Genomic DNA, 69,236 nt, shown 5'->3' with positions numbered 1-69,236 from the left:
AGGCCACCCTGAGCCTCAGGGTAGTGCCTAAGTTTCCACCGGGCAAGCTCTGCGTGCCTCGGTTTCCATGAGTTCTCCACCGTTGTTGTGCTTCAATGGAACGCGAGGATAGCTTTCAGGACTCCAAGCACTCTGGCCTCCGCACCGTTTCCCATGCTACCACACGGATTCCCCCCACGTCTCCTCTCTGCCTGCTGAGCAAAAAGCAGCCGTGTAGGTTCTTCGGAACACTTCTTCATGCACAGCCCAAGGGGGCACACTGCTCTCTCTCTTCCTTTGGAAACCTAGGTTGCCGCAGCTTGTCCCAACTCACGAAGACAGTCAGAGCCGGTCTCATGTGCTGGGTAACGTGGACTCAGTGAGGACAAGGGCCCTACCTGCACTCAGAAAAACTCTCTGCTCAGCCTTCCATCCAGGAGCTCACACCGAGTGGCTCTTTGCTTAAGCAGGACGTCGATGTGAGGTCCAAGCTGAGCAAAGAGCACAATTCCTCCTTTACCCTGCTAGACCACGGAAGAGGTAGAGCCAACTAGGCCTCGCTCAGGCCAGCCCTCCTTCAGGGATCTTGCCACACTTCGAAGCCTGCACAGTTTAAGAACTTAGAGAAGTTCCCAGGGTTTCGCCTTGCTCTCCCTCGGCAGCTCCACTACTGCAGGGACTCATGTGTGCTGTGACTAGGATAGGTGGCCCTGTTTCCAAAAGCAGTCTTTTCCCCTTTGGAATTCAGGATTGTTGTAGCCTCGGAGCTGTTTGTGAAACCCTAAGAAGGCCCAGCTTATACTAACTGCAGGCACGCTCGGGGAGGAAGCGAGTATGTTCCCCCAGAGAAACAGGCTGCTTGCAAGTGTCGAGGGGAGCTTCTCAGGTGCCCAGTGTGCCCTGTTTGTATCCCTTCGCAGCTCCCATCCTGCAGGTACTTATGTTGGGTGCGAAGAAGTGTAGGTGGCTCTGCGGACAAAAGCAGCCTTTTCCCTTTGGAAGCTTGGATTCTAGTGTCTCAGGGGCTGCTTGCCAAACCTTGATGTTGCCCAGCTTCTAGCCTCCGCAGGTACACTTGCGTAGTAAAGGAGCACTTTCTCCCGAGAAACCGTGTTCCTGCCACGCTGGAAGAGAGTTAAGCCCGCAGTCCTCTTTCATCCTGGGAAAGCGCAAGGCCACCCTGAGCCTCAGGGTAGTGCCTAAGTTTCCACCGGGCAAGCTCTGCGTGCCTCGGTTTCCATGAGGTCTCCACCGTTGTTGTGCTTCAATGGAACGCGAGGATAGCTTTCAGGACTCCAAGCACTCTGGCCTCCGCACCGTTTCTCATGCTACCACACGGATTCCCCCCACGTCTCCTCTCTGCCTGCTGAGCAAAAAGCAGCCGTGTAGGTTCTTCGGAACACTTCTTCATGCACAGCCCAAGGGGGCACACTGCTCTCTCTCTTCCTTTGGAAACCTAGGTTGCCGCAGCTTGTCCCAACTCACGAAGACAGTCAGAGCCGGTCTCATGTGCTGGGTAACGTGGACTCAGTGAGGACAAGGGCCCTACCTGCACTCAGAAAAACTCTCTGCTCAGCCTTCCATCCAGGAGCTCACACCGAGTGGCTCTTTGCTTAAGCAGGACGTCAATGTGAGGTTCAAGCTGAGCAAAGAGCACAATTCCTCCTTTACCCTGCTAGGCCCCGGAAGAGGTAGAGCCAACTAGGCCTCGCTCAGGCCAGCCCTCCTTCAGGGATCTTGCAACACTTCGAAGCCTACACAGTAAAAGGTACTTAGCGAAGTTCTCAGGGTTTCGCCATGCTCTCCCTCGGCAGCTCCACTACTGCAGGGACTCATGTTTGCTATGAACTAGGATAGGTGGCCCTGCTTCGAAAAGCAGTCTTTTCCCCTTTGGAAACCTGGATTCTTGTAGCCTCGGAGCTGTTTGCGAAACCCTAGGAAGGCCCAGCTTTTACTCACTGCAGGCACGCCCGGGGAGGAAACGAGTATGTTCCCCCAGAGAAACAGGCTGCTTGCAAGTGTCGAGGGGAGCTTCTCAGGTGCCCAGTGTGTCCCGTTTGTTTCCCTTCGCAGCTCCCATCCTACAGGTACTTATTCTGGGTGCTAACAAGGGTAGGTGGCTCTGTGGACAAAAGCAGCCTTTTCCCTTTGGAAGTTTGGATTCTAGTGTCTCAGGGGCTGCTTGCCAAACCTTGATGTTGCCCAGCTTCTAGCCTCCGCAGGTACACTTGCGTAGTAAAGGAGCACTTTCTCCCGAGAAACCGTGTTCCTGCCACGCTGGAAGAGAGTTAAGCCCGCAGTCCTCTTTCATCCTGGGAAAGCGCAAGGCCACCCTGAGCCTCAGGGTAGTGCCTAAGTTTCCACCGGGCAAGCTCTGCGTGCCTCGGTTTCCATGAGGTCTCCACCGTTGTTGTGCTTCAATGGAACGCGAGGATAGCTTTCAGGACTCCAAGCACTCTGGCCTCCGCACCGTTTCCCATGCTACCACACGGATTCCCCCCACGTCTCCTCTCTGCCTGCTGAGCAAAAAGCAGCCGTGTAGGTTCTTCGGAACACTTCTTCATGCACAGCCCAAGGGGGCACACTGCTCTCTCTCTTCCTTTGGAAACCTAGGTTGCCGCAGCTTGTCCCAACTCACGAAGACAGTCAGAGCCGGTCTCATGTGCTGGGTAACGTGGACTCAGTGAGGACAAGGGCCCTACCTGCACTCAGAAAAACTCTCTGCTCAGCCTTCCATCCAGGAGCTCACACCGAGTGGCTCTTTGTTTAGGCAGGACGTCGATGTGAGGTCCAAGCTGAGCAAAGAGCACAATTCCTCCTTTACCCTGCTAGACCACGGAAGAGGTAGAGCCAACTAGGCCTCGCTCAGGCCAGCCCTCCTTCAGGGATCTTGCCACACTTCGAAGCCTGCACAGTTTAAGAACTTAGAGAAGTTCCCAGGGTTTCGCCTTGCTCTCCCTCGGCAGCTCCACTACTGCAGGGACTCATGTGTGCTGTGACTAGGATAGGTGGCCCTGTTTCCAAAAGCAGTCTTTTCCCCTTTGGAATTCAGGATTGTTGTAGCCTCGGAGCTGTTTGTGAAACCCTAAGAAGGCCCAGCTTATACTAACTGCAGGCACGCTTGGGGAGGAAACGAGTATGTTCCCCCAGAGAAACAGGCTGCTTGCAAGTGTCGAGGGGAGCTTCTCAGGTGCCCAGTGTGCCCTGTTTGTATCCCTTCGCAGCTCCCATCCTGCAGGTACTTATGTTGGGTGCGAAGAAGTGTAGGTGGCTCTGCGGACAAAAGCAGCCTTTTCCCTTTGGAAGCTTGGATTCTAGTGTCTCAGGGGCTGCTTGCCAAACCTTGATGTTGCCCAGCTTCTAGCCTCCGCAGGTACACTTGCGTAGTAAAGGAGCACTTTCTCCCGAGAAACCGTGTTCCTGCCACGCTGGAAGAGAGTTAAGCCCGCAGTACTCTTTCATCCTGGGAAAGCGCAAGGCCACCCTGAGCCTCAGGGTAGTGCCTAAGTTTCCACCGGGCAAGCTCTGCGTGCCTCGGTTTCCATGAGGTCTCCACCGTTGTTGTGCTTCAATGGAACGCGAGGATAGCTTTCAGGACTCCAAGCACTCTGGCCTCCGCACCGTTTCCCATGCTACCACACGGATTCCCCCCACGTCTCCTCTCTGCCTGCTGAGCAAAAAGCAGCCGTGTAGGTTCTTCGGAACACTTCTTCATGCACAGCCCAAGGGGGCACACTGCTCTCTCTCTTCCTTTGGAAACCTAGGTTGCCGCAGCTTGTCCCAACTCACGAAGACAGTCAGAGCCGGTCTCATGTGCTGGGTAACGTGGACTCAGTGAGGACAAGGGCCCTACCTGCACTCAGAAAAACTCTCTGCTCAGCCTTCCATCCAGGAGCTCACACCGAGTGGCTCTTTGCTTAAGCAGGACGTCAATGTGAGGTTCAAGCTGAGCAAAGAGCACAATTCCTCCTTTACCCTGCTAGGCCCCGGAAGAGGTAGAGCCAACTAGGCCTCGCTCAGGCCAGCCCTCCTTCAGGGATCTTGCAACACTTCGAAGCCTACACAGTAAAAGGTACTTAGCGAAGTTCTCAGGGTTTCGCCATGCTCTCCCTCGGCAGCTCCACTACTGCAGGGACTCATGTTTGCTATGAACTAGGATAGGTGGCCCTGCTTCGAAAAGCAGTCTTTTCCCCTTTGGAAACCTGGATTCTTGTAGCCTCGGAGCTGTTTGCGAAACCCTAGGAAGGCCCAGCTTTTACTCACTGCAGGCACGCCCGGGGAGGAAACGAGTATGTTCCCCCAGAGAAACAGGCTGCTTGCAAGTGTCGAGGGGAGCTTCTCAGGTGCCCAGTGTGTCCCGTTTGTTTCCCTTCGCAGCTCCCATCCTACAGGTACTTATTCTGGGTGCTAACAAGGGTAGGTGGCTCTGTGGACAAAAGCAGCCTTTTCCCTTTGGAAGTTTGGATTCTAGTGTCTCAGGGGCTGCTTGCCAAACCTTGATGTTGCCCAGCTTCTAGCCTCCGCAGGTACACTTGCGTAGTAAAGGAGCACTTTCTCCCGAGAAACCGTGTTCCTGCCACGCTGGAAGAGAGTTAAGCCCGCAGTCCTCTTTCATCCTGGGAAAGCGCAAGGCCACCCTGAGCCTCAGGGTAGTGCCTAAGTTTCCACCGGGCAAGCTCTGCGTGCCTCGGTTTCCATGAGGTCTCCACCGTTGTTGTGCTTCAATGGAACGCGAGGATAGCTTTCAGGACTCCAAGCACTCTGGCCTCCGCACCGTTTCCCATGCTACCACACGGATTCCCCCCACGTCTCCTCTCTGCCTGCTGAGCAAAAAGCAGCCGTGTAGGTTCTTCGGAACACTTCTTCATGCACAGCCCAAGGGGGCACACTGCTCTCTCTCTTCCTTTGGAAACCTAGGTTGCCGCAGCTTGTCCCAACTCACGAAGACAGTCAGAGCCGGTCTCATGTGCTGGGTAACGTGGACTCAGTGAGGACAAGGGCCCTACCTGCACTCAGAAAAACTCTCTGCTCAGCCTTCCATCCAGGAGCTCACACCGAGTGGCTCTTTGCTTAAGCAGGACGTCAATGTGAGGTTCAAGCTGAGCAAAGAGCACAATTCCTCCTTTACCCTGCTAGGCCCCGGAAGAGGTAGAGCCAACTAGGCCTCGCTCAGGCCAGCCCTCCTTCAGGGATCTTGCCACACTTCGAAGCCTACACAGTAAAAGGTACTTAGCGAAGTTCTCAGGGTTTCGCCATGCTCTCCCTCGGCAGCTCCACTACTGCAGGGACTCATGTTTGCTATGAACTAGGATAGGTGGCCCTGCTTCGAAAAGCAGTCTTTTCCCCTTTGGAAACCTGGATTCTTGTAGCCTCGGAGCTGTTTGCGAAACCCTAGGAAGGCCCAGCTTTTACTCACTGCAGGCACGCCCGGGGAGGAAACGAGTATGTTCCCCCAGAGAAACAGGCTGCTTGCAAGTGTCGAGGGGAGCTTCTCAGGTGCCCAGTGTGTCCCGTTTGTTTCCCTTCGCAGCTCCCATCCTACAGGTACTTATTCTGGGTGCTAACAAGGGTAGGTGGCTCTGCGGACAAAAGCAGCCTTTTCCCTTTGGAAGTTTGGATTCTAGTGTCTCAGGGGCTGCTTGCCAAACCTTGATGTTGCCCAGCTTCTAGCCTCCGCAGGTACACTTGCGTAGTAAAGGAGCACTTTCTCCCGAGAAACCGTGTTCCTGCCACGCTGGAAGAGAGTTAAGCCCGCAGTCCTCTTTCATCCTGGGAAAGCGCAAGGCCACCCTGAGCCTCAGGGTAGTGCCTAAGTTTCCACCGGGCAAGCTCTGCGTGCCTCGGTTTCCATGAGGTCTCCACCGTTGTTGTGCTTCAATGGAACGCGAGGATAGCTTTCAGGACTCCAAGCACTCTGGCCTCCGCACCGTTTCCCATGCTACCACACGGATTCCCCCCACGTCTCCTCTCTGCCTGCTGAGCAAAAAGCAGCCGTGTAGGTTCTTCGGAACACTTCTTCATGCACAGCCCAAGGGGGCACACTGCTCTCTCTCTTCCTTTGGAAACCTAGGTTGCCGCAGCTTGTCCCAACTCACGAAGACAGTCAGAGCCGGTCTCATGTGCTGGGTAACGTGGACTCAGTGAGGACAAGGGCCCTACCTGCACTCAGAAAAACTCTCTGCTCAGCCTTCCATCCAGGAGCTCACACCGAGTGGCTCTTTGCTTAAGCAGGACGTCAATGTGAGGTTCAAGCTGAGCAAAGAGCACAATTCCTCCTTTACCCTGCTAGGCCCCGGAAGAGGTAGAGCCAACTAGGCCTCGCTCAGGCTAGCCCTCCTTCAGGGATCTTGCAACACTTTGAAGCCTACACAGTAAAAGGTACTTAGCGAAGTTCTCAGGGTTTCGCCATGCTCTCCCTCGGCAGCTCCACTACTGCAGGGACTCATGTTTGCTATGAACTAGGATAGGTGGCCCTGCTTCGAAAAGCAGTCTTTTCCCCTTTGGAAACCTGGATTCTTGTAGCCTCGGAGCTGTTTGCGAAACCCTAGGAAGGCCCAGCTTTTACTCACTGCAGGCACGCCCGGGGAGGAAACGAGTATGTTCCCCCAGAGAAACAGGCTGCTTGCAAGTGTCGAGGGGAGCTTCTCAGGTGCCCAGTGTGTCCCGTTTGTTTCCCTTCGCAGCTCCCATCCTACAGGTACTTATTCTGGGTGCTAACAAGGGTAGGTGGCTCTGTGGACAAAAGCAGCCTTTTCCCTTTGGAAGTTTGGATTCTAGTGTCTCAGGGGCTGCTTGCCAAACCTTGATGTTGCCCAGCTTCTAGCCTCCGCAGGTACACTTGCGTAGTAAAGGAGCACTTTCTCCCGAGAAACCGTGTTCCTGCCACGCTGGAAGAGAGTTAAGCCCGCAGTACTCTTTCATCCTGGGAAAGCGCAAGGCCACCCTGAGCCTCAGGGTAGTGCCTAAGTTTCCACCGGGCAAGCTCTGCGTGCCTCGGTTTCCATGAGGTCTCCACCGTTGTTGTGCTTCAATGGAACGCGAGGATAGCTTTCAGGACTCCAAGCACTCTGGCCTCCGCACCGTTTCCCATGCTACCACACGGATTCCCCCCACGTCTCCTCTCTGCCTGCTGAGCAAAAAGCAGCCGTGTAGGTTCTTCGGAACACTTCTTCATGCACAGCCCAAGGGGGCACACTGCTCTCTCTCTTCCTTTGGAAACCTAGGTTGCCGCAGCTTGTCCCAACTCACGAAGACAGTCAGAGCCGGTCTCATGTGCTGGGTAACGTGGACTCAGTGAGGACAAGGGCCCTACCTGCACTCAGAAAAACTCTCTGCTCAGCCTTCCATCCAGGAGCTCACACCGAGTGGCTCTTTGCTTAAGCAGGACGTCAATGTGAGGTTCAAGCTGAGCAAAGAGCACAATTCCTCCTTTACCCTGCTAGGCCCCGGAAGAGGTAGAGCCAACTAGGCCTCGCTCAGGCCAGCCCTCCTTCAGGGATCTTGCCACACTTCGAAGCCTACACAGTAAAAGGTACTTAGCGAAGTTCTCAGGGTTTCGCCATGCTCTCCCTCGGCAGCTCCACTACTGCAGGGACTCATGTTTGCTATGAACTAGGATAGGTGGCCCTGCTTCGAAAAGCAGTCTTTTCCCCTTTGGAAACCTGGATTCTTGTAGCCTCGGAGCTGTTTGCGAAACCCTAGGAAGGCCCAGCTTTTACTCACTGCAGGCACGCCCGGGGAGGAAACGAGTATGTTCCCCCAGAGAAACAGGCTGCTTGCAAGTGTCGAGGGGAGCTTCTCAGGTGCCCAGTGTGTCCCGTTTGTTTCCCTTCGCAGCTCCCATCCTACAGGTACTTATTCTGGGTGCTAACAAGGGTAGGTGGCTCTGCGGACAAAAGCAGCCTTTTCCCTTTGGAAGTTTGGATTCTAGTGTCTCAGGGGCTGCTTGCCAAACCTTGATGTTGCCCAGCTTCTAGCCTCCGCAGGTACACTTGCGTAGTAAAGGAGCACTTTCTCCCGAGAAACCGTGTTCCTGCCACGCTGGAAGAGAGTTAAGCCCGCAGTCCTCTTTCATCCTGGGAAAGCGCAAGGCCACCCTGAGCCTCAGGGTAGTGCCTAAGTTTCCACCGGGCAAGCTCTGCGTGCCTCGGTTTCCATGAGGTCTCCACCGTTGTTGTGCTTCAATGGAACGCGAGGATAGCTTTCAGGACTCCAAGCACTCTGGCCTCCGCACCGTTTCCCATGCTACCACACGGATTCCCCCCACGTCTCCTCTCTGCCTGCTGAGCAAAAAGCAGCCGTGTAGGTTCTTCGGAACACTTCTTCATGCACAGCCCAAGGGGGCACACTGCTCTCTCTCTTCCTTTGGAAACCTAGGTTGCCGCAGCTTGTCCCAACTCACGAAGACAGTCAGAGCCGGTCTCATGTGCTGGGTAACGTGGACTCAGTGAGGACAAGGGCCCTACCTGCACTCAGAAAATCTCTCTGCTCAGCCTTCCATCCAGGAGCTCACACCGAGTGGCTCTTTGCTTAAGCAGGACGTCGATGTGAGGTCCAAGCTGAGCAAAGAGCACAATTCCTCCTTTACCCTGCTAGACCACGGAAGAGGTAGAGCCAACTAGGCCTCGCTCAGGCCAGCCCTCCTTCAGGGATCTTGCCACACTTCGAAGCCTGCACAGTTTAAGAACTTAGAGAAGTTCCCAGGGTTTCGCCTTGCTCTCCCTCGGCAGCTCCACTACTGCAGGGACTCATGTGTGCTGTGACTAGGATAGGTGGCCCTGTTTCCAAAAGCAGTCTTTTCCCCTTTGGAATTCAGGATTGTTGTAACCTCGGAGCTGTTTGTGAAACCCTAAGAAGGCCCAGCTTATACTAACTGCAGGCACGCTCGGGGAGGAAACGAGTATGTTCCCCCAGAGAAACAGGCTGCTTGCAAGTGTCGAGGGGAGCTTCTCAGGTGCCCAGTGTGCCCTGTTTGTATCCCTTCGCAGCTCCCATCCTGCAGGTACTTATGTTGGGTGCGAAGAAGTGTAGGTGGCTCTGCGGACAAAAGCAGCCTTTTCCCTTTGGAAGCTTGGATTCTAGTGTCTCAGGGGCTGCTTGCCAAACCTTGATGTTGCCCAGCTTCTAGCCTCCGCAGGTACACTTGCGTAGTAAAGGAGCACTTTCTCCCGAGAAACCGTGTTCCTGCCACGCTGGAAGAGAGTTAAGCCCGCAGTCCTCTTTCATCCTGGGAAAGCGCAAGGCCACCCTGAGCCTCAGGGTAGTGCCTAAGTTTCCACCGGGCAAGCTCTGCGTGCCTCGGTTTCCATGAGGTCTCCACCGTTGTTGTGCTTCAATGGAACGCGAGGATAGCTTTCAGGACTCCAAGCACTCTGGCCTCCGCACCGTTTCCCATGCTACCACACGGATTCCCCCCACGTCTCCTCTCTGCCTGCTGAGCAAAAAGCAGCCGTGTAGGTTCTTCGGAACACTTCTTCATGCACAGCCCAAGGGGGCACACTGCTCTCTCTCTTCCTTTGGAAACCTAGGTTGCCGCAGCTTGTCCCAACTCACGAAGACAGTCAGAGCCGGTCTCATGTGCTGGGTAACGTGGACTCAGTGAGGACAAGGGCCCTACCTGCACTCAGAAAAACTCTCTGCTCAGCCTTCCATCCAGGAGCTCACACCGAGTGGCTCTTTGCTTAAGCAGGACGTCAATGTGAGGTTCAAGCTGAGCAAAGAGCACAATTCCTCCTTTACCCTGCTAGGCCCCGGAAGAGGTAGAGCCAACTAGGCCTCGCTCAGGCCAGCCCTCCTTCAGGGATCTTGCCACACTTCGAAGCCTACACAGTAAAAGGTACTTAGCGAAGTTCTCAGGGTTTCGCCATGCTCTCCCTCGGCAGCTCCACTACTGCAGGGACTCATGTTTGCTATGAACTAGGATAGGTGGCCCTGCTTCGAAAAGCAGTCTTTTCCCCTTTGGAAACCTGGATTCTTGTAGCCTCGGAGCTGTTTGCGAAACCCTAGGAAGGCCCAGCTTTTACTCACTGCAGGCACGCCCGGGGAGGAAACGAGTATGTTCCCCCAGAGAAACAGGCTGCTTGCAAGTGTCGAGGGGAGCTTCTCAGGTGCCCAGTGTGTCCCGTTTGTTTCCCTTCGCAGCTCCCATCCTACAGGTACTTATTCTGGGTGCTAACAAGGGTAGGTGGCTCTGTGGACAAAAGCAGCCTTTTCCCTTTGGAAGTTTGGATTCTAGTGTCTCAGGGGCTGCTTGCCAAACCTTGATGTTGCCCAGCTTCTAGCCTCCGCAGGTACACTTGCGTAGTAAAGGAGCACTTTCTCCCGAGAAACCGTGTTCCTGACACGCTGGAAGAGAGTTAAGCCCGCAGTACTCTTTCATCCTGGGAAAGCGCAAGGCCACCCTGAGCCTCAGGGTAGTGCCTAAGTTTCCACCGGGCAAGTTCTGCGTGCCTCGGTTTCCATGAGGTCTCCACCGTTGTTGTGCTTCAATGGAACGCGAGGATAGCTTTCAGGACTCCAAGCACTCTGGCCTCCGCACCGTTTCCCATGCTACCACACGGATTCCCCCCACGTCTCCTCTCTGCCTGCTGAGCAAAAAGCAGCCGTGTAGGTTCTTCGGAACACTTCTTCATGCACAGCCCAAGGGGGCACACTGCTCTCTCTCTTCCTTTGGAAACCTAGGTTGCCGCAGCTTGTCCCAACTCACGAAGACAGTCAGAGCCGGTCTCATGTGCTGGGTAACGTGGACTCAGTGAGGACAAGGGCCCTACCTGCACTCAGAAAAACTCTCTGCTCAGCCTTCCATCCAGGAGCTCACACCGAGTGGCTCTTTGCTTAAGCAGGACGTCAATGTGAGGTTCAAGCTGAGCAAAGAGCACAATTCCTCCTTTACCCTGCTAGGCCCCGGAAGAGGTAGAGCCAACTAGGCCTCGCTCAGGCCAGCCCTCCTTCAGGGATCTTGCCACACTTCGAAGCCTACACAGTAAAAGGTACTTAGCGAAGTTCTCAGGGTTTCGCCATGCTCTCCCTCGGCAGCTCCACTACTGCAGGGACTCATGTTTGCTATGAACTAGGATAGGTGGCCCTGCTTCGAAAAGCAGTCTTTTCCCCTTTGGAAACCTGGATTCTTGTAGCCTCGGAGCTGTTTGCGAAACCCTAGGAAGGCCCAGCTTTTACTCACTGCAGGCACGCCCGGGGAGGAAACGAGTATGTTCCCCCAGAGAAACAGGCTGCTTGCAAGTGTCGAGGGGAGCTTCTCAGGTGCCCAGTGTGTCCCGTTTGTTTCCCTTCGCAGCTCCCATCCTACAGGTACTTATTCTGGGTGCTAACAAGGGTAGGTGGCTCTGCGGACAAAAGCAGCCTTTTCCCTTTGGAAGTTTGGATTCTAGTGTCTCAGGGGCTGCTTGCCAAACCTTGATGTTGCCCAGCTTCTAGCCTCCGCAGGTACACTTGCGTAGTAAAGGAGCACTTTCTCCCGAGAAACCGTGTTCCTGCCACGCTGGAAGAGAGTTAAGCCCGCAGTCCTCTTTCATCCTGGGAAAGCGCAAGGCCACCCTGAGCCTCAGGGTAGTGCCTAAGTTTCCACCGGGCAAGCTCTGCGTGCCTCGGTTTCCATGAGGTCTCCACCGTTGTTGTGCTTCAATGGAACGCGAGGATAGCTTTCAGGACTCCAAGCACTCTGGCCTCCGCACCGTTTCCCATGCTACCACACGGATTCCCCCCACGTCTCCTCTCTGCCTGCTGAGCAAAAAGCAGCCGTGTAGGTTCTTCGGAACACTTCTTCATGCACAGCCCAAGGGGGCACACTGCTCTCTCTCTTCCTTTGGAAACCTAGGTTGCCGCAGCTTGTCCCAACTCACGAAGACAGTCAGAGCCGGTCTCATGTGCTGGGTAACGTGGACTCAGTGAGGACAAGGGCCCTACCTGCACTCAGAAAAACTCTCTGCTCAGCCTTCCATCCAGGAGCTCACACCGAGTGGCTCTTTGCTTAAGCAGGACGTCAATGTGAGGTTCAAGCTGAGCAAAGAGCACAATTCCTCCTTTACCCTGCTAGGCCCCGGAAGAGGTAGAGCCAACTAGGCCTCGCTCAGGCCAGCCCTCCTTCAGGGATCTTGCCACACTTCGAAGCCTACACAGTAAAAGGTACTTAGCGAAGTTCTCAGGGTTTCGCCATGCTCTCCCTCGGCAGCTCCACTACTGCAGGGACTCATGTTTGCTATGAACTAGGATAGGTGGCCCTGCTTCGAAAAGCAGTCTTTTCCCCTTTGAAAACCTGGATTCTTGTAGCCTCGGAGCTGTTTGCGAAACCCTAGGAAGGCCCAGCTTTTACTCACTGCAGGCACGCCCGGGGAGGAAACGAGTATGTTCCCCCAGAGAAACAGGCTGCTTGCAAGTGTCGAGGGGAGCTTCTCAGGTGCCCAGTGTGTCCCGTTTGTTTCCCTTCGCAGCTCCCATCCTACAGGTACTTATTCTGGGTGCTAACAAGGGTAGGTGGCTCTGTGGACAAAAGCAGCCTTTTCCCTTTGGAAGTTTGGATTCTAGTGTCTCAGGGGCTGCTTGCCAAACCTTGATGTTGCCCAGCTTCTAGCCTCCGCAGGTACACTTGCGTAGTAAAGGAGCACTTTCTCCCGAGAAACCGTGTTCCTGCCACGCTGGAAGAGAGTTAAGCCCGCAGTACTCTTTCATCCTGGGAAAGCGCAAGGCCACCCTGAGCCTCAGGGTAGTGCCTAAGTTTCCACCGGGCAAGCTCTGCGTGCCTCGGTTTCCATGAGGTCTCCACCGTTGTTGTGCTTCAATGGAACGCGAGGATAGCTTTCAGGACTCCAAGCACTCTGGCCTCCGCACCGTTTCCCATGCTACCACACGGATTCCCCCCACGTCTCCTCTCTGCCTGCTGAGCAAAAAGCAGCCGTGTAGGTTCTTCGGAACACTTCTTCATGCACAGCCCAAGGGGGCACACTGCTCTCTCTCTTCCTTTGGAAACCTAGGTTGCCGCAGCTTGTCCCAACTCACGAAGACAGTCAGAGCCGGTCTCATGTGCTGGGTAACGTGGACTCAGTGAGGACAAGGGCCCTACCTGCACTCAGAAAAACTCTCTGCTCAGCCTTCCATCCAGGAGCTCACACCGAGTGGCTCTTTGCTTAAGCAGGACGTCAATGTGAGGTTCAAGCTGAGCAAAGAGCACAATTCCTCCTTTACCCTGCTAGGCCCCGGAAGAGGTAGAGCCAACTAGGCCTCGCTCAGGCCAGCCCTCCTTCAGGGATCTTGCCACACTTCGAAGCCTACACAGTAAAAGGTACTTAGCGAAGTTCTCAGGGTTTCGCCATGCTCTCCCTCGGCAGCTCCACTACTGCAGGGACTCATGTTTGCTATGAACTAGGATAGGTGGCCCTGCTTCGAAAAGCAGTCTTTTCCCCTTTGAAAACCTGGATTCTTGTAGCCTCGGAGCTGTTTGCGAAACCCTAGGAAGGCCCAGCTTTTACTCACTGCAGGCACGCCCGGGGAGGAAACGAGTATGTTCCCCCAGAGAAACAGGCTGCTTGCAAGTGTCGAGGGGAGCTTCTCAGGTGCCCAGTGTGTCCCGTTTGTTTCCCTTCGCAGCTCCCATCCTACAGGTACTTATTCTGGGTGCTAACAAGGGTAGGTGGCTCTGTGGACAAAAGCAGCCTTTTCCCTTTGGAAGTTTGGATTCTAGTGTCTCAGGGGCTGCTTGCCAAACCTTGATGTTGCCCAGCTTCTAGCCTCCGCAGGTACACTTGCGTAGTAAAGGAGCACTTTCTCCCGAGAAACCGTGTTCCTGCCACGCTGGAAGAGAGTTAAGCCCGCAGTCCTCTTTCATCCTGGGAAAGCGCAAGGCCACCCTGAGCCTCAGGGTAGTGCCTAAGTTTCCACCGGGCAAGCTCTGCGTGCCTCGGTTTCCATGAGGTCTCCACCGTTGTTGTGCTTCAATGGAACGCGAGGATAGCTTTCAGGACTCCAAGCACTCTGGCCTCCGCACCGTTTCCCATGCTACCACACGGATTCCCCCCACGTCTCCTCTCTGCCTGCTGAGCAAAAAGCAGCCGTGTAGGTTCTTCGGAACACTTCTTCATGCACAGCCCAAGGGGGCACACTGCTCTCTCTCTTCCTTTGGAAACCTAGGTTGCCGCAGCTTGTCCCAACTCACGAAGACAGTCAGAGCCGGTCTCATGTGCTGGGTAACGTGGACTCAGTGAGGACAAGGGCCCTACCTGCACTCAGAAAAACTCTCTGCTCAGCCTTCCATCCAGGAGCTCACACCGAGTGGCTCTTTGCTTAAGCAGGACGTCAATGTGAGGTTCAAGCTGAGCAAAGAGCACAATTCCTCCTTTACCCTGCTAGGCCCCGGAAGAGGTAGAGCCAACTAGGCCTCGCTCAGGCCAGCCCTCCTTCAGGGATCTTGCCACACTTCGAAGCCTACACAGTAAAAGGTACTTAGCGAAGTTCTCAGGGTTTCGCCATGCTCTCCCTCGGCAGCTCCACTACTGCAGGGACTCATGTTTGCTATGAACTAGGATAGGTGGCCCTGCTTCGAAAAGCAGTCTTTTCCCCTTTGGAAACCTGGATTCTTGTAGCCTCGGAGCTGTTTGCGAAACCCTAGGAAGGCCCAGCTTTTACTCACTGCAGGCACGCCCGGGGAGGAAACGAGTATGTTCCCCCAGAGAAACAGGCTGCTTGCAAGTGTCGAGGGGAGCTTCTCAGGTGCCCAGTGTGTCCCGTTTGTTTCCCTTCGCAGCTCCCATCCTACAGGTACTTATTCTGGGTGCTAACAAGGGTAGGTGGCTCTGTGGACAAAAGCAGCCTTTTCCCTTTGGAAGTTTGGATTCTAGTGTCTCAGGGGCTGCTTGCCAAACCTTGATGTTGCCCAGCTTCTAGCCTCCGCAGGTACACTTGCGTAGTAAAGGAGCACTTTCTCCCGAGAAACCGTGTTCCTGCCACGCTGGAAGAGAGTTAAGCCCGCAGTCCTCTTTCATCCTGGGAAAGCGCAAGGCCACCCTGAGCCTCAGGGTAGTGCCTAAGTTTCCACCGGGCAAGCTCTGCGTGCCTCGGTTTCCATGAGGTCTCCACCGTTGTTGTGCTTCAATGGAACGCGAGGATAGCTTTCAGGACTCCAAGCACTCTGGCCTCCGCACCGTTTCCCATGCTACCACACGGATTCCCCCCACGTCTCCTCTCTGCCTGCTGAGCAAAAAGCAGCCGTGTAGGTTCTTCGGAACACTTCTTCATGCACAGCCCAAGGGGGCACACTGCTCTCTCTCTTCCTTTGGAAACCTAGGTTGCCGCAGCTTGTCCCAACTCACGAAGACAGTCAGAGCCGGTCTCATGTGCTGGGTAACGTGGACTCAGTGAGGACAAGGGCCCTACCTGCACTCAGAAAAACTCTCTGCTCAGCCTTCCATCCATGAGCTCACACCGAGTGGCTCTTTGCTTAAGCAGGACGTCGATGTGAGGTCCAAGCTGAGCAAAGAGCACAATTCCTCCTTTACCCTGCTAGACCACGGAAGAGGTAGAGCCAACTAGGCCTCGCTCAGGCCAGCCCTCCTTCAGGGATCTTGCCACACTTCGAAGCCTGCACAGTTTAAGAACTTAGAGAAGTTCCCAGGGTTTCGCCTTGCTCTCCCTCGGCAGCTCCACTACTGCAGGGACTCATGTGTGCTGTGACTAGGATAGGTGGCCCTGTTTCCAAAAGCAGTCTTTTCCCCTTTGGAATTCAGGATTGTTGTAGCCTCGGAGCTGTTTGTGAAACCCTAAGAAGGCCCAGCTTATACTAACTGCAGGCACGCTTGGGGAGGAAACGAGTATGTTCCCCCAGAGAAACAGGCTGCTTGCAAGTGTCGAGGGGAGCTTCTCAGGTGCCCAGTGTGCCCTGTTTGTATCCCTTCGCAGCTCCCATCCTGCAGGTACTTATGTTGGGTGCGAAGAAGTGTAGGTGGCTCTGCGGACAAAAGCAGCCTTTTCCCTTTGGAAGCTTGGATTCTAGTGTCTCAGGGGCTGCTTGCCAAACCTTGATGTTGCCCAGCTTCTAGCCTCCGCAGGTACACTTGCGTAGTAAAGGAGCACTTTCTCCCGAGAAACCGTGTTCCTGCCACGCTGGAAGAGAGTTAAGCCCGCAGTACTCTTTCATCCTGGGAAAGCGCAAGGCCACCCTGAGCCTCAGGGTAGTGCCTAAGTTTCCACCGGGCAAGCTCTGCGTGCCTCGGTTTCCATGAGGTCTCCACCGTTGTTGTGCTTCAATGGAACGCGAGGATAGCTTTCAGGACTCCAAGCACTCTGGCCTCCGCACCGTTTCCCATGCTACCACACGGATTCCCCCCACGTCTCCTCTCTGCCTGCTGAGCAAAAAGCAGCCGTGTAGGTTCTTCGGAACACTTCTTCATGCACAGCCCAAGGGGGCACACTGCTCTCTCTCTTCCTTTGGAAACCTAGGTTGCCGCAGCTTGTCCCAACTCACGAAGACAGTCAGAGCCGGTCTCATGTGCTGGGTAACGTGGACTCAGTGAGGACAAGGGCCCTACCTGCACTCAGAAAAACTCTCTGCTCAGCCTTCCATCCAGGAGCTCACACCGAGTGGCTCTTTGCTTAAGCAGGACGTCAATGTGAGGTTCAAGCTGAGCAAAGAGCACAATTCCTCCTTTACCCTGCTAGGCCCCGGAAGAGGTAGAGCCAACTAGGCCTCGCTCAGGCCAGCCCTCCTTCAGGGATCTTGCAACACTTCGAAGCCTACACAGTAAAAGGTACTTAGCGAAGTTCTCAGGGTTTCGCCATGCTCTCCCTCGGCAGCTCCACTACTGCAGGGACTCATGTTTGCTATGAACTAGGATAGGTGGCCCTGCTTCGAAAAGCAGTCTTTTCCCCTTTGGAAACCTGGATTCTTGTAGCCTCGGAGCTGTTTGCGAAACCCTAGGAAGGCCCAGCTTTTACTCACTGCAGGCACGCCCGGGGAGGAAACGAGTATGTTCCCCCAGAGAAACAGGCTGCTTGCAAGTGTCGAGGGGAGCTTCTCAGGTGCCCAGTGTGTCCCGTTTGTTTCCCTTCGCAGCTCCCATCCTACAGGTACTTATTCTGGGTGCTAACAAGGGTAGGTGGCTCTGTGGACAAAAGCAGCCTTTTCCCTTTGGAAGTTTGGATTCTAGTGTCTCAGGGGCTGCTTGCCAAACCTTGATGTTGCCCAGCTTCTAGCCTCCGCAGGTACACTTGCGTAGTAAAGGAGCACTTTCTCCCGAGAAACCGTGTTCCTGCCACGCTGGAAGAGAGTTAAGCCCGCAGTCCTCTTTCATCCTGGGAAAGCGCAAGGCCACCCTGAGCCTCAGGGTAGTGCCTAAGTTTCCACCGGGCAAGCTCTGCGTGCCTCGGTTTCCATGAGGTCTCCACCGTTGTTGTGCTTCAATGGAACGCGAGGATAGCTTTCAGGACTCCAAGCACTCTGGCCTCCGCACCGTTTCCCATGCTACCACACGGATTCCCCCCACGTCTCCTCTCTGCCTGCTGAGCAAAAAGCAGCCGTGTAGGTTCTTCGGAACACTTCTTCATGCACAGCCCAAGGGGGCACACTGCTCTCTCTCTTCCTTTGGAAACCTAGGTTGCCGCAGCTTGTCCCAACTCACGAAGACAGTCAGAGCCGGTCTCATGTGCTGGGTAACGTGGACTCAGTGAGGACAAGGGCCCTACCTGCACTCAGAAAAACTCTCTGCTCAGCCTTCCATCCAGGAGCTCACACCGAGTGGCTCTTTGCTTAAGCAGGACGTCAATGTGAGGTTCAAGCTGAGCAAAGAGCACAATTCCTCCTTTACCCTGCTAGGCCCCGGAAGAGGTAGAGCCAACTAGGCCTCGCTCAGGCCAGCCCTCCTTCAGGGATCTTGCCACACTTCGAAGCCTACACAGTAAAAGGTACTTAGCGAAGTTCTCAGGGTTTCGCCATGCTCTCCCTCGGCAGCTCCACTACTGCAGGGACTCATGTTTGCTATGAACTAGGATAGGTGGCCCTGCTTCGAAAAGCAGTCTTTTCCCCTTTGGAAACCTGGATTCTTGTAGCCTCGGAGCTGTTTGCGAAACCCTAGGAAGGCCCAGCTTTTACTCACTGCAGGCACGCCCGGGGAGGAAACGAGTATGTTCCCCCAGAGAAACAGGCTGCTTGCAAGTGTCGAGGGGAGCTTCTCAGGTGCCCAGTGTGTCCCGTTTGTTTCCCTTCGCAGCTCCCATCCTACAGGTACTTATTCTGGGTGCTAACAAGGGTAGGTGGCTCTGCGGACAAAAGCAGCCTTTTCCCTTTGGAAGTTTGGATTCTAGTGTCTCAGGGGCTGCTTGCCAAACCTTGATGTTGCCCAGCTTCTAGCCTCCGCAGGTACACTTGCGTAGTAAAGGAGCACTTTCTCCCGAGAAACCGTGTTCCTGCCACGCTGGAAGAGAGTTAAGCCCGCAGTCCTCTTTCATCCTGGGAAAGCGCAAGGCCACCCTGAGCCTCAGGGTAGTGCCTAAGTTTCCACCGGGCAAGCTCTGCGTGCCTCGGTTTCCATGAGGTCTCCACCGTTGTTGTGCTTCAATGGAACGCGAGGATAGCTTTCAGGACTCCAAGCACTCTGGCCTCCGCACCGTTTCCCATGCTACCACACGGATTCCCCCCACGTCTCCTCTCTGCCTGCTGAGCAAAAAGCAGCCGTGTAGGTTCTTCGGAACACTTCTTCATGCACAGCCCAAGGGGGCACACTGCTCTCTCTCTTCCTTTGGAAACCTAGGTTGCCGCAGCTTGTCCCAACTCACGAAGACAGTCAGAGCCGGTCTCATGTGCTGGGTAACGTGGACTCAGTGAGGACAAGGGCCCTACCTGCACTCAGAAAAACTCTCTGCTCAGCCTTCCATCCAGGAGCTCACACCGAGTGGCTCTTTGCTTAAGCAGGACGTCAATGTGAGGTTCAAGCTGAGCAAAGAGCACAATTCCTCCTTTACCCTGCTAGGCCCCGGAAGAGGTAGAGCCAACTAGGCCTCGCTCAGGCCAGCCCTCCTTCAGGGATCTTGCCACACTTCGAAGCCTACACAGTAAAAGGTACTTAGCGAAGTTCTCAGGGTTTCGCCATGCTCTCCCTCGGCAGCTCCACTACTGCAGGGACTCATGTTTGCTATGAACTAGGATAGGTGGCCCTGCTTCGAAAAGCAGTCTTTTCCCCTTTGGAAACCTGGATTCTTGTAGCCTCGGAGCTGTTTGCGAAACCCTAGGAAGGCCCAGCTTTTACTCACTGCAGGCACGCCCGGGGAGGAAACGAGTATGTTCCCCCAGAGAAACAGGCTGCTTGCAAGTGTCGAGGGGAGCTTCTCAGGTGCCCAGTGTGTCCCGTTTGTTTCCCTTCGCAGCTCCCATCCTACAGGTACTTATTCTGGGTGCTAACAAGGGTAGGTGGCTCTGCGGACAAAAGCAGCCTTTTCCCTTTGGAAGTTTGGATTCTAGTGTCTCAGGGGCTGCTTGCCAAACCTTGATGTTGCCCAGCTTCTAGCCTCCGCAGGTACACTTGCGTAGTAAAGGAGCACTTTCTCCCGAGAAACCGTGTTCCTGCCACGCTGGAAGAGAGTTAAGCCCGCAGTCCTCTTTCATCCTGGGAAAGCGCAAGGCCACCCTGAGCCTCAGGGTAGTGCCTAAGTTTCCACCGGGCAAGCTCTGCGTGCCTCGGTTTCCATGAGGTCTCCACCGTTGTTGTGCTTCAATGGAACGCGAGGATAGCTTTCAGGACTCCAAGCACTCTGGCCTCCGCACCGTTTCCCATGCTACCACACGGATTCCCCCCACGTCTCCTCTCTGCCTGCTGAGCAAAAAGCAGCCGTGTAGGTTCTTCGGAACACTTCTTCATGCACAGCCCAAGGGGGCACACTGCTCTCTCTCTTCCTTTGGAAACCTAGGTTGCCGCAGCTTGTCCCAACTCACGAAGACAGTCAGAGCCGGTCTCATGTGCTGGGTAACGTGGACTCAGTGAGGACAAGGGCCCTACCTGCACTCAGAAAATCTCTCTGCTCAGCCTTCCATCCAGGAGCTCACACCGAGTGGCTCTTTGCTTAAGCAGGACGTCGATGTGAGGTCCAAGCTGAGCAAAGAGCACAATTCCTCCTTTACCCTGCTAGACCACGGAAGAGGTAGAGCCAACTAGGCCTCGCTCAGGCCAGCCCTCCTTCAGGGATCTTGCCACACTTCGAAGCCTGCACAGTTTAAGAACTTAGAGAAGTTCCCAGGGTTTCGCCTTGCTCTCCCTCGGCAGCTCCACTACTGCAGGGACTCATGTGTGCTGTGACTAGGATAGGTGGCCCTGTTTCCAAAAGCAGTCTTTTCCCCTTTGGAATTCAGGATTGTTGTAACCTCGGAGCTGTTTGTGAAACCCTAAGAAGGCCCAGCTTATACTAACTGCAGGCACGCTCGGGGAGGAAACGAGTATGTTCCCCCAGAGAAACAGGCTGCTTGCAAGTGTCGAGGGGAGCTTCTCAGGTGCCCAGTGTGCCCTGTTTGTATCCCTTCGCAGCTCCCATCCTGCAGGTACTTATGTTGGGTGCGAAGAAGTGTAGGTGGCTCTGCGGACAAAAGCAGCCTTTTCCCTTTGGAAGCTTGGATTCTAGTGTCTCAGGGGCTGCTTGCCAAACCTTGATGTTGCCCAGCTTCTAGCCTCCGCAGGTACACTTGCGTAGTAAAGGAGCACTTTCTCCCGAGAAACCGTGTTCCTGCCACGCTGGAAGAGAGTTAAGCCCGCAGTCCTCTTTCATCCTGGGAAAGCGCAAGGCCACCCTGAGCCTCAGGGTAGTGCCTAAGTTTCCACCGGGCAAGCTCTGCGTGCCTCGGTTTCCATGAGGTCTCCACCGTTGTTGTGCTTCAATGGAACGCGAGGATAGCTTTCAGGACTCCAAGCACTCTGGCCTCCGCACCGTTTCCCATGCTACCACACGGATTCCCCCCACGTCTCCTCTCTGCCTGCTGAGCAAAAAGCAGCCGTGTAGGTTCTTCGGAACACTTCTTCATGCACAGCCCAAGGGGGCACACTGCTCTCTCTCTTCCTTTGGAAACCTAGGTTGCCGCAGCTTGTCCCAACTCACGAAGACAGTCAGAGCCGGTCTCATGTGCTGGGTAACGTGGACTCAGTGAGGACAAGGGCCCTACCTGCACTCAGAAAAACTCTCTGCTCAGCCTTCCATCCAGGAGCTCACACCGAGTGGCTCTTTGCTTAAGCAGGACGTCAATGTGAGGTTCAAGCTGAGCAAAGAGCACAATTCCTCCTTTACCCTGCTAGGCCCCGGAAGAGGTAGAGCCAACTAGGCCTCGCTCAGGCCAGCCCTCCTTCAGGGATCTTGCCACACTTCGAAGCCTACACAGTAAAAGGTACTTAGCGAAGTTCTCAGGGTTTCGCCATGCTCTCCCTCGGCAGCTCCACTACTGCAGGGACTCATGTTTGCTATGAACTAGGATAGGTGGCCCTGCTTCGAAAAGCAGTCTTTTCCCCTTTGGAAACCTGGATTCTTGTAGCCTCGGAGCTGTTTGCGAAACCCTAGGAAGGCCCAGCTTTTACTCACTGCAGGCACGCCCGGGGAGGAAACGAGTATGTTCCCCCAGAGAAACAGGCTGCTTGCAAGTGTCGAGGGGAGCTTCTCAGGTGCCCAGTGTGTCCCGTTTGTTTCCCTTCGCAGCTCCCATCCTACAGGTACTTATTCTGGGTGCTAACAAGGGTAGGTGGCTCTGCGGACAAAAGCAGCCTTTTCCCTTTGGAAGTTTGGATTCTAGTGTCTCAGGGGCTGCTTGCCAAACCTTGATGTTGCCCAGCTTCTAGCCTCCGCAGGTACACTTGCGTAGTAAAGGAGCACTTTCTCCCGAGAAACCGTGTTCCTGCCACGCTGGAAGAGAGTTAAGCCCGCAGTCCTCTTTCATCCTGGGAAAGCGCAAGGCCACCCTGAGCCTCAGGGTAGTGCCTAAGTTTCCACCGGGCAAGCTCTGCGTGCCTCGGTTTCCATGAGGTCTCCACCGTTGTTGTGCTTCAATGGAACGCGAGGATAGCTTTCAGGACTCCAAGCACTCTGGCCTCCGCACCGTTTCCCATGCTACCACACGGATTCCCCCCACGTCTCCTCTCTGCCTGCTGAGCAAAAAGCAGCCGTGTAGGTTCTTCGGAACACTTCTTCATGCACAGCCCAAGGGGGCACACTGCTCTCTCTCTTCCTTTGGAAACCTAGGTTGCCGCAGCTTGTCCCAACTCACGAAGACAGTCAGAGCCGGTCTCATGTGCTGGGTAACGTGGACTCAGTGAGGACAAGGGCCCTACCTGCACTCAGAAAAACTCTCTGCTCAGCCTTCCATCCAGGAGCTCACACCGAGTGGCTCTTTGCTTAAGCAGGACGTCAATGTGAGGTTCAAGCTGAGCAAAGAGCACAATTCCTCCTTTACCCTGCTAGGCCCCGGAAGAGGTAGAGCCAACTAGGCCTCGCTCAGGCCAGCCCTCCTTCAGGGATCTTGCCACACTTCGAAGCCTACACAGTAAAAGGTACTTAGCGAAGTTCTCAGGGTTTCGCCATGCTCTCCCTCGGCAGCTCCACTACTGCAGGGACTCATGTTTGCTATGAACTAGGATAGGTGGCCCTGCTTCGAAAAGCAGTCTTTTCCCCTTTGGAAACCTGGATTCTTGTAGCCTCGGAGCTGTTTGCGAAACCCTAGGAAGGCCCAGCTTTTACTCACTGCAGGCACGCCCGGGGAGGAAACGAGTATGTTCCCCCAGAGAAACAGGCTGCTTGCAAGTGTCGAGGGGAGCTTCTCAGGTGCCCAGTGTGTCCCGTTTGTTTCCCTTCGCAGCTCCCATCCTACAGGTACTTATTCTGGGTGCTAACAAGGGTAGGTGGCTCTGCGGACAAAAGCAGCCTTTTCCCTTTGGAAGTTTGGATTCTAGTGTCTCAGGGGCTGCTTGCCAAACCTTGATGTTGCCCAGCTTCTAGCCTCCGCAGGTACACTTGCGTAGTAAAGGAGCACTTTCTCCCGAGAAACCGTGTTCCTGCCACGCTGGAAGAGAGTTAAGCCCGCAGTCCTCTTTCATCCTGGGAAAGCGCAAGGCCACCCTGAGCCTCAGGGTAGTGCCTAAGTTTCCACCGGGCAAGCTCTGCGTGCCTCGGTTTCCATGAGGTCTCCACCGTTGTTGTGCTTCAATGGAACGCGAGGATAGCTTTCAGGACTCCAAGCACTCTGGCCTCCGCACCGTTTCCCATGCTACCACACGGATTCCCCCCACGTCTCCTCTCTGCCTGCTGAGCAAAAAGCAGCCGTGTAGGTTCTTCGGAACACTTCTTCATGCACAGCCCAAGGGGGCACACTGCTCTCTCTCTTCCTTTGGAAACCTAGGTTGCCGCAGCTTGTCCCAACTCACGAAGACAGTCAGAGCCGGTCTCATGTGCTGGGTAACGTGGACTCAGTGAGGACAAGGGCCCTACCTGCACTCAGAAAATCTCTCTGCTCAGCCTTCCATCCAGGAGCTCACACCGAGTGGCTCTTTGCTTAAGCAGGACGTCGATGTGAGGTCCAAGCTGAGCAAAGAGCACAATTCCTCCTTTACCCTGCTAGACCACGGAAGAGGTAGAGCCAACTAGGCCTCGCTCAGGCCAGCCCTCCTTCAGGGATCTTGCCACACTTCGAAGCCTGCACAGTTTAAGAACTTAGAGAAGTTCCCAGGGTTTCGCCTTGCTCTCCCTCGGCAGCTCCACTACTGCAGGGACTCATGTGTGCTGTGACTAGGATAGGTGGCCCTGTTTCCAAAAGCAGTCTTTTCCCCTTTGGAATTCAGGATTGTTGTAACCTCGGAGCTGTTTGTGAAACCCTAAGAAGGCCCAGCTTATACTAACTGCAGGCACGCTCGGGGAGGAAACGAGTATGTTCCCCCAGAGAAACAGGCTGCTTGCAAGTGTCGAGGGGAGCTTCTCAGGTGCCCAGTGTGCCCTGTTTGTATCCCTTCGCAGCTCCCATCCTGCAGGTACTTATGTTGGGTGCGAAGAAGTGTAGGTGGCTCTGCGGACAAAAGCAGCCTTTTCCCTTTGGAAGCTTGGATTCTAGTGTCTCAGGGGCTGCTTGCCAAACCTTGATGTTGCCCAGCTTCTAGCCTCCGCAGGTACACTTGCGTAGTAAAGGAGCACTTTCTCCCGAGAAACCGTGTTCCTGCCACGCTGGAAGAGAGTTAAGCCCGCAGTCCTCTTTCATCCTGGGAAAGCGCAAGGCCACCCTGAGCCTCAGGGTAGTGCCTAAGTTTCCACCGGGCAAGCTCTGCGTGCCTCGGTTTCCATGAGGTCTCCACCGTTGTTGTGCTTCAATGGAACGCGAGGATAGCTTTCAGGACTCCAAGCACTCTGGCCTCCGCACCGTTTCCCATGCTACCACACGGATTCCCCCCACGTCTCCTCTCTGCCTGCTGAGCAAAAAGCAGCCGTGTAGGTTCTTCGGAACACTTCTTCATGCACAGCCCAAGGGGGCACACTGCTCTCTCTCTTCCTTTGGAAACCTAGGTTGCCGCAGCTTGTCCCAACTCACGAAGACAGTCAGAGCCGGTCTCATGTGCTGGGTAACGTGGACTCAGTGAGGACAAGGGCCCTACCTGCACTCAGAAAAACTCTCTGCTCAGCCTTCCATCCAGGAGCTCACACCGAGTGGCTCTTTGCTTAAGCAGGACGTCAATGTGAGGTTCAAGCTGAGCAAAGAGCACAATTCCTCCTTTACCCTGCTAGGCCCCGGAAGAGGTAGAGCCAACTAGGCCTCGCTCAGGCCAGCCCTCCTTCAGGGATCTTGCCACACTTCGAAGCCTACACAGTAAAAGGTACTTAGCGAAGTTCTCAGGGTTTCGCCATGCTCTCCCTCGGCAGCTCCACTACTGCAGGGACTCATGTTTGCTATGAACTAGGATAGGTGGCCCTGCTTCGAAAAGCAGTCTTTTCCCCTTTGGAAACCTGGATTCTTGTAGCCTCGGAGCTGTTTGCGAAACCCTAGGAAGGCCCAGCTTTTACTCACTGCAGGCACGCCCGGGGAGGAAACGAGTATGTTCCCCCAGAGAAACAGGCTGCTTGCAAGTGTCGAGGGGAGCTTCTCAGGTGCCCAGTGTGTCCCGTTTGTTTCCCTTCGCAGCTCCCATCCTACAGGTACTTATTCTGGGTGCTAACAAGGGTAGGTGGCTCTGCGGACAAAAGCAGCCTTTTCCCTTTGGAAGTTTGGATTCTAGTGTCTCAGGGGCTGCTTGCCAAACCTTGATGTTGCCCAGCTTCTAGCCTCCGCAGGTACACTTGCGTAGTAAAGGAGCACTTTCTCCCGAGAAACCGTGTTCCTGCCACGCTGGAAGAGAGTTAAGCCCGCAGTCCTCTTTCATCCTGGGAAAGCGCAAGGCCACCCTGAGCCTCAGGGTAGTGCCTAAGTTTCCACCGGGCAAGCTCTGTGTGCCTCGGTTTCCATGAGGTCTCCACCGTTGTTGTGCTTCAATGGAACGCGAGGATAGCTTTCAGGACTCCAAGCACTCTGGCCTCCGCACCGTTTCCCATGCTACCACACGGATTCCCCCCACGTCTCCTCTCTGCCTGCTGAGCAAAAAGCAGCCGTGTAGGTTCTTCGGAACACTTCTTCATGCACAGCCCAAGGGGGCACACTGCTCTCTCTCTTCCTTTGGAAACCTAGGTTGCCGCAGCTTGTCCCAACTCACGAAGACAGTCAGAGCCGGTCTCATGTGCTGGGTAACGTGGACTCAGTGAGGACAAGGGCCCTACCTGCACTCAGAAAAACTCTCTGCTCAGCCTTCCATCCAGGAGCTCACACCGAGTGGCTCTTTGCTTAAGCAGGACGTCAATGTGAGGTTCAAGCTGAGCAAAGAGCACAATTCCTCCTTTACCCTGCTAGGCCCCGGAAGAGGTAGAGCCAACTAGGCCTCGCTCAGGCCAGCCCTCCTTCAGGGATCTTGCCACACTTCGAAGCCTACACAGTAAAAGGTACTTAGCGAAGTTCTCAGGGTTTCGCCATGCTCTCCCTCGGCAGCTCCACTACTGCAGGGACTCATGTTTGCTATGAACTAGGATAGGTGGCCCTGCTTCGAAAAGCAGTCTTTTCCCCTTTGGAAACCTGGATTCTTGTAGCCTCGGAGCTGTTTGCGAAACCCTAGGAAGGCCCAGCTTTTACTCACTGCAGGCACGCCCGGGGAGGAAACGAGTATGTTCCCCCAGAGAAACAGGCTGCTTGCAAGTGTCGAGGGGAGCTTCTCAGGTGCCCAGTGTGTCCCGTTTGTTTCCCTTCGCAGCTCCCATCCTACAGGTACTTATTCTGGGTGCTAACAAGGGTAGGTGGCTCTGTGGACAAAAGCAGCCTTTTCCCTTTGGAAGTTTGGATTCTAGTGTCTCAGGGGCTGCTTGCCAAACCTTGATGTTGCCCAGCTTCTAGCCTCCGCAGGTACACTTGCGTAGTAAAGGAGCACTTTCTCCCGAGAAACCGTGTTCCTGCCACGCTGGAAGAGAGTTAAGCCCGCAGTCCTCTTTCATCCTGGGAAAGCGCAAGGCCACCCTGAGCCTCAGGGTAGTGCCTAAGTTTCCACCGGGCAAGCTCTGCGTGCCTCGGTTTCCATGAGGTCTCCACCGTTGTTGTGCTTCAATGGAACGCGAGGATAGCTTTCAGGACTCCAAGCACTCTGGCCTCCGCACCGTTTCCCATGCTACCACACGGATTCCCCCCACGTCTCCTCTCTGCCTACTGAGCAAAAAGCAGCCGTGTAGGTTCTTCGGAACACTTCTTCATGCACAGCCCAAGGGGGCACACTGCTCTCTCTCTTCCTTTGGAAACCTAGGTTGCCGCAGCTTGTCCCAACTCACGAAGACAGTCAGAGCCGGTCTCATGTGCTGGGTAACGTGGACTCAGTGAGGACAAGGGCCCTACCTGCACTCAGAAAAACTCTCTGCTCAGCCTTCCATCCAGGAGCTCACACCGAGTGGCTCTTTGCTTAAGCAGGACGTCAATGTGAGGTTCAAGCTGAGCAAAGAGCACAATTCCTCCTTTACCCTGCTAGGCCCCGGAAGAGGTAGAGCCAACTAGGCCTCGCTCAGGCCAGCCCTCCTTCAGGGATCTTGCCACACTTCGAAGCCTACACAGTAAAAGGTACTTAGCGAAGTTCTCAGGGTTTCGCCATGCTCTCCCTCGGCAGCTCCACTACTGCAGGGACTCATGTTTGCTATGAACTAGGATAGGTGGCCCTGCTTCGAAAAGCAGTCTTTTCCCCTTTGGAAACCTGGATTCTTGTAGCCTCGGAGCTGTTTGCGAAACCCTAGGAAGGCCCAGCTTTTACTCACTGCAGGCACGCCCGGGGAGGAAACGAGTATGTTCCCCCAGAGAAACAGGCTGCTTGCAAGTGTCGAGGGGAGCTTCTCAGGTGCCCAGTGTGTCCCGTTTGTTTCCCTTCGCAGCTCCCATCCTACAGGTACTTATTCTGGGTGCTAACAAGGGTAGGTGGCTCTGTGGACAAAAGCAGCCTTTTCCCTTTGGAAGTTTGGATTCTAGTGTCTCAGGGGCTGCTTGCCAAACCTTGATGTTGCCCAGCTTCTAGCCTCCGCAGGTACACTTGCGTAGTAAAGGAGCACTTTCTCCCGAGAAACCGTGTTCCTGCCACGCTGGAAGAGAGTTAAGCCCGCAGTACTCTTTCATCCTGGGAAAGCGCAAGGCCACCCTGAGCCTCAGGGTAGTGCCTAAGTTTCCACCGGGCAAGCTCTGCGTGCCTCGGTTTCCATGAGGTCTCCACCGTTGTTGTGCTTCAATGGAACGCGAGGATAGCTTTCAGGACTCCAAGCACTCTGGCCTCCGCACCGTTTCCCATGCTACCACACGGATTCCCCCCACGTCTCCTCTCTGCCTGCTGAGCAAAAAGCAGCCGTGTAGGTTCTTCGGAACACTTCTTCATGCACAGCCCAAGGGGGCACACTGCTCTCTCTCTTCCTTTGGAAACCTAGGTTGCCGCAGCTTGTCCCAACTCACGAAGACAGTCAGAGCCGGTCTCATGTGCTGGGTAACGTGGACTCAGTGAGGACAAGGGCCCTACCTGCACTCAGAAAAACTCTCTGCTCAGCCTTCCATCCAGGAGCTCACACCGAGTGGCTCTTTGCTTAAGCAGGACGTCAATGTGAGGTTCAAGCTGAGCAAAGAGCACAATTCCTCCTTTACCCTGCTAGGCCCCGGAAGAGGTAGAGCCAACTAGGCCTCGCTCAGGCCAGCCCTCCTTCAGGGATCTTGCCACACTTCGAAGCCTACACAGTAAAAGGTACTTAGCGAAGTTCTCAGGGTTTCGCCATGCTCTCCCTCGGCAGCTCCACTACTGCAGGGACTCATGTTTGCTATGAACTAGGATAGGTGGCCCTGCTTCGAAAAGCAGTCTTTTCCCCTTTGGAAACCTGGATTCTTGTAGCCTCGGAGCTGTTTGCGAAACCCTAGGAAGGCCCAGCTTTTACTCACTGCAGGCACGCCCGGGGAGGAAACGAGTATGTTCCCCCAGAGAAACAGGCTGCTTGCAAGTGTCGAGGGGAGCTTCTCAGGTGCCCAGTGTGTCCCGTTTGTTTCCCTTCGCAGCTCCCATCCTACAGGTACTTATTCTGGGTGCTAAAAAGGGTAGGTGGCTCTGCGGACAAAAGCAGCCTTTTCCCTTTGGAAGTTTGGATTCTAGTGTCTCAGGGGCTGCTTGCCAAACCTTGATGTTGCCCAGCTTCTAGCCTCCGCAGGTACACTTGCGTAGTAAAGGAGCACTTTCTCCCGAGAAACCGTGTTCCTGCCACGCTGGAAGAGAGTTAAGCCCGCAGTCCTCTTTCATCCTGGGAAAGCGCAAGGCCACCCTGAGCCTCAGGGTAGTGCCTAAGTTTCCACCGGGCAAGCTCTGCGTGCCTCGGTTTCCATGAGGTCTCCACCGTTGTTGTGCTTCAATGGAACGCGAGGATAGCTTTCAGGACTCCAAGCACTCTGTCCTCCGCACCGTTTCCCATGCTACCACACGGATTCCCCCCACGTCTCCTCTCTGCCTGCTGAGCAAAAAGCAGCCGTGTAGGTTCTTCGGAACACTTCTTCATGCACAGCCCAAGGGGGCACACTGCTCTCTCTCTTCCTTTGGAAACCTAGGTTGCCGCAGCTTGTCCCAACTCACGAAGACAGTCAGAGCCGGTCTCATGTGCTGGGTAACGTGGACTCAGTGAGGACAAGGGCCCTACCTGCACTCAGAAAAACTCTCTGCTCAGCCTTCCATCCAGGAGCTCACACCGAGTGGCTCTTTGCTTAAGCAGGACGTCGATGTGAGGTCCAAGCTGAGCAAAGAGCACAATTCCTCCTTTACCCTGCTAGACCACGGAAGAGGTAGAGCCAACTAGGCCTCGCTCAGGCCAGCCCTCCTTCAGGGATCTTGCCACACTTCGAAGCCTGCACAGTTTAAGAACTTAGAGAAGTTCCCAGGGTTTCGCCTTGCTCTCCCTCGGCAGCTCCACTACTGCAGGGACTCATGTGTGCTGTGACTAGGATAGGTGGCCCTGTTTCCAAAAGCAGTCTTTTCCCCTTTGGAATTCAGGATTGTTGTAACCTCGGAGCTGTTTGTGAAGCCCTAAGAAGGCCCAGCTTATACTAACTGCAGGCACGCTCGGGGAGGAAACGAGTATGTTCCCCCAGAGAAACAGGCTGCTTGCAAGTGTCGAGGGGAGCTTCTCAGGTGCCCAGTGTGCCCTGTTTGTATCCCTTCGCAGCTCCCATCCTGCAGGTACTTATGTTGGGTGCGAAGAAGTGTAGGTGGCTCTGCGGACAAAAGCAGCCTTTTCCCTTTGGAAGCTTGGATTCTAGTGTCTCAGGGGCTGCTTGCCAAACCTTGATGTTGCCCAGCTTCTAGCCTCCGCAGGTACACTTGCGTAGTAAAGGAGCACTTTTTCCCGAGAAACCGTGTTCCTGCCACGCTGGAAGAGAGTTAAGCCCGCAGTCCTCTTTCATCCTGGGAAAGCGCAAGGCCACCCTGAGCCTCAGGGTAGTGCCTAAGTTTCCACCGGGCAAGCTCTGCGTGCCTCGGTTTCCATGAGGTCTCCACCGTTGTTGTGCTTCAATGGAACGCGAGGATAGCTTTCAGGACTCCAAGCACTCTGGCCTCCGCACCGTTTCCCATGCTACCACACGGATTCCCCCCACGTCTCCTCTCTGCCTGCTGAGCAAAAAGCAGCCGTGTAGGTTCTTCGGAACACTTCTTCATGCACAGCCCAAGGGGGCACACTGCTCTCTCTCTTCCTTTGGAAACCTAGGTTGCCGCAGCTTGTCCCAACTCACGAAGACAGTCAGAGCCGGTCTCATGTGCTGGGTAACGTGGACTCAGTGAGGACAAGGGCCCTACCTGCACTCAGAAAAACTCTCTGCTCAGCCTTCCATCCAGGAGCTCACACCGAGTGGCTCTTTGCTTAAGCAGGACGTCAATGTGAGGTTCAAGCTGAGCAAAGAGCACAATTCCTCCTTTACCCTGCTAGGCCCCGGAAGAGGTAGAGCCAACTAGGCCTCGCTCAGGCCAGCCCTCCTTCAGGGATCTTGCCACACTTCGAAGCCTACACAGTAAAAGGTACTTAGCGAAGTTCTCAGGGTTTCGCCATGCTCTCCCTCGGCAGCTCCACTACTGCAGGGACTCATGTTTGCTATGAACTAGGATAGGTGGCCCTGCTTCGAAAAGCAGTCTTTTCCCCTTTGGAAACCTGGATTCTTGTAGCCTCGGAGCTGTTTGCGAAACCCTAGGAAGGCCCAGCTTTTACTCACTGCAGGCACGCCCGGGGAGGAAACGAGTATGTTCCCCCAGAGAAACAGGCTGCTTGCAAGTGTCGAGGGGAGCTTCTCAGGTGCCCAGTGTGTCCCGTTTGTTTCCCTTCGCAGCTCCCATCCTACAGGTACTTATTCTGGGTGCTAACAAGGGTAGGTGGCTCTGTGGACAAAAGCAGCCTTTTCCCTTTGGAAGTTTGGATTCTAGTGTCTCAGGGGCTGCTTGCCAAACCTTGATGTTGCCCAGCTTCTAGCCTCCGCAGGTACACTTGCGTAGTAAAGGAGCACTTTCTCCCGAGAAACCGTGTTCCTGACACGCTGGAAGAGAGTTAAGCCCGCAGTCCTCTTTCATCCTGGGAAAGCGCAAGGCCACCCTGAGCCTCAGGGTAGTGCCTAAGTTTCCACCGGGCAAGCTCTGCGTGCCTCGGTTTCCATGAGGTCTCCACCGTTGTTGTGCTTCAATGGAACGCGAGGATAGCTTTCAGGACTCCAAGCACTCTGGCCTCCGCACCGTTTCCCATGCTACCACACGGATTCCCCCCACGTCTCCTCTCTGCCTGCTGAGCAAAAAGCAGCCGTGTAGGTTCTTCGGAACACTTCTTCATGCACAGCCCAAGGGGGCACACTGCTCTCTCTCTTCCTTTGGAAACCTAGGTTGCCGCAGCTTGTCCCAACTCACGAAGACAGTCAGAGCCGGTCTCATGTGCTGGGTAACGTGGACTCAGTGAGGACAAGGGCCCTACCTGCACTCAGAAAAACTCTCTGCTCAGCCTTCCATCCAGGAGCTCACACCGAGTGGCTCTTTGCTTAAGCAGGACGTCAATGTGAGGTTCAAGCTGAGCAAAGAGCACAATTCCTCCTTTACCCTGCTAGGCCCCGGAAGAGGTAGAGCCAACTAGGCCTCGCTCAGGCCAGCCCTCCTTCAGGGATCTTGCCACACTTCGAAGCCTACACAGTAAAAGGTACTTAGCGAAGTTCTCAGGGTTTCGCCATGCTCTCCCTCGGCAGCTCCACTACTGCAGGGACTCATGTTTGCTATGAACTAGGATAGGTGGCCCTGCTTCGAAAAGCAGTCTTTTCCCCTTTGGAAACCTGGATTCTTGTAGCCTCGGAGCTGTTTGCGAAACCCTAGGAAGGCCCAGCTTTTACTCACTGCAGGCACGCCCGGGGAGGAAACGAGTATGTTCCCCCAGAGAAACAGGCTGCTTGCAAGTGTCGAGGGGAGCTTCTCAGGTGCCCAGTGTGTCCCGTTTGTTTCCCTTCGCAGCTCCCATCCTACAGGTACTTATTCTGGGTGCTAACAAGGGTAGGTGGCTCTGTGGACAAAAGCAGCCTTTTCCCTTTGGAAGTTTGGATTCTAGTGTCTCAGGGGCTGCTTGCCAAACCTTGATGTTGCCCAGCTTCTAGCCTCCGCAGGTACACTTGCGTAGTAAAGGAGCACTTTCTCCCGAGAAACCGTGTTCCTGCCACGCTGGAAGAGAGTTAAGCCCGCAGTCCTCTTTCATCCTGGGAAAGCGCAAGGCCACCCTGAGCCTCAGGGTAGTGCCTAAGTTTCCACCGGGCAAGCTCTGCGTGCCTCGGTTTCCATGAGGTCTCCACCGTTGTTGTGCTTCAATGGAACGCGAGGATAGCTTTCAGGACTCCAAGCACTCTGGCCTCCGCACCGTTTCCCATGCTACCACACGGATTCCCCCCACGTCTCCTCTCTGCCTGCTGAGCAAAAAGCAGCCGTGTAGGTTCTTCGGAACACTTCTTCATGCACAGCCCAAGGGGGCACACTGCTCTCTCTCTTCCTTTGGAAACCTAGGTTGCCGCAGCTTGTCCCAACTCACGAAGACAGTCAGAGCCGGTCTCATGTGCTGGGTAACGTGGACTCAGTGAGGACAAGGGCCCTACCTGCACTCAGAAAAACTCTCTGCTCAGCCTTCCATCCAGGAGCTCACACCGAGTGGCTCTTTGCTTAAGCAGGACGTCAATGTGAGGTTCAAGCTGAGCAAAGAGCACAATTCCTCCTTTACCCTGCTAGGCCCCGGAAGAGGTAGAGCCAACTAGGCCTCGCTCAGGCCAGCCCTCCTTCAGGGATCTTGCCACACTTCGAAGCCTACACAGTAAAAGGTACTTAGCGAAGTTCTCAGGGTTTCGCCATGCTCTCCCTCGGCAGCTCCACTACTGCAGGGACTCATGTTTGCTATGAACTAGGATAGGTGGCCCTGCTTCGAAAAGCAGTCTTTTCCCCTTTGGAAACCTGGATTCTTGTAGCCTCGGAGCTGTTTGCGAAACCCTAGGAAGGCCCAGCTTTTACTCACTGCAGGCACGCCCGGGGAGGAAACGAGTATGTTCCCCCAGAGAAACAGGCTGCTTGCAAGTGTCGAGGGGAGCTTCTCAGGTGCCCAGTGTGTCCCGTTTGTTTCCCTTCGCAGCTCCCATCCTACAGGTACTTATTCTGGGTGCTAACAAGGGTAGGTGGCTCTGTGGACAAAAGCAGCCTTTTCCCTTTGGAAGTTTGGATTCTAGTGTCTCAGGGGCTGCTTGCCAAACCTTGATGTTGCCCAGCTTCTAGCCTCCGCAGGTACACTTGCGTAGTAAAGGAGCACTTTCTCCCGAGAAACCGTGTTCCTGCCACGCTGGAAGAGAGTTAAGCCCGCAGTCCTCTTTCATCCTGGGAAAGCGCAAGGCCACCCTGAGCCTCAGGGTAGTGCCTAAGTTTCCACCGGGCAAGCTCTGCGTGCCTCGGTTTCCATGAGGTCTCCACCGTTGTTGTGCTTCAATGGAACGCGAGGATAGCTTTCAGGACTCCAAGCACTCTGGCCTCCGCACCGTTTCCCATGCTACCACACGGATTCCCCCCACGTCTCCTCTCTGCCTGCTGAGCAAAAAGCAGCCGTGTAGGTTCTTCGGAACACTTCTTCATGCACAGCCCAAGGGGGCACACTGCTCTCTCTCTTCCTTTGGAAACCTAGGTTGCCGCAGCTTGTCCCAACTCACGAAGACAGTCAGAGCCGGTCTCATGTGCTGGGTAACGTGGACTCAGTGAGGACAAGGGCCCTACCTGCACTCAGAAAAACTCTCTGCTCAGCCTTCCATCCAGGAGCTCACACCGAGTGGCTCTTTGCTTAAGCAGGACGTCAATGTGAGGTTCAAGCTGAGCAAAGAGCACAATTCCTCCTTTACCCTGCTAGGCCCCGGAAGAGGTAGAGCCAACTAGGCCTCGCTCAGGCCAGCCCTCCTTCAGGGATCTTGCCACACTTCGAAGCCTACACAGTAAAAGGTACTTAGCGAAGTTCTCAGGGTTTCGCCATGCTCTCCCTCGGCAGCTCCACTACTGCAGGGACTCATGTTTGCTATGAACTAGGATAGGTGGCCCTGCTTCGAAAAGCAGTCTTTTCCCCTTTGGAAACCTGGATTCTTGTAGCCTCGGAGCTGTTTGCGAAACCCTAGGAAGGCCCAGCTTTTACTCACTGCAGGCACGCCCGGGGAGGAAACGAGTATGTTCCCCCAGAGAAACAGGCTGCTTGCAAGTGTCGAGGGGAGCTTCTCAGGTGCCCAGTGTGTCCCGTTTGTTTCCCTTCGCAGCTCCCATCCTACAGGTACTTATTCTGGGTGCTAACAAGGGTAGGTGGCTCTGCGGACAAAAGCAGCCTTTTCCCTTTGGAAGTTTGGATTCTAGTGTCTCAGGGGCTGCTTGCCAAACCTTGATGTTGCCCAGCTTCTAGCCTCCGCAGGTACACTTGCGTAGTAAAGGAGCACTTTCTCCCGAGAAACCGTGTTCCTGCCACGCTGGAAGAGAGTTAAGCCCGCAGTACTCTTTCATCCTGGGAAAGCGCAAGGCCACCCTGAGCCTCAGGGTAGTGCCTAAGTTTCCACCGGGCAAGCTCTGCGTGCCTCGGTTTCCATGAGGTCTCCACCGTTGTTGTGCTTCAATGGAACGCGAGGATAGCTTTCAGGACTCCAAGCACTCTGGCCTCCGCACCGTTTCCCATGCTACCACACGGATTCCCCCCACGTCTCCTCTCTGCCTGCTGAGCAAAAAGCAGCCGTGTAGGTTCTTCGGAACACTTCTTCATGCACAGCCCAAGGGGGCACACTGCTCTCTCTCTTCCTTTGGAAACCTAGGTTGCCGCAGCTTGTCCCAACTCACGAAGACAGTCAGAGCCGGTCTCATGTGCTGGGTAACGTGGACTCAGTGAGGACAAGGGCCCTACCTGCACTCAGAAAAACTCTCTGCTCAGCCTTCCATCCAGGAGCTCACACCGAGTGGCTCTTTGCTTAAGCAGGACGTCAATGTGAGGTTCAAGCTGAGCAAAGAGCACAATTCCTCCTTTACCCTGCTAGGCCCCGGAAGAGGTAGAGCCAACTAGGCCTCGCTCAGGCCAGCCCTCCTTCAGGGATCTTGCCACACTTCGAAGCCTACACAGTAAAAGGTACTTAGCGAAGTTCTCAGGGTTTCGCCATGCTCTCCCTCGGCAGCTCCACTACTGCAGGGACTCATGTTTGCTATGAACTAGGATAGGTGGCCCTGCTTCGAAAAGCAGTCTTTTCCCCTTTGGAAACCTGGATTCTTGTAGCCTCGGAGCTGTTTGCGAAACCCTAGGAAGGCCCAGCTTTTACTCACTGCAGGCACGCCCGGGGAGGAAACGAGTATGTTCCCCCAGAGAAACAGGCTGCTTGCAAGTGTCGAGGGGAGCTTCTCAGGTGCCCAGTGTGTCCCGTTTGTTTCCCTTCGCAGCTCCCATCCTACAGGTACTTATTCTGGGTGCTAACAAGGGTAGGTGGCTCTGCGGACAAAAGCAGCCTTTTCCCTTTGGAAGTTTGGATTCTAGTGTCTCAGGGGCTGCTTGCCAAACCTTGATGTTGCCCAGCTTCTAGCCTCCGCAGGTACACTTGCGTAGTAAAGGAGCACTTTCTCCCGAGAAACCGTGTTCCTGCCACGCTGGAAGAGAGTTAAGCCCGCAGTCCTCTTTCATCCTGGGAAAGCGCAAGGCCACCCTGAGCCTCAGGGTAGTGCCTAAGTTTCCACCGGGCAAGCTCTGCGTGCCTCGGTTTCCATGAGGTCTCCACCGTTGTTGTGCTTCAATGGAACGCGAGGATAGCTTTCAGGACTCCAAGCACTCTGGCCTCCGCACCGTTTCCCATGCTACCACACGGATTCCCCCCACGTCTCCTCTCTGCCTGCTGAGCAAAAAGCAGCCGTGTAGGTTCTTCGGAACACTTCTTCATGCACAGCCCAAGGGGGCACACTGCTCTCTCTCTTCCTTTGGAAACCTAGGTTGCCGCAGCTTGTCCCAACTCACGAAGACAGTCAGAGCCGGTCTCATGTGCTGGGTAACGTGGACTCAGTGAGGACAAGGGCCCTACCTGCACTCAGAAAAACTCTCTGCTCAGCCTTCCATCCAGGAGCTCACACCGAGTGGCTCTTTGCTTAAGCAGGACGTCGATGTGAGGTCCAAGCTGAGCAAAGAGCACAATTCCTCCTTTACCCTGCTAGACCACGGAAGAGGTAGAGCGAACTAGGCCTCGCTCAGGCCAGCCCTCCTTCAGGGATCTTGCCACACTTCGAAGCCTGCACAGTTTAAGAACTTAGAGAAGTTCCCAGGGTTTCGTCTTGCTCTCCCTCGGCAGCTCCACTACTGCAGGGACTCATGTGTGCTGTGACTAGGATAGGTGGCCCTGTTTCCAAAAGCAGTCTTTTCCCCTTTGGAAACCTGGATTCTTGTAGCCTCGGAGCTGTTTGCGAAACCCTAGGAAGGCCCAGCTTTTACTCACTGCAGGCACGCCCGGGGAGGAAACGAGTATGTTCCCCCAGAGAAACAGGCTGCTTGCAAGTGTCGAGGGGAGCTTCTCAGGTGCCCAGTGTGTCCCGTTTGTTTCCCTTCGCAGCTCCCATCCTACAGGTACTTATTCTGGGTGCTAACAAGGGTAGGTGGCTCTGCGGACAAAAGCAGCCTTTTCCCTTTGGAAGTTTGGATTCTAGTGTCTCAGGGGCTGCTTGCCAAACCTTGATGTTGCCCAGCTTCTAGCCTCCGCAGGTACACTTGCGTAGTAAAGGAGCACTTTCTCCCGAGAAACCGTGTTCCTGCCACGCTGGAAGAGAGTTAAGCCCGCAGTCCTCTTTCATCCTGGGAAAGCGCAAGGCCACCCTGAGCCTCAGGGTAGTGCCTAAGTTTCCACCGGGCAAGCTCTGCGTGCCTCGGTTTCCATGAGGTCTCCACCGTTGTTGTGCTTCAATGGAACGCGAGGATAGCTTTCAGGACTCCAAGCACTCTGGCCTCCGCACCGTTTCCCATGCTACCACACGGATTCCCCCCACGTCTCCTCTCTGCCTGCTGAGCAAAAAGCAGCCGTGTAGGTTCTTCGGAACACTTCTTCATGCACAGCCCAAGGGGGCACACTGCTCTCTCTCTTCCTTTGGAAACCTAGGTTGCCGCAGCTTGTCCCAACTCACGAAGACAGTCAGAGCCGGTCTCATGTGCTGGGTAACGTGGACTCAGTGAGGACAAGGGCCCTACCTGCACTCAGAAAAACTCTCTGCTCAGCCTTCCATCCAGGAGCTCACACCGAGTGGCTCTTTGCTTAAGCAGGACGTCGATGTGAGGTCCAAGCTGAGCAAAGAGCACAATTCCTCCTTTACCCTGCTAGACCACGGAAGAGGTAGAGCCAACTAGGCCTCGCTCAGGCCAGCCCTCCTTCAGGGATCTTGCCACACTTCGAAGCCTGCACAGTTTAAGAACTTAGAGAAGTTCCCAGGGTTTCGCCTTGCTCTCCCTCGGCAGCTCCACTACTGCAGGGACTCATGTGTGCTGTGACTAGGATAGGTGGCCCTGTTTCCAAAAGCAGTCTTTTCCCCTTTGGAATTCAGGATTGTTGTAGCCTCGGAGCTGTTTGTGAAACCCTAAGAAGGCCCAGCTTATACTAACTGCAGGCACGCTCGGGGAGGAAACGAGTATGTTCCCCCAGAGAAACAGGCTGCTTGCAAGTGTCGAGGGGAGCTTCTCAGGTGCCCAGTGTGTCCTGTTTGTATCCCTTCGCAGCTCCCATCCTGCAGGTACTTATGTTGGGTGCGAAGAAGTGTAGGTGGCTCTGCGGACAAAAGCAGCCTTTTCCCTTTGGAAGCTTGGATTCTAGTGTCTCAGGGGCTGCTTGCCAAACCTTGATGTTGCCCAGCTTCTAGCCTCCGCAGGTACACTTGCGTAGTAAAGGAGCACTTTCTCCCGAGAAACCGTGTTCCTGCCACGCTGGAAGAGAGTTAAGCCCGCAGTCCTCTTTCATCCTGGGAAAGCGCAAGGCCACCCTGAGCCTCAGGGTAGTGCCTAAGTTTCCACCGGGCAAGCTCTGCGTGCCTCGGTTTCCATGAGGTCTCCACCGTTGTTGTGCTTCAATGGAACGCGAGGATAGCTTTCAGGACTCCAAGCACTCTGGCCTCCGCACCGTTTCCCATGCTACCACACGGATTCCCCCCACGTCTCCTCTCTGCCTGCTGAGCAAAAAGCAGCCGTGTAGGTTCTTCGGAACACTTCTTCATGCACAGCCCAAGGGGGCACACTGCTCTCTCTCTTCCTTTGGAAACCTAGGTTGCCGCAGCTTGTCCCAACTCACGAAGACAGTCAGAGCCGGTCTCATGTGCTGGGTAACGTGGACTCAGTGAGGACAAGGGCCCTACCTGCACTCAGAAAAACTCTCTGCTCAGCCTTCCATCCAGGAGCTCACACCGAGTGGCTCTTTGCTTAAGCAGGACGTCAATGTGAGGTTCAAGCTGAGCAAAGAGCACAATTCCTCCTTTACCCTGCTAGGCCCCGGAAGAGGTAGAGCCAACTAGGCCTCGCTCAGGCCAGCCCTCCTTCAGGGATCTTGCCACACTTCGAAGCCTACACAGTAAAAGGTACTTAGCGAAGTTCTCAGGGTTTCGCCATGCTCTCCCTCGGCAGCTCCACTACTGCAGGGACTCATGTTTGCTATGAACTAGGATAGGTGGCCCTGCTTCGAAAAGCAGTCTTTTCCCCTTTGGAAACCTGGATTCTTGTAGCCTCGGAGCTGTTTGCGAAACCCTAGGAAGGCCCAGCTTTTACTCACTGCAGGCACGCCCGGGGAGAAAACGAGTATGTTCCCCCAGAGAAACAGGCTGCTTGCAAGTGTCGAGGGGAGCTTCTCAGGTGCCCAGTGTGTCCCGTTTGTTTCCCTTCGCAGCTCCCATCCTACAGGTACTTATTCTGGGTGCTAACAAGGGTAGGTGGCTCTGCGGACAAAAGCAGCCTTTTCCCTTTGGAAGTTTGGATTCTAGTGTCTCAGGGGCTGCTTGCCAAACCTTGATGTTGCCCAGCTTCTAGCCTCCGCAGGTACACTTGCGTAGTAAAGGAGCACTTTCTCCCGAGAAACCGTGTTCCTGCCACGCTGGAAGAGAGTTAAGCCCGCAGTACTCTTTCATCCTGGGAAAGCGCAAGGCCACCCTGAGCCTCAGGGTAGTGCCTAAGTTTCCACCGGGCAAGCTCTGCGTGCCTCGGTTTCCATGAGGTCTCCACCGTTGTTGTGCTTCAATGGAACGCGAGGATAGCTTTCAGGACTCCAAGCACTCTGGCCTCCGCACCGTTTCCCATGCTACCACACGGATTCCCCCCACGTCTCCTCTCTGCCTGCTGAGCAAAAAGCAGCCGTGTAGGTTCTTCGGAACACTTCTTCATGCACAGCCCAAGGGGGCACACTGCTCTCTCTCTTCCTTTGGAAACCTAGGTTGCCGCAGCTTGTCCCAACTCACGAAGACAGTCAGAGCCGGTCTCATGTGCTGGGTAACGTGGACTCAGTGAGGACAAGGGCCCTACCTGCACTCAGAAAAACTCTCTGCTCAGCCTTCCATCCAGGAGCTCACACCGAGTGGCTCTTTGCTTAAGCAGGACGTCGATGTGAGGTCCAAGCTGAGCAAAGAGCACAATTCCTCCTTTACCCTGCTAGACCACGGAAGAGGTAGAGCGAACTAGGCCTCGCTCAGGCCAGCCCTCCTTCAGGGATCTTGCCACACTTCGAAGCCTGCACAGTTTAAGAACTTAGAGAAGTTCCCAGGGTTTCGCCTTGCTCTCCCTCGGCAGCTCCACTACTGCAGGGACTCATGTGTGCTGTGACTAGGATAGGTGGCCCTGTTTCCAAAAGCAGTCTTTTCCCCTTTGGAAACCTGGATTCTTGTAGCCTCGGAGCTGTTTGCGAAACCCTAGGAAGGCCCAGCTTTTACTCACTGCAGGCACGCCCGGGGAGGAAACGAGTATGTTCCCCCAGAGAAACAGGCTGCTTGCAAGTGTCGAGGGGAGCTTCTCAGGTGCCCAGTGTGTCCCGTTTGTTTCCCTTCGCAGCTCCCATCCTACAGGTACTTATTCTGGGTGCTAACAAGGGTAGGTGGCTCTGCGGACAAAAGCAGCCTTTTCCCTTTGGAAGTTTGGATTCTAGTGTCTCAGGGGCTGCTTGCCAAACCTTGATGTTGCCCAGCTTCTAGCCTCCGCAGGTACACTTGCGTAGTAAAGGAGCACTTTCTCCCGAGAAACCGTGTTCCTGCCACGCTGGAAGAGAGTTAAGCCCGCAGTACTCTTTCATCCTGGGAAAGCGCAAGGCCACCCTGAGCCTCAGGGTAGTGCCTAAGTTTCCACCGGGCAAGCTCTGCGTGCCTCGGTTTCCATGAGGTCTCCACCGTTGTTGTGCTTCAATGGAACGCGAGGATAGCTTTCAGGACTCCAAGCACTCTGGCCTCCGCACCGTTTCCCATGCTACCACACGGATTCCCCCCACGTCTCCTCTCTGCCTGCTGAGCAAAAAGCAGCCGTGTAGGTTCTTCGGAACACTTCTTCATGCACAGCCCAAGGGGGCACACTGCTCTCTCTCTTCCTTTGGAAACCTAGGTTGCCGCAGCTTGTCCCAACTCACGAAGACAGTCAGAGCCGGTCTCATGTGCTGGGTAACGTGGACTCAGTGAGGACAAGGGCCCTACCTGCACTCAGAAAAACTCTCTGCTCAGCCTTCCATCCAGGAGCTCACACCGAGTGGCTCTTTGCTTAAGCAGGACGTCAATGTGAGGTTCAAGCTGAGCAAAGAGCACAATTCCTCCTTTACCCTGCTAGGCCCCGGAAGAGGTAGAGCCAACTAGGCCTCGCTCAGGCCAGCCCTCCTTCAGGGATCTTGCCACACTTCGAAGCCTACACAGTAAAAGGTACTTAGCGAAGTTCTCAGGGTTTCGCCATGCTCTCCCTCGGCAGCTCCACTACTGCAGGGACTCATGTTTGCTATGAACTAGGATAGGTGGCCCTGCTTCGAAAAGCAGTCTTTTCCCCTTTGGAAACCTGGATTCTTGTAGCCTCGGAGCTGTTTGCGAAACCCTAGGAAGGCCCAGCTTTTACTCACTGCAGGCACGCCCGGGGAGGAAACGAGTATGTTCCCCCAGAGAAACAGGCTGCTTGCAAGTGTCGAGGGGAGCTTCTCAGGTGCCCAGTGTGTCCCGTTTGTTTCCCTTCGCAGCTCCCATCCTACAGGTACTTATTCTGGGTGCTAACAAGGGTAGGTGGCTCTGCGGACAAAAGCAGCCTTTTCCCTTTGGAAGTTTGGATTCTAGTGTCTCAGGGGCTGCTTGCCAAACCTTGATGTTGCCCAGCTTCTAGCCTCCGCAGGTACACTTGCGTAGTAAAGGAGCACTTTCTCCCGAGAAACCGTGTTCCTGCCACGCTGGAAGAGAGTTAAGCCCGCAGTACTCTTTCATCCTGGGAAAGCGCAAGGCCACCCTGAGCCTCAGGGTAGTGCCTAAGTTTCCACCGGGCAAGCTCTGCGTGCCTCGGTTTCCATGAGGTCTCCACCGTTGTTGTGCTTCAATGGAACGCGAGGATAGCTTTCAGGACTCCAAGCACTCTGGCCTCCGCACCGTTTCCCATGCTACCACACGGATTCCCCCCACGTCTCCTCTCTGCCTGCTGAGCAAAAAGCAGCCGTGTAGGTTCTTCGGAACACTTCTTCATGCACAGCCCAAGGGGGCACACTGCTCTCTCTCTTCCTTTGGAAACCTAGGTTGCCGCAGCTTGTCCCAACTCACGAAGACAGTCAGAGCCGGTCTCATGTGCTGGGTAACGTGGACTCAGTGAGGACAAGGGCCCTACCTGCACTCAGAAAAACTCTCTGCTCAGCCTTCCATCCAGGAGCTCACACCGAGTGGCTCTTTGCTTAAGCAGGACGTCGATGTGAGGTCCAAGCTGAGCAAAGAGCACAATTCCTCCTTTACCCTGCTAGACCACGGAAGAGGTAGAGCGAACTAGGCCTCGCTCAGGCCAGCCCTCCTTCAGGGATCTTGCCACACTTCGAAGCCTGCACAGTTTAAGAACTTAGAGAAGTTCCCAGGGTTTCGTCTTGCTCTCCCTCGGCAGCTCCACTACTGCAGGGACTCATGTGTGCTGTGACTAGGATAGGTGGCCCTGTTTCCAAAAGCAGTCTTTTCCCCTTTGGAAACCTGGATTCTTGTAGCCTCGGAGCTGTTTGCGAAACCCTAGGAAGGCCCAGCTTTTACTCACTGCAGGCACGCCCGGGGAGGAAACGAGTATGTTCCCCCAGAGAAACAGGCTGCTTGCAAGTGTCGAGGGGAGCTTCTCAGGTGCCCAGTGTGTCCCGTTTGTTTCCCTTCGCAGCTCCCATCCTACAGGTACTTATTCTGGGTGCTAACAAGGGTAGGTGGCTCTGCAGACAAAAGCAGCCTTTTCCCTTTGGAAGTTTGGATTCTAGTGTCTCAGGGGCTGCTTGCCAAACCTTGATGTTGCCCAGCTTCTAGCCTCCGCAGGTACACTTGCGTAGTAAAGGAGCACTTTCTCCCGAGAAACCGTGTTCCTGCCACGCTGGAAGAGAGTTAAGCCCGCAGTCCTCTTTCATCCTGGGAAAGCGCAAGGCCACCCTGAGCCTCAGGGTAGTGCCTAAGTTTCCACCGGGCAAGCTCTGCGTGCCTCGGTTTCCATGAGGTCTCCACCGTTGTTGTGCTTCAATGGAACGCGAGGATAGCTTTCAGGACTCCAAGCACTCTGGCCTCCGCACCGTTTCCCATGCTACCACACGGATTCCCCCCACGTCTCCTCTCTGCCTGCTGAGCAAAAAGCAGCCGTGTAGGTTCTTCGGAACACTTCTTCATGCACAGCCCAAGGGGGCACACTGCTCTCTCTCTTCCTTTGGAAACCTAGGTTGCCGCAGCTTGTCCCAACTCACGAAGACAGTCAGAGCCGGTCTCATGTGCTGGGTAACGTGGACTCAGTGAGGACAAGGGCCCTACCTGCACTCAGAAAAACTCTCTGCTCAGCCTTCCATCCAGGAGCTCACACCGAGTGGCTCTTTGCTTAAGCAGGACGTCAATGTGAGGTTCAAGCTGAGCAAAGAGCACAATTCCTCCTTTACCCTGCTAGGCCCCGGAAGAGGTAGAGCCAACTAGGCCTCGCTCAGGCCAGCCCTCCTTCAGGGATCTTGCCACACTTCGAAGCCTACACAGTAAAAGGTACTTAGCGAAGTTCTCAGGGTTTCGCCATGCTCTCCCTCGGCAGCTCCACTACTGCAGGGACTCATGTTTGCTATGAACTAGGATAGGTGGCCCTGCTTCGAAAAGCAGTCTTTTCCCCTTTGGAAACCTGGATTCTTGTAGCCTCGGAGCTGTTTGCGAAACCCTAGGAAGGCCCAGCTTTTACTCACTGCAGGCACGCCCGGGGAGGAAACGAGTATGTTCCCCCAGAGAAACAGGCTGCTTGCAAGTGTCGAGGGGAGCTTCTCAGGTGCCCAGTGTGTCCCGTTTGTTTCCCTTCGCAGCTCCCATCCTACAGGTACTTATTCTGGGTGCTAACAAGGGTAGGTGGCTCTGCGGACAAAAGCAGCCTTTTCCCTTTGGAAGTTTGGATTCTAGTGTCTCAGGGGCTGCTTGCCAAACCTTGATGTTGCCCAGCTTCTAGCCTCCGCAGGTACACTTGCGTAGTAAAGGAGCACTTTCTCCCGAGAAACCGTGTTCCTGCCACGCTGGAAGAGAGTTAAGCCCGCAGTACTCTTTCATCCTGGGAAAGCGCAAGGCCACCCTGAGCCTCAGGGTAGTGCCTAAGTTTCCACCGGGCAAGCTCTGCGTGCCTCGGTTTCCATGAGGTCTCCACCGTTGTTGTGCTTCAATGGAACGCGAGGATAGCTTTCAGGACTCCAAGCACTCTGGCCTCCGCACCGTTTCCCATGCTACCACACGGATTCCCCCCACGTCTCCTCTCTGCCTGCTGAGCAAAAAGCAGCCGTGTAGGTTCTTCGGAACACTTCTTCATGCACAGCCCAAGGGGGCACACTGCTCTCTCTCTTCCTTTGGAAACCTAGGTTGCCGCAGCTTGTCCCAACTCACGAAGACAGTCAGAGCCGGTCTCATGTGCTGGGTAACGTGGACTCAGTGAGGACAAGGGCCCTACCTGCACTCAGAAAAACTCTCTGCTCAGCCTTCCATCCAGGAGCTCACACCGAGTGGCTCTTTGCTTAAGCAGGACGTCGATGTGAGGTCCAAGCTGAGCAAAGAGCACAATTCCTCCTTTACCCTGCTAGACCACGGAAGAGGTAGAGCGAACTAGGCCTCGCTCAGGCCAGCCCTCCTTCAGGGATCTTGCCACACTTCGAAGCCTGCACAGTTTAAGAACTTAGAGAAGTTCCCAGGGTTTCGCCTTGCTCTCCCTCGGCAGCTCCACTACTGCAGGGACTCATGTGTGCTGTGACTAGGATAGGTGGCCCTGTTTCCAAAAGCAGTCTTTTCCCCTTTGGAATTCAGGATTGTTGTAGCCTCGGAGCTGTTTGTGAAACCCTAAGAAGGCCCAGCTTATACTAACTGCAGGCACGCTCGGGGAGGAAACGAGTATGTTCCCCCAGAGAAACAGGCTGCTTGCAAGTGTCGAGGGGAGCTTCTCAGGTGCCCAGTGTGTCCTGTTTGTATCCCTTCGCAGCTCCCATCCTGCAGGTACTTATGTTGGGTGCGAAGAAGTGTAGGTGGCTCTGCGGACAAAAGCAGCCTTTTCCCTTTGGAAGCTTGGATTCTAGTGTCTCAGGGGCTGCTTGCCAAACCTTGATGTTGCCCAGCTTCTAGCCTCCGCAGGTACACTTGCGTAGTAAAGGAGCACTTTCTCCCGAGAAACCGTGTTCCTGCCACGCTGGAAGAGAGTTAAGCCCGCAGTCCTCTTTCATCCTGGGAAAGCGCAAGGCCACCCTGAGCCTCAGGGTAGTGCCTAAGTTTCCACCGGGCAAGCTCTGCGTGCCTCGGTTTCCATGAGGTCTCCACCGTTGTTGTGCTTCAATGGAACGCGAGGATAGCTTTCAGGACTCCAAGCACTCTGGCCTCCGCACCGTTTCCCATGCTACCACACGGATTCCCCCCACGTCTCCTCTCTGCCTGCTGAGCAAAAAGCAGCCGTGTAGGTTCTTCGGAACACTTCTTCATGCACAGCCCAAGGGGGCACACTGCTCTCTCTCTTCCTTTGGAAACCTAGGTTGCCGCAGCTTGTCCCAACTCACGAAGACAGTCAGAGCCGGTCTCATGTGCTGGGTAACGTGGACTCAGTGAGGACAAGGGCCCTACCTGCACTCAGAAAAACTCTCTGCTCAGCCTTCCATCCAGGAGCTCACACCGAGTGGCTCTTTGCTTAAGCAGGACGTCAATGTGAGGTTCAAGCTGAGCAAAGAGCACAATTCCTCCTTTACCCTGCTAGGCCCCGGAAGAGGTAGAGCCAACTAGGCCTCGCTCAGGCCAGCCCTCCTTCAGGGATCTTGCCACACTTCGAAGCCTACACAGTAAAAGGTACTTAGCGAAGTTCTCAGGGTTTCGCCATGCTCTCCCTCGGCAGCTCCACTACTGCAGGGACTCATGTTTGCTATGAACTAGGATAGGTGGCCCTGCTTCGAAAAGCAGTCTTTTCCCCTTTGGAAACCTGGATTCTTGTAGCCTCGGAGCTGTTTGCGAAACCCTAGGAAGGCCCAGCTTTTACTCACTGCAGGCACGCCCGGGGAGGAAACGAGTATGTTCCCCCAGAGAAACAGGCTGCTTGCAAGTGTCGAGGGGAGCTTCTCAGGTGCCCAGTGTGTCCCGTTTGTTTCCCTTCGCAGCTCCCATCCTACAGGTACTTATTCTGGGTGCTAACAAGGGTAGGTGGCTCTGCGGACAAAAGCAGCCTTTTCCCTTTGGAAGTTTGGATTCTAGTGTCTCAGGGGCTGCTTGCCAAACCTTGATGTTGCCCAGCTTCTAGCCTCCGCAGGTACACTTGCGTAGTAAAGGAGCACTTTCTCCCGAGAAACCGTGTTCCTGCCACGCTGGAAGAGAGTTAAGCCCGCAGTCCTCTTTCATCCTGGGAAAGCGCAAGGCCACCCTGAGCCTCAGGGTAGTGCCTAAGTTTCCACCGGGCAAGCTCTGCGTGCCTCGGTTTCCATGAGGTCTCCACCGTTGTTGTGCTTCAATGGAACGCGAGGATAGCTTTCAGGACTCCAAGCACTCTGGCCTCCGCACCGTTTCCCATGCTACCACACGGATTCCCCCCACGTCTCCTCTCTGCCTGCTGAGCAAAAAGCAGCCGTGTAGGTTCTTCGGAACACTTCTTCATGCACAGCCCAAGGGGGCACACTGCTCTCTCTCTTCCTTTGGAAACCTAGGTTGCCGCAGCTTGTCCCAACTCACGAAGACAGTCAGAGCCGGTCTCATGTGCTGGGTAACGTGGACTCAGTGAGGACAAGGGCCCTACCTGCACTCAGAAAAACTCTCTGCTCAGCCTTCCATCCAGGAGCTCACACCGAGTGGCTCTTTGCTTAAGCAGGACGTCGATGTGAGGTCCAAGCTGAGCAAAGAGCACAATTCCTCCTTTACCCTGCTAGACCACGGAAGAGGTAGAGCCAACTAGGCCTCGCTCAGGCCAGCCCTCCTTCAGGGATCTTGCCACACTTCGAAGCCTGCACAGTTTAAGAACTTAGAGAAGTTCCCAGGGTTTCGCCTTGCTCTCCCTCGGCAGCTCCACTACTGCAGGGACTCATGTGTGCTGTGACTAGGATAGGTGGCCCTGTTTCCAAAAGCAGTCTTTTCCCCTTTGGAATTCAGGATTGTTGTAGCCTCGGAGCTGTTTGTGAAACCCTAAGAAGGCCCAGCTTATACTAACTGCAGGCACGCTCGGGGAGGAAACGAGTATGTTCCCCCAGAGAAACAGGCTGCTTGCAAGTGTCGAGGGGAGCTTCTCAGGTGCCCAGTGTGTCCTGTTTGTATCCCTTCGCAGCTCCCATCCTGCAGGTACTTATGTTGGGTGCGAAGAAGTGTAGGTGGCTCTGCGGACAAAAGCAGCCTTTTCCCTTTGGAAGCTTGGATTCTAGTGTCTCAGGGGCTGCTTGCCAAACCTTGATGTTGCCCAGCTTCTAGCCTCCGCAGGTACACTTGCGTAGTAAAGGAGCACTTTCTCCCGAGAAACCGTGTTCCTGCCACGCTGGAAGAGAGTTAAGCCCGCAGTCCTCTTTCATCCTGGGAAAGCGCAAGGCCACCCTGAGCCTCAGGGTAGTGCCTAAGTTTCCACCGGGCAAGCTCTGCGTGCCTCGGTTTCCATGAGGTCTCCACCGTTGTTGTGCTTCAATGGAACGCGAGGATAGCTTTCAGGACTCCAAGCACTCTGGCCTCCGCACCGTTTCCCATGCTACCACACGGATTCCCCCCACGTCTCCTCTCTGCCTGCTGAGCAAAAAGCAGCCGTGTAGGTTCTTCGGAACACTTCTTCATGCACAGCCCAAGGGGGCACACTGCTCTCTCTCTTCCTTTGGAAACCTAGGTTGCCGCAGCTTGTCCCAACTCACGAAGACAGTCAGAGCCGGTCTCATGTGCTGGGTAACGTGGACTCAGTGAGGACAAGGGCCCTACCTGCACTCAGAAAAACTCTCTGCTCAGCCTTCCATCCAGGAGCTCACACCGAGTGGCTCTTTGCTTAAGCAGGACGTCAATGTGAGGTTCAAGCTGAGCAAAGAGCACAATTCCTCCTTTACCCTGCTAGGCCCCGGAAGAGGTAGAGCCAACTAGGCCTCGCTCAGGCCAGCCCTCCTTCAGGGATCTTGCCACACTTCGAAGCCTACACAGTAAAAGGTACTTAGCGAAGTTCTCAGGGTTTCGCCATGCTCTCCCTCGGCAGCTCCACTACTGCAGGGACTCATGTTTGCTATGAACTAGGATAGGTGGCCCTGCTTCGAAAAGCAGTCTTTTCCCCTTTGGAAACCTGGATTCTTGTAGCCTCGGAGCTGTTTGCGAAACCCTAGGAAGGCCCAGCTTTTACTCACTGCAGGCACGCCCGGGGAGGAAACGAGTATGTTCCCCCAGAGAAACAGGCTGCTTGCAAGTGTCGAGGGGAGCTTCTCAGGTGCCCAGTGTGTCCCGTTTGTTTCCCTTCGCAGCTCCCATCCTACAGGTACTTATTCTGGGTGCTAACAAGGGTAGGTGGCTCTGCGGACAAAAGCAGCCTTTTCCCTTTGGAAGTTTGGATTCTAGTGTCTCAGGGGCTGCTTGCCAAACCTTGATGTTGCCCAGCTTCTAGCCTCCGCAGGTACACTTGCGTAGTAAAGGAGCACTTTCTCCCGAGAAACCGTGTTCCTGCCACGCTGGAAGAGAGTTAAGCCCGCAGTCCTCTTTCATCCTGGGAAAGCGCAAGGCCACCCTGAGCCTCAGGGTAGTGCCTAAGTTTCCACCGGGCAAGCTCTGCGTGCCTCGGTTTCCATGAGGTCTCCACCGTTGTTGTGCTTCAATGGAACGCGAGGATAGCTTTCAGGACTCCAAGCACTCTGGCCTCCGCACCGTTTCCCATGCTACCACACGGATTCCCCCCACGTCTCCTCTCTGCCTGCTGAGCAAAAAGCAGCCGTGTAGGTTCTTCGGAACACTTCTTCATGCACAGCCCAAGGGGGCACACTGCTCTCTCTCTTCCTTTGGAAACCTAGGTTGCCGCAGCTTGTCCCAACTCACGAAGACAGTCAGAGCCGGTCTCATGTGCTGGGTAACGTGGACTCAGTGAGGACAAGGGCCCTACCTGCACTCAGAAAAACTCTCTGCTCAGCCTTCCATCCAGGAGCTCACACCGAGTGGCTCTTTGCTTAAGCAGGACGTCAATGTGAGGTTCAAGCTGAGCAATGAGCACAATTCCTCCTTTACCCTGCTAGGCCCCGGAAGAGGTAGAGCCAACTAGGCCTTGCTCAGGCCAGCCCTCCTTCAGGGATCTTGCCACACTTCGAAGCCTACACAGTAAAAGGTACTTAGCGAAGTTCTCAGGGTTTCGCCATGCTCTCCCTCGGCAGCTCCACTACTGCAGGGACTCATGTTTGCTATGAACTAGGATAGGTGGCCCTGCTTCGAAAAGCAGTCTTTTCCCCTTTGGAAACCTGGATTCTTGTAGCCTCGGAGCTGTTTGCGAAACCCTAGGAAGGCCCAGCTTTTACTCACTGCAGGCACGCCCGGGGAAGAAACGAGTATGTTCCCCCAGAGAAACAGGCTGCTTGCAAGTGTCGAGGGGAGCTTCTCAGGTGCCCAGTGTGTCCCGTTTGTTTCCCTTCGCAGCTCCCATCCTACAGGTACTTATTCTGGGTGCTAACAAGGGTAGGTGGCTCTGCGGACAAAAGCAGCTTTTTCCCTTTGGAAGTTTGGATTTTAGTGTCTCAGGGGCTGCTTGCCAAACCTTGATGTTGCCCAGCTTCTAGCCTCCGCAGGTACACTTGCGTAGTAAAGGAGCACTTTCTCCCGAGAAACCGTGTTCCTGCCACGCTGGAAGAGAGTTAAGCCCGCAGTACTCTTTCATCCTGGGAAAGCGCAAGGCCACCCTGAGCCTCAGGGTAGTGCCTAAGTTTCCACCGGGCAAGCTCTGCGTGCCTCGGTTTCCATGAGGTCTCCACCGTTGTTGTGCTTCAATGGAACGCGAGGATAGCTTTCAGGACTCCAAGCACTCTGGCCTCCGCACCGTTTCACATACTACCAAACGGATTCCCCCCACGTCTCCTCTCTGCCTGCTGAGCAAAAAGCAGCCGTGTAGGTTCTTCGGAACACTTCTTCATGCACAGCCCAAGGGGGCACACTGCTCTCTCTCTTCCTTTGGAAACCTAGGTTGCCGCAGCTTGTCCCAACTCACGAAGACAGTCAGAGCCGGTCTCATGTGTTGGGTAACGTGGACTCAGTGAGGACAAGGGCCCTACCTGCACTCAGAAAAACTCTCTGCTCAGCCTTCCATCCAGGAGCTCACACCGAGTGGCTCTTTGCTTAAGCAGGACGTCAATGTGAGGTTCAAGCTGAGCAAAGAGCACAATTCCTCCTTTACCCTGCTAGGCCCCGGAAGAGGTAGAGCCAACTAGGCCTCGCTCAGGCCAGCCCTCCTTCAGGGATCTTGCAACACTTCGAAGCCTACACAGTAAAAGGTACTTAGCGAAGTTCTCAGGGTTTCGCCATGCTCTCCCTCGGCAGCTCCACTACTGCAGGGACTCATGTTTGCTATGAACTAGGATAGGTGGCCCTGCTTCGAAAAGCAGTCTTTTCCCCTTTGGAAACCTGGATTCTTGTAGCCTCGGAGCTGTTTGCGAAACCCTAGGAAGGCCCAGCTTTTACTCACTGCAGGCACGCCCGGGGAGGAAACGAGTATGTTCCCCCAGAGAAACAGGCTGCTTGCAAGTGTCGAGGGGAGCGTCTCAGGTGCCCAGTGTGTCCCGTTTGTTTCCCTTCGCAGCTCCCATCCTACAGGTACTTATTCTGGGTGCTAACAAGGGTAGGTGGCTCTGTGGACAAAAGCAGCCTTTTCCCTTTGGAAGTTTGGATTCTAGTGTCTCAGGGGCTGCTTGCCAAACCTTGATGTTGCCCAGCTTCTAGCCTCCGCAGGTACACTTGCGTAGTAAAGGAGCACTTTCTCCCGAGAAACCGTGTTCCTGCCACGCTGGAAGAGAGTTAAGCCCGCAGTACTCTTTCATCCTGGGAAAGCGCAAGGCCACCCTGAGCCTCAGGGTAGTGCCTAAGTTTCCACCGGGCAAGCTCTGCGTGCCTCGGTTTCCATGAGGTCTCCACCGTTGTGCTTCAATGGAACGCGAGGATAGCTTTCAGGACTCCAAGCACTCTGGCCTCCGCACCGTTTCCCATGCTACCACACGGATTCCCCCCACGTCTCCTCTCTGCCTGCTGAGCAAAAAGCAGCCGTATAGGTTCTTCGGAACACTTCTTCATGCACAGCCCAAGGGGGCACACTGCTCTCTCTCTTCCTTTGGAAACCTAGGTTGCCGCAGCTTGTCCCAACTCACGAAGACAGTCAGAGCCGGTCTCATGTGCTGGGTAACGTGGACTCAGTGAGGACAAGGGCCCTACCTGCACTCAGAAAAACTCTCTGCTCAGCCTTCCATCCAGGAGCTCACACCGAGTGGCTCTTTGCTTAAGCAGGACGTCGATGTGAGGTCCAAGCTGAGCAAAGAGCACAATTCCTCCTTTACCCTGCTAGACCACGGAAGAGGTAGAGCCAACTAGGCCTCGCTCAGGCCAGCCCTCCTTCAGGGATCTTGCCACACTTCGAAGCCTGCACAGTTTAAGAACTTAGAGAAGTTCCCAGGGTTTCGCCTTGCTCTCCCTCGGCAGCTCCACTACTGCAGGAACTCATGTGTGCTGTGACTAGGATAGGTGGCCCTGTTTCCAAAAGCAGTCTTTTCCCCTTTGGAATTCAGGATTGTTGTAGCCTCGGAGCTGTTTGTGAAACCCTAAGAAGGCCCAGCTTATACTAACTGCAGGCACGCTCGGGGAGGAAACGAGTATGTTCCCCCAGAGAAACAGGCTGCTTGCAAGTGTCGAGGGGAGCTTCTCAGGTGCCCAGTGTGTCCTGTTTGTATCCCTTCGCAGCTCCCATCCTGCAGGTACTTATGTTGGGTGCGAAGAAGTGTAGGTGGCTCTGCGGACAAAAGCAGCCTTTTCCCTTTGGAAGCTTGGATTCTAGTGTCTCAGGGGCTGCTTGCCAAACCTTGATGTTGCCCAGCTTCTAGCCTCCGCAGGTACACTTGCGTAGTAAAGGAGCACTTTCTCCCGAGAAACCGTGTTCCTGCCACGCTGGAAGAGAGTTAAGCCCGCAGTCCTCTTTCATCCTGGGAAAGCGCAAGGCCACCCTGAGCCTCAGGGTAGTGCCTAAGTTTCCACCGGGCAAGCTCTGCGTGCCTCGGTTTCCATGAGGTCTCCACCGTTGTTGTGCTTCAATGGAACGCGAGGATAGCTTTCAGGACTCCAAGCACTCTGGCCTCCGCACCGTTTCCCATGCTACCACACGGATTCCCCCCACGTCTCCTCTCTGCCTGCTGAGCAAAAAGCAGCCGTGTAGGTTCTTCGGAACACTTCTTCATGCACAGCCCAAGGGGGCACACTGCTCTCTCTCTTCCTTTGGAAACCTAGGTTGCCGCAGCTTGTCCCAACTCACGAAGACAGTCAGAGCCGGTCTCATGTGCTGGGTAACGTGGACTCAGTGAGGACAAGGGCCCTACCTGCACTCAGAAAAACTCTCTGCTCAGCCTTCCATCCAGGAGCTCACACCGAGTGGCTCTTTGCTTAAGCAGGACGTCAATGTGAGGTTCAAGCTGAGCAAAGAGCACAATTCCTCCTTTACCCTGCTAGGCCCCGGAAGAGGTAGAGCCAACTAGGCCTCGCTCAGGCCAGCCCTCCTTCAGGGATCTTGCCACACTTCGAAGCCTACACAGTAAAAGGTACTTAGCGAAGTTCTCAGGGTTTCGCCATGCTCTCCCTCGGCAGCTCCACTACTGCAGGGACTCATGTTTGCTATGAACTAGGATAGGTGGCCCTGCTTCGAAAAGCAGTCTTTTCCCCTTTGGAAACCTGGATTCTTGTAGCCTCGGAGCTGTTTGCGAAACCCTAGGAAGGCCCAGCTTTTACTCACTGCAGGCACGCCCGGGGAGGAAACGAGTATGTTCCCCCAGAGAAACAGGCTGCTTGCAAGTGTCGAGGGGAGCTTCTCAGGTGCCCAGTGTGTCCCGTTTGTTTCCCTTCGCAGCTCCCATCCTACAGGTACTTATTCTGGGTGCTAACAAGGGTAGGTGGCTCTGCGGACAAAAGCAGCCTTTTCCCTTTGGAAGTTTGGATTCTAGTGTCTCAGGGGCTGCTTGCCAAACCTTGATGTTGCCCAGCTTCTAGCCTCCGCAGGTACACTTGCGTAGTAAAGGAGCACTTTCTCCCGAGAAACCGTGTTCCTGCCACGCTGGAAGAGAGTTAAGCCCGCAGTACTCTTTCATCCTGGGAAAGCGCAAGGCCACCCTGAGCCTCAGGGTAGTGCCTAAGTTTCCACCGGGCAAGCTCTGCGTGCCTCGGTTTCCATGAGGTCTCCACCGTTGTTGTGCTTCAATGGAACGCGAGGATAGCTTTCAGGACTCCAAGCACTCTGGCCTCCGCACCGTTTCCCATGCTACCACACGGATTCCCCCCACGTCTCCTCTCTGCCTGCTGAGCAAAAAGCAGCCGTGTAGGTTCTTCGGAACACTTCTTCATGCACAGCCCAAGGGGGCACACTGCTCTCTCTCTTCCTTTGGAAACCTAGGTTGCCGCAGCTTGTCCCAACTCACGAAGACAGTCAGAGCCGGTCTCATGTGCTGGGTAACGTGGACTCAGTGAGGACAAGGGCCCTACCTGCACTCAGAAAAACTCTCTGCTCAGCCTTCCATCCAGGAGCTCACACCGAGTGGCTCTTTGCTTAAGCAGGACGTCGATGTGAGGTCCAAGCTGAGCAAAGAGCACAATTCCTCCTTTACCCTGCTAGACCACGGAAGAGGTAGAGCAAACTAGGCCTCGCTCAGGCCAGCCCTCCTTCAGGGATCTTGCCACACTTCGAAGCCTGCACAGTTTAAGAACTTAGAGAAGTTCCCAGGGTTTCGCCTTGCTCTCCCTCGGCAGCTCCACTACTGCAGGGACTCATGTGTGCTGTGACTAGGATAGGTGGCCCTGTTTCCAAAAGCAGTCTTTTCCCCTTTGGAAACCTGGATTCTTGTAGCCTCGGAGCTGTTTGCGAAACCCTAGGAAGGCCCAGCTTTTACTCACTGCAGGCACGCCCGGGGAGGAAACGAGTATGTTCCCCCAGAGAAACAGGCTGCTTGCAAGTGTCGAGGGGAGCTTCTCAGGTGCCCAGTGTGTCCCGTTTGTTTCCCTTCGCAGCTCCCATCCTACAGGTACTTATTCTGGGTGCTAACAAGGGTAGGTGGCTCTGCGGACAAAAGCAGCCTTTTCCCTTTGGAAGTTTGGATTCTAGTGTCTCAGGGGCTGCTTGCCAAACCTTGATGTTGCCCAGCTTCTAGCCTCCGCAGGTACACTTGCGTAGTAAAGGAGCACTTTCTCCCGAGAAACCGTGTTCCTGCCACGCTGGAAGAGAGTTAAGCCCGCAGTCCTCTTTCATCCTGGGAAAGCGCAAGGCCACCCTGAGCCTCAGGGTAGTGCCTAAGTTTCCACCGGGCAAGCTCTGCGTGCCTCGGTTTCCATGAGGTCTCCACCGTTGTTGTGCTTCAATGGAACGCGAGGATAGCTTTCAGGACTCCAAGCACTCTGGCCTCCGCACCGTTTCCCATGCTACCACACGGATTCCCCCCACGTCTCCTCTCTGCCTGCTGAGCAAAAAGCAGCCGTGTAGGTTCTTCGGAACACTTCTTCATGCACAGCCCAAGGGGGCACACTGCTCTCTCTCTTCCTTTGGAAACCTAGGTTGCCGCAGCTTGTCCCAACTCACGAAGACAGTCAGAGCCGGTCTCATGTGCTGGGTAACGTGGACTCAGTGAGGACAAGGGCCCTACCTGCACTCAGAAAAACTCTCTGCTCAGCCTTCCATCCAGGAGCTCACACCGAGTGGCTCTTTGCTTAAGCAGGACGTCGATGTGAGGTCCAAGCTGAGCAAAGAGCACAATTCCTCCTTTACCCTGCTAGACCACGGAAGAGGTAGAGCCAACTAGGCCTCGCTCAGGCCAGCCCTCCTTCAGGGATCTTGCCACACTTCGAAGCCTGCACAGTTTAAGAACTTAGAGAAGTTCCCAGGGTTTCGCCTTGCTCTCCCTCGGCAGCTCCACTACTGCAGGGACTCATGTGTGCTGTGACTAGGATAGGTGGCCCTGTTTCCAAAAGCAGTCTTTTCCCCTTTGGAATTCAGGATTGTTGTAGCCTCGGAGCTGTTTGTGAAACCCTAAGAAGGCCCAGCTTATACTAACTGCAGGCACGCTCGGGGAGGAAACGAGTATGTTCCCCCAGAGAAACAGGCTGCTTGCAAGTGTCGAGGGGAGCTTCTCAGGTGCCCAGTGTGTCCTGTTTGTGTCCCTTCGCAGCTCCCATCCTGCAGGTACTTATGTTGGGTGAGAAGAAGTGTAGGTGGCTCTGCGGACAAAAGCAGCCTTTTCCCTTTGGAAGCTTGGATTCTAGTGTCTCAGGGGCTGCTTGCCAAACCTTGATGTTGCCCAGCTTCTAGCCTCCGCAGGTACACTTGCGTAGTAAAGGAGCACTTTCTCCCGAGAAACCGTGTTCCTGCCACGCTGGAAGAGAGTTAAGCCCGCAGTCCTCTTTCATCCTGGGAAAGCGCAAGGCCACCCTGAGCCTCAGGGTAGTGCCTAAGTTTCCACCGGGCAAGCTCTGCGTGCCTCGGTTTCCATGAGGTCTCCACCGTTGTTGTGCTTCAATGGAACGCGAGGATAGCTTTCAGGACTCCAAGCACTCTGGCCTCCGCACCGTTTCCCATGCTACCACACGGATTCCCCCCACGTCTCCTCTCTGCCTGCTGAGCAAAAAGCAGCCGTGTAGGTTCTTCGGAACACTTCTTCATGCACAGCCCAAGGGGGCACACTGCTCTCTCTCTTCCTTTGGAAACCTAGGTTGCCGCAGCTTGTCCCAACTCACGAAGACAGTCAGAGCCGGTCTCATGTGCTGGGTAACGTGGACTCAGTGAGGACAAGGGCCCTACCTGCACTCAGAAAAACTCTCTGCTCAGCCTTCCATCCAGGAGCTCACACCGAGTGGCTCTTTGCTTAAGCAGGACGTCAATGTGAGGTTCAAGCTGAGCAAAGAGCACAATTCCTCCTTTACCCTGCTAGGCCCCGGAAGAGGTAGAGCCAACTAGGCCTCGCTCAGGCCAGCCCTCCTTCAGGGATCTTGCCACACTTCGAAGCCTACACAGTAAAAGGTACTTAGCGAAGTTCTCAGGGTTTCGCCATGCTCTCCCTCGGCAGCTCCACTACTGCAGGGACTCATGTTTGCTATGAACTAGGATAGGTGGCCCTGCTTCGAAAAGCAGTCTTTTCCCCTTTGGAAACCTGGATTCTTGTAGCCTCGGAGCTGTTTGCGAAACCCTAGGAAGGCCCAGCTTTTACTCACTGCAGGCACGCCCGGGGAGGAAACGAGTATGTTCCCCCAGAGAAACAGGCTGCTTGCAAGTGTCGAGGGGAGCTTCTCAGGTGCCCAGTGTGTCCCGTTTGTTTCCCTTCGCAGCTCCCATCCTACAGGTACTTATTCTGGGTGCTAACAAGGGTAGGTGGCTCTGCGGACAAAAGCAGCCTTTTCCCTTTGGAAGTTTGGATTCTAGTGTCTCAGGGGCTGCTTGCCAAACCTTGATGTTGCCCAGCTTCTAGCCTCCGCAGGTACACTTGCGTAGTAAAGGAGCACTTTCTCCCGAGAAACCGTGTTCCTGCCACGCTGGAAGAGAGTTAAGCCCGCAGTACTCTTTCATCCTGGGAAAGCGCAAGGCCACCCTGAGCCTCAGGGTAGTGCCTAAGTTTCCACCGGGCAAGCTCTGCGTGCCTCGGTTTCCATGAGGTCTCCACCGTTGTTGTGCTTCAATGGAACGCGAGGATAGCTTTCAGGACTCCAAGCACTCTGGCCTCCGCACCGTTTCCCATGCTACCACACGGATTCCCCCCACGTCTCCTCTCTGCCTGCTGAGCAAAAAGCAGCCGTGTAGGTTCTTCGGAACACTTCTTCATGCACAGCCCAAGGGGGCACACTGCTCTCTCTCTTCCTTTGGAAACCTAGGTTGCCGCAGCTTGTCCCAACTCACGAAGACAGTCAGAGCCGGTCTCATGTGCTGGGTAACGTGGACTCAGTGAGGACAAGGGCCCTACCTGCACTCAGAAAAACTCTCTGCTCAGCCTTCCATCCAGGAGCTCACACCGAGTGGCTCTTTGCTTAAGCAGGACGTCGATGTGAGGTCCAAGCTGAGCAAAGAGCACAATTCCTCCTTTACCCTGCTAGACCACGGAAGAGGTAGAGCGAACTAGGCCTCGCTCAGGCCAGCCCTCCTTCAGGGATCTTGCCACACTTCGAAGCCTGCACAGTTTAAGAACTTAGAGAAGTTCCCAGGGTTTCGCCTTGCTCTCCCTCGGCAGCTCCACTACTGCAGGGACTCATGTGTGCTGTGACTAGGATAGGTGGCCCTGTTTCCAAAAGCAGTCTTTTCCCCTTTGGAAACCTGGATTCTTGTAGCCTCGGAGCTGTTTGCGAAACCCTAGGGAGGCCCAGCTTTTACTCACTGCAGGCACGCCCGGGGAGGAAACGAGTATGTTCCCCCAGAGAAACAGGCTGCTTGCAAGTGTCGAGGGGAGCTTCTCAGGTGCCCAGTGTGTCCCGTTTGTTTCCCTTCGCAGCTCCCATCCTACAGGTACTTATTCTGGGTGCTAACAAGGGTAGGTGGCTCTGCGGACAAAAGCAGCCTTTTCCCTTTGGAAGTTTGGATTCTAGTGTCTCAGGGGCTGCTTGCCAAACCTTGATGTTGCCCAGCTTCTAGCCTCCGCAGGTACACTTGCGTAGTAAAGGAGCACTTTCTCCCGAGAAACCGTGTTCCTGCCACGCTGGAAGAGAGTTAAGCCCGCAGTCCTCTTTCATCCTGGGAAAGCGCAAGGCCACCCTGAGCCTCAGGGTAGTGCCTAAGTTTCCACCGGGCAAGCTCTGCGTGCCTCGGTTTCCATGAGGTCTCCACCGTTGTTGTGCTTCAATGGAACGCGAGGATAGCTTTCAGGACTCCAAGCACTCTGGCCTCCGCACCGTTTCCCATGCTACCACACGGATTCCCCCCACGTCTCCTCTCTGCCTGCTGAGCAAAAAGCAGCCGTGTAGGTTCTTCGGAACACTTCTTCATGCACAGCCCAAGGGGGCACACTGCTCTCTCTCTTCCTTTGGAAACCTAGGTTGCCGCAGCTTGTCCCAACTCACGAAGACAGTCAGAGCCGGTCTCATGTGCTGGGTAACGTGGACTCAGTGAGGACAAGGGCCCTACCTGCACTCAGAAAAACTCTCTGCTCAGCCTTCCATCCAGGAGCTCACACCGAGTGGCTCTTTGCTTAAGCAGGACGTCGATGTGAGGTCCAAGCTGAGCAAAGAGCACAATTCCTCCTTTACCCTGCTAGACCACGGAAGAGGTAGAGCCAACTAGGCCTCGCTCAGGCCAGCCCTCCTTCAGGGATCTTGCCACACTTCGAAGCCTGCACAGTTTAAGAACTTAGAGAAGTTCCCAGGGTTTCGCCTTGCTCTCCCTCGGCAGCTCCACTACTGCAGGGACTCATGTGTGCTGTGACTAGGATAGGTGGCCCTGTTTCCAAAAGCAGTCTTTTCCCCTTTGGAATTCAGGATTGTTGTAGCCTCGGAGCTGTTTGTGAAACCCTAAGAAGGCCCAGCTTATACTAACTGCAGGCACGCTCGGGGAGGAAACGAGTATGTTCCCCCAGAGAAACAGGCTGCTTGCAAGTGTCGAGGGGAGCTTCTCAGGTGCCCAGTGTGTCCTGTTTGTGTCCCTTCGCAGCTCCCATCCTGCAGGTACTTATGTTGGGTGCGAAGAAGTGTAGGTGGCTCTGCGGACAAAAGCAGCCTTTTCCCTTTGGAAGCTTGGATTCTAGTGTCTCAGGGGCTGCTTGCCAAACCTTGATGTTGCCCAGCTTCTAGCCTCCGCAGGTACACTTGCGTAGTAAAGGAGCACTTTCTCCCGAGAAACCGTGTTCCTGCCACGCTGGAAGAGAGTTAAGCCCGCAGTCCTCTTTCATCCTGGGAAACCGCAAGGCCACCCTGAGCCTCAGGGTAGTGCCTAAGTTTCCACCGGGCAAGCTCTGCGTGCCTCGGTTTCCATGAGGTCTCCACCGTTGTTGTGCTTCAATGGAACGCGAGGATAGCTTTCAGGACTCCAAGCACTCTGGCCTCCGCACCGTTTCCCATGCTACCACACGGATTCCCCCCACGTCTCCTCTCTGCCTGCTGAGCAAAAAGCAGCCGTGTAGGTTCTTCGGAACACTTCTTCATGCACAGCCCAAGGGGGCACACTGCTCTCTCTCTTCCTTTGGAAACCTAGGTTGCCGCAGCTTGTCCCAACTCACGAAGACAGTCAGAGCCGGTCTCATGTGCTGGGTAACGTGGACTCAGTGAGGACAAGGGCCCTACCTGCACTCAGAAAAACTCTCTGCTCAGCCTTCCATCCAGGAGCTCACACCGAGTGGCTCTTTGCTTAAGCAGGACGTCGATGTGAGGTCCAAGCTGAGCAAAGAGCACAATTCCTCCTTTACCCTGCTAGACCACGGAAGAGGTAGAGCCAACTAGGCCTCGCTCAGGCCAGCCCTCCTTCAGGGATCTTGCCACACTTCGAAGCCTGCACAGTTTAAGAACTTAGAGAAGTTCCCAGGGTTTCGCCTTGCTCTCCCTCGGCAGCTCCACTACTGCAGGGACTCATGTGTGCTGTGACTAGGATAGGTGGCCCTGTTTCCAAAAGCAGTCTTTTCCCCTTTGGAATTCAGGATTGTTGTAGCCTCGGAGCTGTTTGTGAAACCCTAAGAAGGCCCAGCTTATACTAACTGCAGGCACGCTCGGGGAGGAAACGAGTATGTTCCCCCAGAGAAACAGGCTGCTTGCAAGTGTCGAGGGGAGCTTCTCAGGTGCCCAGTGTGTCCTGTTTGTGTCCCTTCGCAGCTCCCATCCTGCAGGTACTTATGTTGGGTGAGAAGAAGTGTAGGTGGCTCTGCGGACAAAAGCAGCCTTTTCCCTTTGGAAGCTTGGATTCTAGTGTCTCAGGGGCTGCTTGCCAAACCTTGATGTTGCCCAGCTTCTAGCCTCCGCAGGTACACTTGCGTAGTAAAGGAGCACTTTCTCCCGAGAAACCGTGTTCCTGCCACGCTGGAAGAGAGTTAAGCCCGCAGTCCTCTTTCATCCTGGGAAAGCGCAAGGCCACCCTGAGCCTCAGGGTAGTGCCTAAGTTTCCACCGGGCAAGCTCTGCGTGCCTCGGTTTCCATGAGGTCTCCACCGTTGTTGTGCTTCAATGGAACGCGAGGATAGCTTTCAGGACTCCAAGCACTCTGGCCTCCGCACCGTTTCCCATGCTACCACACGGATTCCCCCCACGTCTCCTCTCTGCCTGCTGAGCAAAAAGCAGCCGTGTAGGTTCTTCGGAACACTTCTTCATGCACAGCCCAAGGGGGCACACTGCTCTCTCTCTTCCTTTGGAAACCTAGGTTGCCGCAGCTTGTCCCAACTCACGAAGACAGTCAGAGCCGGTCTCATGTGCTGGGTAACGTGGACTCAGTGAGGACAAGGGCCCTACCTGCACTCAGAAAAACTCTCTGCTCAGCCTTCCATCCAGGAGCTCACACCGAGTGGCTCTTTGCTTAAGCAGGACGTCAATGTGAGGTTCAAGCTGAGCAAAGAGCACAATTCCTCCTTTACCCTGCTAGGCCCCGGAAGAGGTAGAGCCAACTAGGCCTCGCTCAGGCCAGCCCTCCTTCAGGGATCTTGCCACACTTCGAAGCCTACACAGTAAAAGGTACTTAGCGAAGTTCTCAGGGTTTCGCCATGCTCTCCCTCGGCAGCTCCACTACTGCAGGGACTCATGTTTGCTATGAACTAGGATAGGTGGCCCTGCTTCGAAAAGCAGTCTTTTCCCCTTTGGAAACCTGGATTCTTGTAGCCTCGGAGCTGTTTGCGAAACCCTAGGAAGGCCCAGCTTTTACTCACTGCAGGCACGCCCGGGGAGGAAACGAGTATGTTCCCCCAGAGAAACAGGCTGCTTGCAAGTGTCGAGGGGAGCTTCTCAGGTGCCCAGTGTGTCCCGTTTGTTTCCCTTCGCAGCTCCCATCCTACAGGTACTTATTCTGGGTGCTAACAAGGGTAGGTGGCTCTGCGGACAAAAGCAGCCTTTTCCCTTTGGAAGTTTGGATTCTAGTGTCTCAGGGGCTGCTTGCCAAACCTTGATGTTGCCCAGCTTCTAGCCTCCGCAGGTACACTTGCGTAGTAAAGGAGCACTTTCTCCCGAGAAACCGTGTTCCTGCCACGCTGGAAGAGAGTTAAGCCCGCAGTACTCTTTCATCCTGGGAAAGCGCAAGGCCACCCTGAGCCTCAGGGTAGTGCCTAAGTTTCCACCGGGCAAGCTCTGCGTGCCTCGGTTTCCATGAGGTCTCCACCGTTGTTGTGCTTCAATGGAACGCGAGGATAGCTTTCAGGACTCCAAGCACTCTGGCCTCCGCACCGTTTCCCATGCTACCACACGGATTCCCCCCACGTCTCCTCTCTGCCTGCTGAGCAAAAAGCAGCCGTGTAGGTTCTTCGGAACACTTCTTCATGCACAGCCCAAGGGGGCACACTGCTCTCTCTCTTCCTTTGGAAACCTAGGTTGCCGCAGCTTGTCCCAACTCACGAAGACAGTCAGAGCCGGTCTCATGTGCTGGGTAACGTGGACTCAGTGAGGACAAGGGCCCTACCTGCACTCAGAAAAACTCTCTGCTCAGCCTTCCATCCAGGAGCTCACACCGAGTGGCTCTTTGCTTAAGCAGGACGTCGATGTGAGGTCCAAGCTGAGCAAAGAGCACAATTCCTCCTTTACCCTGCTAGACCACGGAAGAGGTAGAGCGAACTAGGCCTCGCTCAGGCCAGCCCTCCTTCAGGGATCTTGCCACACTTCGAAGCCTGCACAGTTTAAGAACTTAGAGAAGTTCCCAGGGTTTCGCCTTGCTCTCCCTCGGCAGCTCCACTACTGCAGGGACTCATGTGTGCTGTGACTAGGATAGGTGGCCCTGTTTCCAAAAGCAGTCTTTTCCCCTTTGGAAACCTGGATTCTTGTAGCCTCGGAGCTGTTTGCGAAACCCTAGGGAGGCCCAGCTTTTACTCACTGCAGGCACGCCCGGGGAGGAAACGAGTATGTTCCCCCAGAGAAACAGGCTGCTTGCAAGTGTCGAGGGGAGCTTCTCAGGTGCCCAGTGTGTCCCGTTTGTTTCCCTTCGCAGCTCCCATCCTACAGGTACTTATTCTGGGTGCTAACAAGGGTAGGTGGCTCTGCGGACAAAAGCAGCCTTTTCCCTTTGGAAGTTTGGATTCTAGTGTCTCAGGGGCTGCTTGCCAAACCTTGATGTTGCCCAGCTTCTAGCCTCCGCAGGTACACTTGCGTAGTAAAGGAGCACTTTCTCCCGAGAAACCGTGTTCCTGCCACGCTGGAAGAGAGTTAAGCCCGCAGTCCTCTTTCATCCTGGGAAAGCGCAAGGCCACCCTGAGCCTCAGGGTAGTGCCTAAGTTTCCACCGGGCAAGCTCTGCGTGCCTCGGTTTCCATGAGGTCTCCACCGTTGTTGTGCTTCAATGGAACGCGAGGATAGCTTTCAGGACTCCAAGCACTCTGGCCTCCGCACCGTTTCCCATGCTACCACACGGATTCCCCCCACGTCTCCTCTCTGCCTGCTGAGCAAAAAGCAGCCGTGTAGGTTCTTCGGAACACTTCTTCATGCACAGCCCAAGGGGGCACACTGCTCTCTCTCTTCCTTTGGAAACCTAGGTTGCCGCAGCTTGTCCCAACTCACGAAGACAGTCAGAGCCGGTCTCATGTGCTGGGTAACGTGGACTCAGTGAGGACAAGGGCCCTACCTGCACTCAGAAAAACTCTCTGCTCAGCCTTCCATCCAGGAGCTCACACCGAGTGGCTCTTTGCTTAAGCAGGACGTCGATGTGAGGTCCAAGCTGAGCAAAGAGCACAATTCCTCCTTTACCCTGCTAGACCACGGAAGAGGTAGAGCCAACTAGGCCTCGCTCAGGCCAGCCCTCCTTCAGGGATCTTGCCACACTTCGAAGCCTGCACAGTTTAAGAACTTAGAGAAGTTCCCAGGGTTTCGCCTTGCTCTCCCTCGGCAGCTCCACTACTGCAGGGACTCATGTGTGCTGTGACTAGGATAGGTGGCCCTGTTTCCAAAAGCAGTCTTTTCCCCTTTGGAATTCAGGATTGTTGTAGCCTCGGAGCTGTTTGTGAAACCCTAAGAAGGCCCAGCTTATACTAACTGCAGGCACGCTCGGGGAGGAAACGAGTATGTTCCCCCAGAGAAACAGGCTGCTTGCAAGTGTCGAGGGGAGCTTCTCAGGTGCCCAGTGTGTCCTGTTTGTGTCCCTTCGCAGCTCCCATCCTGCAGGTACTTATGTTGGGTGAGAAGAAGTGTAGGTGGCTCTGCGGACAAAAGCAGCCTTTTCCCTTTGGAAGCTTGGATTCTAGTGTCTCAGGGGCTGCTTGCCAAACCTTGATGTTGCCCAGCTTCTAGCCTCCGCAGGTACACTTGCGTAGTAAAGGAGCACTTTCTCCCGAGAAACCGTGTTCCTGCCACGCTGGAAGAGAGTTAAGCCCGCAGTACTCTTTCATCCTGGGAAAGCGCAAGGCCACCCTGAGCCTCAGGGTAGTGCCTAAGTTTCCACCGGGCAAGCTCTGCGTGCCTCGGTTTCCATGAGGTCTCCACCGTTGTTGTGCTTCAATGGAACGCGAGGATAGCTTTCAGGACTCCAAGCACTCTGGCCTCCGCACCGTTTCCCATGCTACCACACGGATTCCCCCCACGTCTCCTCTCTGCCTGCTGAGCAAAAAGCAGCCGTGTAGGTTCTTCGGAACACTTCTTCATGCACAGCCCAAGGGGGCACACTGCTCTCTCTCTTCCTTTGGAAACCTAGGTTGCCGCAGCTTGTCCCAACTCACGAAGACAGTCAGAGCCGGTCTCATGTGCTGGGTAACGTGGACTCAGTGAGGACAAGGGCCCTACCTGCACTCAGAAAAACTCTCTGCTCAGCCTTCCATCCAGGAGCTCACACCGAGTGGCTCTTTGCTTAAGCAGGACGTCAATGTGAGGTTCAAGCTGAGCAAAGAGCACAATTCCTCCTTTACCCTGCTAGGCCCCGGAAGAGGTAGAGCCAACTAGGCCTCGCTCAGGCCAGCCCTCCTTCAGGGATCTTGCCACACTTCGAAGCCTACACAGTAAAAGGTACTTAGCGAAGTTCTCAGGGTTTCGCCATGCTCTCCCTCGGCAGCTCCACTACTGCAGGGACTCATGTTTGCTATGAACTAGGATAGGTGGCCCTGCTTCGAAAAGCAGTCTTTTCCCCTTTGGAAACCTGGATTCTTGTAGCCTCGGAGCTGTTTGCGAAACCCTAGGAAGGCCCAGCTTTTACTCACTGCAGGCACGCCCGGGGAGGAAACGAGTATGTTCCCCCAGAGAAACAGGCTGCTTGCAAGTGTCGAGGGGAGCTTCTCAGGTGCCCAGTGTGTCCCGTTTGTTTCCCTTCGCAGCTCCCATCCTACAGGTACTTATTCTGGGTGCTAACAAGGGTAGGTGGCTCTGCGGACAAAAGCAGCCTTTTCCCTTTGGAAGTTTGGATTCTAGTGTCTCAGGGGCTGCTTGCCAAACCTTGATGTTGCCCAGCTTCTAGCCTCCGCAGGTACACTTGCGTAGTAAAGGAGCACTTTCTCCCGAGAAACCGTGTTCCTGCCACGCTGGAAGAGAGTTAAGCCCGCAGTACTCTTTCATCCTGGGAAAGCGCAAGGCCACCCTGAGCCTCAGGGTAGTGCCTAAGTTTCCACCGGGCAAGCTCTGCGTGCCTCGGTTTCCATGAGGTCTCCACCGTTGTTGTGCTTCAATGGAACGCGAGGATAGCTTTCAGGACTCCAAGCACTCTGGCCTCCGCACCGTTTCCCATGCTACCACACGGATTCCCCCCACGTCTCCTCTCTGCCTGCTGAGCAAAAAGCAGCCGTGTAGGTTCTTCGGAACACTTCTTCATGCACAGCCCAAGGGGGCACACTGCTCTCTCTCTTCCTTTGGAAACCTAGGTTGCCGCAGCTTGTCCCAACTCACGAAGACAGTCAGAGCCGGTCTCATGTGCTGGGTAACGTGGACTCAGTGAGGACAAGGGCCCTACCTGCACTCAGAAAAACTCTCTGCTCAGCCTTCCATCCAGGAGCTCACACCGAGTGGCTCTTTGCTTAAGCAGGACGTCGATGTGAGGTCCAAGCTGAGCAAAGAGCACAATTCCTCCTTTACCCTGCTAGACCACGGAAGAGGTAGAGCGAACTAGGCCTCGCTCAGGCCAGCCCTCCTTCAGGGATCTTGCCACACTTCGAAGCCTGCACAGTTTAAGAACTTAGAGAAGTTCCCAGGGTTTCGCCTTGCTCTCCCTCGGCAGCTCCACTACTGCAGGGACTCATGTGTGCTGTGACTAGGATAGGTGGCCCTGTTTCCAAAAGCAGTCTTTTCCCCTTTGGAAACCTGGATTCTTGTAGCCTCGGAGCTGTTTGCGAAACCCTAGGGAGGCCCAGCTTTTACTCACTGCAGGCACGCCCGGGGAGGAAACGAGTATGTTCCCCCAGAGAAACAGGCTGCTTGCAAGTGTCGAGGGGAGCTTCTCAGGTGCCCAGTGTGTCCCGTTTGTTTCCCTTCGCAGCTCCCATCCTACAGGTACTTATTCTGGGTGCTAACAAGGGTAGGTGGCTCTGCGGACAAAAGCAGCCTTTTCCCTTTGGAAGTTTGGATTCTAGTGTCTCAGGGGCTGCTTGCCAAACCTTGATGTTGCCCAGCTTCTAGCCTCCGCAGGTACACTTGCGTAGTAAAGGAGCACTTTCTCCCGAGAAACCGTGTTCCTGCCACGCTGGAAGAGAGTTAAGCCCGCAGTCCTCTTTCATCCTGGGAAAGCGCAAGGCCACCCTGAGCCTCAGGGTAGTGCCTAAGTTTCCACCGGGCAAGCTCTGCGTGCCTCGGTTTCCATGAGGTCTCCACCGTTGTTGTGCTTCAATGGAACGCGAGGATAGCTTTCAGGACTCCAAGCACTCTGGCCTCCGCACCGTTTCCCATGCTACCACACGGATTCCCCCCACGTCTCCTCTCTGCCTGCTGAGCAAAAAGCAGCCGTGTAGGTTCTTCGGAACACTTCTTCATGCACAGCCCAAGGGGGCACACTGCTCTCTCTCTTCCTTTGGAAACCTAGGTTGCCGCAGCTTGTCCCAACTCACGAAGACAGTCAGAGCCGGTCTCATGTGCTGGGTAACGTGGACTCAGTGAGGACAAGGGCCCTACCTGCACTCAGAAAAACTCTCTGCTCAGCCTTCCATCCAGGAGCTCACACCGAGTGGCTCTTTGCTTAAGCAGGACGTCGATGTGAGGTCCAAGCTGAGCAAAGAGCACAATTCCTCCTTTACCCTGCTAGACCACGGAAGAGGTAGAGCCAACTAGGCCTCGCTCAGGCCAGCCCTCCTTCAGGGATCTTGCCACACTTCGAAGCCTGCACAGTTTAAGAACTTAGAGAAGTTCCCAGGGTTTCGCCTTGCTCTCCCTCGGCAGCTCCACTACTGCAGGGACTCATGTGTGCTGTGACTAGGATAGGTGGCCCTGTTTCCAAAAGCAGTCTTTTCCCCTTTGGAATTCAGGATTGTTGTAGCCTCGGAGCTGTTTGTGAAACCCTAAGAAGGCCCAGCTTATACTAACTGCAGGCACGCTCGGGGAGGAAACGAGTATGTTCCCCCAGAGAAACAGGCTGCTTGCAAGTGTCGAGGGGAGCTTCTCAGGTGCCCAGTGTGTCCTGTTTGTATCCCTTCGCAGCTCCCATCCTGCAGGTACTTATGTTGGGTGCGAAGAAGTGTAGGTGGCTCTGCGGACAAAAGCAGCCTTTTCCCTTTGGAAGCTTGGATTCTAGTGTCTCAGGGGCTGCTTGCCAAACCTTGATGTTGCCCAGCTTCTAGCCTCCGCAGGTACACTTGCGTAGTAAAGGAGCACTTTCTCCCGAGAAACCGTGTTCCTGCCACGCTGGAAGAGAGTTAAGCCCGCAGTACTCTTTCATCCTGGGAAAGCGCAAGGCCACCCTGAGCCTCAGGGTAGTGCCTAAGTTTCCACCGGGCAAGCTCTGCGTGCCTCGGTTTCCATGAGGTCTCCACCGTTGTTGTGCTTCAATGGAACGCGAGGATAGCTTTCAGGACTCCAAGCACTCTGGCCTCCGCACCGTTTCCCATGCTACCACACGGATTCCCCCCACGTCTCCTCTCTGCCTGCTGAGCAAAAAGCAGCCGTGTAGGTTCTTCGGAACACTTCTTCATGCACAGCCCAAGGGGGCACACTGCTCTCTCTCTTCCTTTGGAAACCTAGGTTGCCGCAGCTTGTCCCAACTCACGAAGACAGTCAGAGCCGGTCTCATGTGCTGGGTAACGTGGACTCAGTGAGGACAAGGGCCCTACCTGCACTCAGAAAAACTCTCTGCTCAGCCTTCCATCCAGGAGCTCACACCGAGTGGCTCTTTGCTTAAGCAGGACGTCAATGTGAGGTTCAAGCTGAGCAAAGAGCACAATTCCTCCTTTACCCTGCTAGGCCCCGGAAGAGGTAGAGCCAACTAGGCCTCGCTCAGGCCAGCCCTCCTTCAGGGATCTTGCCACACTTCGAAGCCTACACAGTAAAAGGTACTTAGCGAAGTTCTCAGGGTTTCGCCATGCTCTCCCTCGGCAGCTCCACTACTGCAGGGACTCATGTTTGCTATGAACTAGGATAGGTGGCCCTGCTTCGAAAAGCAGTCTTTTCCCCTTTGGAAACCTGGATTCTTGTAGCCTCGGAGCTGTTTGCGAAACCCTAGGAAGGCCCAGCTTTTACTCACTGCAGGCACGCCCGGGGAGGAAACGAGTATGTTCCCCCAGAGAAACAGGCTGCTTGCAAGTGTCGAGGGGAGCTTCTCAGGTGCCCAGTGTGTCCCGTTTGTTTCCCTTCGCAGCTCCCATCCTACAGGTACTTATTCTGGGTGCTAACAAGGGTAGGTGGCTCTGCGGACAAAAGCAGCCTTTTCCCTTTGGAAGTTTGGATTCTAGTGTCTCAGGGGCTGCTTGCCAAACCTTGATGTTGCCCAGCTTCTAGCCTCCGCAGGTACACTTGCGTAGTAAAGGAGCACTTTCTCCCGAGAAACCGTGTTCCTGCCACGCTGGAAGAGAGTTAAGCCCGCAGTCCTCTTTCATCCTGGGAAAGCGCAAGGCCACCCTGAGCCTCAGGGTAGTGCCTAAGTTTCCACCGGGCAAGCTCTGCGTGCCTCGGTTTCCATGAGGTCTCCACCGTTGTTGTGCTTCAATGGAACGCGAGGATAGCTTTCAGGACTCCAAGCACTCTGGCCTCCGCACCGTTTCCCATGCTACCACACGGATTCCCCCCACGTCTCCTCTCTGCCTGCTGAGCAAAAAGCAGCCGTGTAGGTTCTTCGGAACACTTCTTCATGCACAGCCCAAGGGGGCACACTGCTCTCTCTCTTCCTTTGGAAACCTAGGTTGCCGCAGCTTGTCCCAACTCACGAAGACAGTCAGAGCCGGTCTCATGTGCTGGGTAACGTGGACTCAGTGAGGACAAGGGCCCTACCTGCACTCAGAAAAACTCTCTGCTCAGCCTTCCATCCAGGAGCTCACACCGAGTGGCTCTTTGCTTAAGCAGGACGTCGATGTGAGGTCCAAGCTGAGCAAAGAGCACAATTCCTCCTTTACCCTGCTAGACCACGGAAGAGGTAGAGCCAACTAGGCCTCGCTCAGGCCAGCCCTCCTTCAGGGATCTTGCCACACTTCGAAGCCTGCACAGTTTAAGAACTTAGAGAAGTTCCCAGGGTTTCGCCTTGCTCTCCCTCGGCAGCTCCACTACTGCAGGGACTCATGTGTGCTGTGACTAGGATAGGTGGCCCTGTTTCCAAAAGCAGTCTTTTCCCCTTTGGAATTCAGGATTGTTGTAGCCTCGGAGCTGTTTGTGAAACCCTAAGAAGGCCCAGCTTATACTAACTGCAGGCACGCTCGGGGAGGAAACGAGTATGTTCCCCCAGAGAAACAGGCTGCTTGCAAGTGTCGAGGGGAGCTTCTCAGGTGCCCAGTGTGTCCTGTTTGTATCCCTTCGCAGCTCCCATCCTGCAGGTACTTATGTTGGGTGCGAAGAAGTGTAGGTGGCTCTGCGGACAAAAGCAGCCTTTTCCCTTTGGAAGCTTGGATTCTAGTGTCTCAGGGGCTGCTTGCCAAACCTTGATGTTGCCCAGCTTCTAGCCTCCGCAGGTACACTTGCGTAGTAAAGGAGCACTTTCTCCCGAGAAACCGTGTTCCTGCCACGCTGGAAGAGAGTTAAGCCCGCAGTACTCTTTCATCCTGGGAAAGCGCAAGGCCACCCTGAGCCTCAGGGTAGTGCCTAAGTTTCCACCGGGCAAGCTCTGCGTGCCTCGGTTTCCATGAGGTCTCCACCGTTGTTGTGCTTCAATGGAACGCGAG

Source organism: Balaenoptera ricei, chromosome 7 (assembly GCF_028023285.1).
Source record: "Balaenoptera ricei isolate mBalRic1 chromosome 7, mBalRic1.hap2, whole genome shotgun sequence".
NCBI classification, from domain to species: Eukaryota; Metazoa; Chordata; class Mammalia; order Artiodactyla; family Balaenopteridae; genus Balaenoptera; species Balaenoptera ricei.
The sequence above is the reverse complement of the archived record's forward strand: the minus strand, read 5'-3'. Positions refer to the sequence as shown.